Genomic DNA, 54,147 nt, shown 5'->3' with positions numbered 1-54,147 from the left:
CTCATGCTTTTGCCTCCAGAGCCATGTAAGCCTTCCATTAAAAAAATCCTCCAGGCTTCTTGTAGTACTGAAATGAGCAGTGGGGAAGATGACATGACCTGCCCAAAGAAACACCTTGTTGTTTAGGCCGTGAAAATTTCGTTTATAAAATCACTGCAACAATGAGAGGGCCCCCCAGGAGCACAGACTGTGCAGGATCCGTGCAGTTCCCATATGGTTGCTGCCCACGGAGCAGGTGCCACACAGGCTGCAGTGCTGAGGGCTGTGCAGGCATGACATGAGGGTGGGCTGTGGCACCACCTCACAGTGCCCGACCCTGTGCCAGTCCCACATGGGTGTGTGCCAGCCCAGCATGCCTGGCTGCAGGATCGGTGCCAGGCTTTGCAATAGTTCCTTCCAGAACAGGAAGCTGTGGGCTCAGGTGTGCCTATGCGTGCAGCCAGCCCTCTCCATTATTTTCTTGGTTTTTCCTGCAAAATGTGGTTTGAATTAATTTAAAGTGCCTGGTAACCTTTTTCCAAAAAGAGGTTTGTTGCTGAGTGAGAAGAAAGTAGATGTACTTTTTGGGTGATGAAAAAAGAAGTACACAGTTGTCACAAATGAGTGGTTTAGATCACTTGAGGAATCACTGTCAAAGGTATTTAAAAAGCAATTTTAATATAAATTTCCATAAGCATAGCTTAACAAAGTTCAATGACAAGATTCTCTGCATTACATACTACATGGATGAAATATAAGCAGTAAAATGAGAAAAGAAGTGATTTAGAATTATTTACTGGGAGACATTGGGATGGCTGAAACAGTAAGGATGCCAAAGGGGGGACTATCCTTCCAAGTCATGAGATGCAGGATGGACCCCCTCTTTTTCTAAACTACCGGCAGATATCTGTCAAGTTGAAATCCCCCATGAGTGCAAGGGTGGCATTGTGGGATTTCTCCCAGCCTCCTGTAAATGAATCATCTGCCTATTCATCCTGGCTAGGTGGTCTGTAACAGACTCCTACCAGGACATCCACTCTGCTGACATTCCCCTGATCCTTACCCACTCAACCTGTCATCACCATCATGGGTTTCAATCTAATCTAAACAATCCCCCACGAACAGCGCTACCCCACTGCCTCTCCTGCTGCACTTACCTCTTCTAAAGTTCTTAAAGCCACCCAAGAAAGAAAGTAAAATTGTACCCATTGCAAAAAAACACCCCTATTGTCTCCTGGCAAATGTTATCTGTAAATTCTGCTGGGAATATTCTGTTGTGGGACCAAATAGGCATCAAGATGATTGAGCAACTCTTTTTCTTACATAATACCCATTCTGTGGATTCACAAAAGCCTTCAGCCATCCCACTGATGACCCTGGCCCTTCTATCTTCAGACCAAAAAAACCCTATAACTTTCTGATGTATTAAAAACTACCGATCTGGGGGGGAAACACAGCAGAGGGAGTGGGCACAAGAATGTCAGAGTTGTTAATAGTATTATATTCTTTGCATGAACAGCCGGTGCATCCCTGTGGCACGCCACGCTCTCCTCACTGTGTATCCTCTGCAGGGATAGCTGCACTGTTCATTATCATTCAAGGATGTGAAGAGCTTGAGCTGGGTCAGACCAAAGGTTTATCTAGTAAAATTGTCAAGTTTCTAGTATGGATGAATAATAATCATGTGCAGGAGGAAAGCAGGACACAAAACAAGCCTTCCCTTACAGACTCCCCTGCTTTCAGCCAGTAAATTGTATACGTTTAAGTCAACGCTGCATTAGAGAATTTTGTTTTAGCTCTTTAGTTTGTCTAGTCCCTTTCTGATACATTCATGCTTTTTCCAAAATTCAGTAACTGCGAGTCTCATCTGTTCATTTTTTGCTGGGTGGCACAGTCCCTTCTTCTGTTTATTTTACTGGCTGCCTAAACATATCCCTGCTTCCCAGACTGCAAGCCCTAGTGAAGAGTACAGTGTCACCTTTTCAACTAGCATCACTGTCCTTAAAAATTATTTCAAGGAAGACTGAGAGTGTTTTATTCTTCTTATAATTTTAGTTCAATTTATCAAATGGGTGTGTTCATGTAATTTTTTTTTTTGTAATTTGGTTTGATGCAGAAAAATTAGGGCTTGACAGTAAATTACATGTGAAGTAGACTGGACTGGTTTCTCAGAAAACAAGGAGAAGCTGTCAGTTCTGCCTATCTCCCAAATAAAACAGACCATTTCATAGACCTGGAGGCAGCAGAACATTTTGGATGTTTTGTAAGGGCCAAACAGGCTGGCATTTGCCTGAGGCCATTAAAATATCTTGCTTCTCCATGTTAAGTCTGACAGACATGGTGAGCTGGGAATTGCTGGAAGATGGTGTCAGACTCAGGGTTCACCAGATTTTAGAAGAAATATTGTGCAGCTAACATCCTTCTCTTGATCCAAGGCTGATTTACAGCACCAAGCTTCCACCTTTTCCTCCTTCCTGTATGAATGGGCTGTGTGGTATGACAGCCATTGTGAAGAGGATAGCAAAAACTCTATGACAGGGCATAAAAGGAGGGGAGAGAAGGAAGAAAAGGGTATTTCCTTCTCCCCACTGGCTGTCGTGTATGTAAAACTTAATTTTAAAAATAGATCCTTTCTGACAGAAATGGAATGCAATCAGAATATGGAATGTTGCCTTTCTAGTAAGGACATGAGAAGAACTGGTCGTGTCACCCTGGCTGTGCCATCTCCTTTTGGTGATGTTTTGTGTGTTCCTGCAGATGTGCGTTCTGTAAGCACTACCAGAACTTTATGTTCTGGGACAAGTTTAAAAATTTGCATCCAACTACAGACATACTTGAGATCTGACCTCAATGAATTTAAAGCTTGACTGCAGCAGGATACACAAAGTGCAAAATACTGCTTTGGATCTTGATTCATACTCCTGTTATTCACATGAGATCTCAGAACCACTTTTTTAAATTGTCCCGATAAAATTCAGATACTGTGGTGACAAATGTGGGACGGATGGATGAACTATATGATATTACTAATAGCAAGGATAAGAATTAGTAAGTTGTTTTTTAAACCCAAGATTACCATGTAACCTCAGCATCCTCACAGATGCAAAGACCATGAAAATTTCAACTGGCCTTCTCTTGGAATAAGGTCACAAAACCAAGGTATCAGACATTACCAAGAATTACTTCAGAATAACCTCAACAGCCTTTTAAAAACACTTACTCATCCTTTTACTCCAGAGGGCAAGAACAACAGCACGGCCCCTCTGCTTTTAATGTCCTTGGCAGAGCCCAGGAGGACCAGCTGGACACTGTGGCTTCTCTGCCAAGACAGGGGTGCAAGGAAGAGCATCTCCCCTGGCCTTGAGGATTCACCTGCCAGCTCAGCCCCTCTCTGGAGCAAAGGAAGCCAATGCTGACTGCTTGCAAAGGTCTAAGCAACTTGCTCTGATAGACACTGAAAGATTGCATTATATTGCTCCCCTCTGGAATGTTTGTGCTGCTTTGGAAGAGTTAAACCTTTCTACAGGCATAATTTAACTAAACACTTCTAGTCTCAACAGCATGTGAAGATTTTTATAAGGGGGATTCTTGCCTGTTCAGTAAACAGTACACCCTGGTTACTAAAAATGTCTATATAATTGTTTTGGGTGGTTCTGTTACTTAGGCAGGTTTCTGAAGTGTTAATTGTGATATTAGTGCTAAATGCACTGAGCTGTCTTCTGCATTTACTGGAATTGTGACTCACTGAGCTGACTAAATTGCTACATGTTTAACTTCAGAACAAGACAGAGCTAATGTATTTCAAAGTGGTATTTGATAAGCAGATTATTCCACTGCCTACAAAAATCCATACTAATAATTAGACAAAATTAAGTATGAGAATTAATTGTGTGGTGTCTCTCACTGACACAAATAGCTCTCACACTCCTCTCTGCATTTTGCTTGGTCTATTCACCATGCAGAGTGTGAGAACCTTGAAGCAACCACAGCCTCAACATTGTATACAGGATTTTGAGACTCCTATTTTGACATTTTATTGTATCATCAAAAAACAAAAACTCTTATCCCCTATTACAGCCATTTGCATGACAATTCACCTAAGCATGACATAAGATTCCTTGTTGCAAATCTTTATAAAATCATAAAACAGGAAAAAAGTATTCCCCTTTTTCTCATGAGTCAGATCAGATATGGGCAAAATTCACATGGAGCCCTATAAAGAACAATCATACTACAGGCATTAAACCTTCCTTGTTATTAAAGGAAAGGTGTCTGGAAATCAAAAAAGGGACTTGAAGCACAAAACACCTTCCTGGATGATCCACATGGCTGCTTGCAGGGCTTTGTGCAAGGTTTTGTGGCATTGTTGTGCTTTGCCTCTGAGCACAGGTAAAGTGAAATCAGTATGTCTTGTTGGGGCTCAGTCTCCCCTGGCATTTGCAATGAATGTGGGGCTATGAGAGTGCTCGTGCTGGAGCAATGGTGACAGAGGAGGTGCTGTTCTCCCCTCTTGCAAGCTCTGCTCCGCCCGGTCACTTGGAGCATTTTTTCCATCTGATAGCCCCTTGTCCCAGCATCCTGGGGATCAGCAGAGGCAAAATGTTGGGCATAAACCCTCACCCCCTCCATGGTGCCCTTGGCAGGGCCTGGCTGCTGACTGCATCCACATACTGCTGAAAGTCCAGATCCATCATCACAGTGGTGGTGTGGCATAGACAGCCCCAGGGCACCATGCCCTGCCCTTTTGATCCAGTCAAAGTCCTGAGCTCTGGAGCTTAGCTTATGGTCAAAGTGACCTGATTGTGCCACAGTTTGGCACTATCAGCACAGATAAACACACCTGCCTAAAATATTTACTTGTTCCTGGAACTTTGTTCTGGGACTAGCCAGTGTGACTGACAACTTTTTTAATTGAAAAAATGGGGTCGTTTTACTCTTAGTTTTAGCCTTGGGAAAGGGGAACCTTAGGACACCAGTTAGTTTCTTTTATTTTAGCATTTTTCTACATGCAGTTTCCTTATATTGAAATTTCTCCTAAGTACCCAGCGAGGAGGAACAAAAGGCTGTTATTAGGCTGCTGAGTAACTGACAGGGGAGGTTTGTGGTGGTGTGAGGATGCCTTGCTGGCGGCGTGGGCTGGGATTGGCACTGCAGCAGGCACGGCTGGGACCCCCACAGGCCTGCCAGCCAGCCTGGGGCTCCTGCAGCAATACAGGAGCACTGAACTGGGCTCCTGGAAGGCATGACAACTGGGGCTCCTGCTCACATGGGGATGGCAGTGTCAGGAAGACCCTGATGGGCTGTCCTGGACACCCTTTCTCTACAGCAGATTTTTGTGAATCACTTTCAGATGTGCCAGAGGGAAACTGAGGCACAGTGAAGACTGTGGTTAGCCCCTGGTTATATTAAGCTGAATCAAACGCCTGAGCTCCTTGTGTTTCTACATTTGTGGGCTGATAATGGCTCTTTCCTTGAAGTAGGAAAGAAAAAAGTTATAAAGTGTGCTCATGGCTGTAAATCCTGCACACACAAAATGTTTTGAAACACAAAAGGATGTATCTGATGTTTGAACAAAAGGCTTTGCTTCTCTATACACATCTTTCAGATGAGTGAGGTGGGAGAGTGAGGGACAAGGTTTTCAGATGCAGCTCTCACCTAGAACAGAGCTGGGCAGCAAGCAGGCATGTTTGAAAAACAGACTTTTTAAAAACACAATGAGCAGGTTTGCAAAAACGGAGATTTTAAACAGAATTCTTTGTCTGTACTCCACCTAAGTGTGTTTAGTTAAAAACAACCCGAACACAAGTTAGCAACTTAACTGATGTTAGTAAATCATTCCCTAAAATGAAGCATATTTAGCAGAAAGAGAAGTGGAAGTCACCCTGACTGCTTAGGACTTGCAGTCCACAGGGGCATTCTTACTTTTTGCTTTTCTAGAAACAGTTCTACACTTGTATCCCAAACCAAAATACTACTTATACTGCAGGCTGTGCCTATATTAACTTTCTTCAATACTAATAAGGATTGTTGCAAAGATATGTTCTCGGCATAACCTTTTATGGGAGTTAAAAAACAACACACACACATATACACAGAAATCAGGTTTTCAGATTATGTGAACTGCCTTAAGAAAATCAGACATGTTTACTTCAGACCGTTAAGGTGCTCTCACAAGTGGGGATGAAATGAAAGAGCAAAGGCCAGTCAAAGCTTGTACAGGAGTTAAGTTACAGAGTAAGGGTAAGGCAGCAGAAGTGTATGGGTATTCTTGTCTACTGATGCTTTTCTTGTTTGGTGTTGGTGTGATACAATTGTTACCTGAGCTGAAGTGCCAGTGACTGAAGAATTTTGATGGCCTGATGAGTACCAAGTGTGGTGCTGGGTGGATTTTAGCCTCCAGAGATGCATGCTGGAGTTCAGAGATCTTTTGCTCTAAGGTAAATGTGGAAATGATAGCTCTAGGCTTCATCTGGTTTTGCCCGCCAATGTGAGATGGTGGGGTTGTGTCCTGAGCAGTGTCTGTTCAGGGCCCAGCCAAGGGGCTGCTGCTCCTCCCCGATGCCACTCCGGAGCCTGGAGAAGCAGGTGTGCCACAGTGACACTTGAAGAAGCAAGGAGAGCTGCTGCTTTTCTCAGATAGGGGCAGTTTAGAACTCAGGTGTTGCACTCCTCTTATTGAAAGATGGCGTTAGTTGGAACTTGGGGTACTCCTAGGTGTTGTACCTCTGCTTCTGGTAGTCTAACTCACCCACCCTCCCTGAGACCCGTGATGTTGCTCTTTCAAATGTGGCTTTTTAACTTGGATCACTTCACCAAAACCAAATCAGGGAGCAATTGCAAGAGTTAGGGTAAAACTAATGCTGTAAGACAGTCAAGCAGCTGGTGGCAGTAGTCTGGTAATATGGCACAGCTGGAGCCAGAACTGCAGGACAGTGTCCTCACTGACCCCTTCCATGCTTTGCCCTCCCCTCGTGCATGAGGACAGCAACCCTTACCCACCGGCACGAGGGGCTCTGGAAAACAAAGAGGCAGAGTCAGTAAAAGTCCTGATGCTACTGTTTGCTGATATAACGTTTGGCCTCCAGCAGGTATTTGCAGAATGAGTGTTACATGCCTCTATTTACTCAAGGCTGGCCAACACTGAGAAATGACTCTGTGCTGAACTGTGATTCAGCCTCAGCTGATGACAAACACAACCACCCCTGCTTAGGTGAAATGAGGAGTAAATTAACTTGAATCTCTAGGCCACTTCCTAACATAGAACAATTTCAAAACTCTAGCTTAGAAAATGTTGCTGAGAAGCCAGTGAACTGCTGCTACTGTTGCACCTTTATCTATTGGCAGGTCCAGACATGTAATTACTAACTAGTTTCAGCGAAAGTATCCACTTAAATGTAAAGCTATCTTTGCAACCTGCAGGTTACTGGCTCGCACTCAGCTAGCAAACCTAAGTCGCCATGGCAAATGCTAATCTTTGCATCACTGCTATGCTTGAAGCTACCAGCCAAACTGTTTCAGCAGAGAGACTGAAACCGCGGTTCCTCACCAGTGTGTGCAAGTCTGTGTGGTCTCACCTCTCTGCCTGCCTGTGCATCATCCTCACGCTAGACCCAGTACTCAGTGAACTTTCCTCGAGTTGCTGTCGTGACTGAATTGACAACAAAACATCCAAGATTTTGGTCAGGTGGGAATTCTAACAGAAATCCACAAATCAGTAAGGGTATTATTCATCATATGAATCCAGCAATCAAAGGAACCAGCTCAGTCTCACTCTGAAGACTGAAACCAGACTGAGAAGGATCAAGATTTTTCCAGGGTCATAAATCTACTTTCCCCTCATAAATCCCACGCTACTTAAAGTACAACTAAGGAATATCTGCTTTAGCCTAATCCTGTTTAAACCCAATCTGACCTGGTCTCCCAGAAGTATTATGGAAGTCAAATAGTCCCATGCACAAACTGTTTCACAGGCTTTCTTGGCAACTCAGGGGACAGACATCATGCACCCAACTTCTCCCTGATGCATTAAAGAAAATTCAATCACATCTAAAAATGTTTTCCACTCAAGGAAAACACTAACCAAAAAATGGCACAGGCTGGGTGGGTTTTAAACAATATATATGTGCACTGTGGTAAAGAGTAGATGAACAAGAATGAGGGATAGTGAATTAAATTGATTTCCTTTTCCTCAGATTTGTGCTACAATCTCACTGATACTACCAAGTGAAGATTCACAGTGGGACTTTATTTTCTTTTGCTATATTTGAAAATATATTAAACAGGCAAAAATATTGGACACAGGTATTGTAGGTCTCCAAAAGTGAATGGTCAGAGCTGTAGGTAGCACTTCTTCACCTCCACGCTTGCCATGCAATAGCTCAGCAAATCTTTTCTGCTTTTAACACCTTTCACAAGGTTATGCCAACAATATAACAAAAGTTGTAAATATAATTATCCCATTTATTTTTTGTTTTCTCTTCATAGTGAATAAACCTCAGATTGTGATAAGCAGGCTTACTGCTGCTTGGAAAGAAATGCTGTTGAACTAGTTGTAGATACAGAAACGAAAGAGCATCACAAGGGGATTTAATGAAGACACAGATATCTCACTTGGGCAGTTTGAGCTGCAGTAACACTCACCTGAGAAGCCCATCTTCCAATGTTGCTACAAATCTGGCCATGAGCTTACAAGAGAAACACACACTGAAATTAAATAGACATTAAAAAAAGGATTTGTCTTCTGCATCTTACCATCTAGTACAAAAGACACATACAAGAAAACTTCTTCAGTAAGCTATGACACTAGAAATTTCAATTATCAACTTAATTTTTTTAATAGTAGATTCTACCTACACAAATAAAATAGTCAAGCCAGTTTTTGATGACAATTCTTCCATTTGTTTCAGTACTCCCATCTTTACCCCTATTTTAATTTAATTTATATCAAATAACAGACTGCTGATATTCTGCTAATTTGCCTCCTACAGAACTCAATTCTTCACACTATGAGTGATTCAGTCTTTGGTTTGGCTTTATTAGGCTGCCCTTTCAAGCAGAAATGGCCTCTGTATTTCCTTTGATGAAAAAAAACCTCCAAACTCCAAAACTGCTTTTTTGGCCATCACTAAATTACTTCTAAAACAGGCAACTTAAAGGCTGAAGCGCTTTCTCCTAAGTGTTTACAGTAGATTAAGTGATAACTCAGGTTAGCAAAATGGCATTTAAAACTCTGTGGTGATAACTCTCACTGCACGCACTGACAGAACTTTGTTCCTGCACTGTATTTCAACATACAGTCACTCATTATTTTTCCAGCTGTAAGATAATTTCTAACTATTCAGTTATTTTCTAACTATTCATGTTTGTCATATGTCAATTCCAATGCCATCCAGGTACTTTCGGGTATACTGCCAAAGGTCTTTATGTCCTAAATCAGAAAGCAGTCCATCAGCATCCTGGGTATTTAATTACAGGAAAAGATCAAGAGAGCCAGTAATATGTTACTTGTGAGAAAACCCATTATTTCTGGCTGACAGAGAAACTATAAAAGAAGCAGAAAAATCACACATCTATACAGAGCGCAAAGTTCCATTTGTGACTGAGTCATAGCTACTTAACACACCTGGATACCTGAAACAAACCAATTCCTTATTTGTTGTACATTTCCTCCTTCAAGAAGATGCATCAGATGATACTGTAGAGAAGCTTAGGAACACGGGAAAAATGACACGCATTTTGACTCATCAGTGATACCAGACCTGAGTCAAATCCTTAAGTGCCCTTTCAGTGACTAGAAGCATCTAAGACATTTCGTTACACTTGTGAATAATGACCTTCCAGAGGAGAGTCACCAGTGATCAACAGCACGATTTCAAAGATCTAAGCACCATGTCAGGGGCTTTGGTAGTCAGGGGTTCCTGACCCCATGGCATCCTTATGCATCACAACCAACAATCAACCAAAGCATCTGGCAGATCATCAGCATTGGAACCACCACAGGAAGGCCCATCCTTACATTCCAAATTTCAGGTTTAACAGTAACAACTGCCAGTAAATTTGCCCAGAATCCTGTGGAACATAGTACTGCAGAGCCATAACACTTGGGGCTAGTCAAGCATTTCACAGATTGAAGATTATGAAATAATGACCTAGTTGTTTTCATTTATTCACGTGTTTACATGGCCCGTTTTTTCCCAACTAAAAAGTCACAACCATCTAGTAATATTGTTTATAACAGAGTAAGTCCTTACCCAGAACTTGTGTTTATGCAAGAGTTAAAAAGATCTCAGTCTAACAAGCAAATGTTAAGGAGGATCAGTGACACATGAAGCAATTATGTTTCTTTCTTGGAAAATGTACCAGTGTTTGCACTTAAGTCTGAATAGCGTCCCCATCTACATACTTTGTCAATACCTGCTCTTTTCAAACAACCTTCCCCTCCCTTGTTTTGTGAGCCTCAACAGAATCAGAGCTCAGGACATACACTATTAAAAGAACAAAGCACTGGCCAACTGACTTGAGGAGGCTCATACTCCACTTAAGTGTAATTTACATGATACAGTTAATGATTTTACAAGAAAAAGAAGTTTTTCATTCCATACTTTGCTGTACAGATGTACCAAGATCAAATATTTTAACAAGTGTTTGCAAGTGCAACCTCTGTACAAAAAAAAAAATCAGACTGAGATTGAGACCACCATAATAATAAAACAACAATATGAGTACTAGTACCAGTCCTAAACCATTCTAGCCAAGAAAGTATCAAAACCAGACAGTTCTCCAAACACCCGGCTACAGGGCACTCTCAGGTAAAAAACAAAAAAAACAAAAAAACACCAAAATGCCAACACCTTTATGCTGAAATGCAGTTGCAGATGTTGCTTTAATACGAAAGGTAGAAATACTGTAATTTTGGTGCTTTAAAGCAGTTCCATGGCAAAGTCCCAGAGCATACCCTTACTGGAGGTACACACAGTGGCTGGAGTATTAACTTATCACACTGACTATCAGCTGACTGGTGGAATACACATTATCCATTTCTGATATAAGCAATTTTTATGGATCATCCAGTATTAAAGATGTCTTTCTCCATTGCAACATGTGCTGTGTACTGTATCCTTTTCCTTCCCACTGGAAAGGATAAACCAGGTGTATTTATCACCTGTATTGGGTTGCTGACACTGACAATAACTGACGAGGTCTGCTGGTGAAGATGTGGACAGAACAGTTTAGTCAGTGCTCTGGCTCTATCACGACAAATCCACTGGAAGTAAAGGAGAGGTTCATTGCTAATACTTTTTTTCCTTTAAAGCACATTGTTATTTGTCATTTTTGTCAGGTCATCAAGTAGTTACGTCTAACCCAGTTGCTCATGGCTATTTGTCTCAAAAAAGCTCATATATCCAAGTAAGGACAGAGGCAAGCTTAGGCATAGGACAATATCTGTAAGAACTTATATTAAACTTTGCACTTGATCCTCTACAAGGTCACATTCTCATTACAGCAAGAACTAAAACCAATGAACTACCATAAAAGGAAGTATTTCCTTCTGTACATTATTTTTATTATTTACATAATACAATATAGCATAGATGCTGGGTAGCTTATGTGCAATACATAAATATGAACTATCTGTACATGTTTGCATATCTAATAACTCAGAAGAACAAAGTTAGAAGCGGAAACCTGACGCTTTTAATAGTGAAGTAAAAACCAAGACTGAACACTGGCAACAAAAATCAGGTAGGAGTAGTGCCTTGTGTATGTATGTAACTATTTACAAATGAGAACAGGCATTACCACAACACTAGTCTAAACCGTATTTGTTTATATAAAAAACACAAGTTTCATACATCACAAAAACCCCTTCCATTATAACACAGAAGTGATATATATTACCAGACAAGCATCAGTGAAGAATACTGCCTTTTCTAGTTGTTATTGTACAATGCCGTAGATAACGCAGCCCATGCAATACACCCAAGAACACTACAGTCCTATACCCAAGTACAATTAAAAATGATAAAGCAGCCCTCCAAGAGTGGTTCCAGCTACCATTTAAGTCTACAGCAGCCATGTTAGGTATGGTTTTCCATGCAGAACGGTGCAACTGTTACATTTTAAACTAGAAAAATTAATTTCTAATATTCTTTTGAACTTAGAACACACAGAACATAAGTAGTACATGAATAATAAACTGCTCTAGTATTTCAGCAACTTATTCAGACCTGTGTTGCTTGATAGAGATGCTGTGATATGTCTAAAAACATTTGTAACTGTGTTTTGAGAACCAATCTTACAATATTGTGCTACACAACATTTTTAGCTAGGCAAGGAAAAGCGGACAATTCTGTTGCAGGCCAGTTCTTAAGCTCCTAATAGGACATCTCCTTTGGGAACTTTTTTTCAGGATTCTTGAGTTAATGTAATCTTTTAAAAAAGCAATTTTCTTCTCATATGTATCTGATTTTTTTTATTTTTCTCAGTGCAGTTGTTAAGTGACTAAAATATGGCAAAGACGCTCATCTTACTGTGATGGTAGACCCCTCTACACAGCTTGCATTCTGCTGGAAAACTAAAATGGGAGTGTGACAACTAAAAGTAGAATGAGATTTTAAATTATAGAAGTAGACTGCCAACTGTTTTGATGTATCCTTCTCCAAAACAGGCATACAACATTAGCCGAACATTAAACACCTCATGCACATCTCAAAAGGCAGAGCTGCTGCACACATGCAGATTGCATACATCTGTTTGGCACATGTGAACTAGAGTCTGTCCTCTGTGCATGTGTATTCCTGCGCAGGTTTCTGATCATCCATCTATTCTGGGGAGGGCATATACATTTTCAAGGGCTGTATCTATCCAATTCTGCCTGTAACAAACACCCAAACATTTGAAGTATCATTTAGACAGACAGGACTAGAAGTAAAACTTTCAAAAGCAAAGGAAAATGACCATGCACCTGCTCTTTTCATGGTTTTTAGGATGTATTGAAAAAAAAGCCCCACAAAAAGTCAGTCAGTCTTTTCACAAGCACATTAATTTATATTCTCTGAATTTTTTCAGCCACCACAACTGGATTCTCTTTTCTGATTTTTGCTGCAGCTTCTGCTTTGTAATCATATGGGCAGTTATGCTTGTCAGAATAACGGTGAAGTCCACAAAATAGGTTTCCACATCGGCAGTCAAATCCTGTACACAGAAAAAAAAGAAACATTACTAGGAATTAGTTTTTAATTATGGTGTTAATTAAGGGTGCAGTCACTACAAAGGGGACATGTTTGTCTACTGTGATATACAGAGTAAGAAAAATAAATGGACTTACTAAGTTGTGTGAATTGTGAAAAAGCTGACAAATCTAATAAAACACAATTTTTGACAAGTTTAATCTAGCAAGAGGTAACTAATCATGCAAATTTGTTTAAAATTGACAGTATTCTCATACCTGTAAGGCCAACCTTCTTCCTGCACATGAAACATCTGTTCTTCTTTGGTTTCGGCAGTTCAGCAGCTCTCTCCTCACTCTCTGAAGTACCAGGCTGAGAAACTGATGGGCTTGGTTGAGTAACAACTGTTAAAAGCACACAAAGGAAATAAGGGTAAAATTTGCTTTTCTTGACTTCATGGGGTATCAAATAGTATGCATACAGTAAGGATTAATTCAACCACTAAGATCCTGACATCTGTTGCCTACAGTACTACGCTGACTAGTCTAAAAACATGAATCAGAAATAAGGATTTTTATCCACCCCTTGTGACTACTTGAGACACTGAGATTATTCTGCACATTTCAACATTTAGGAAATAAATGGCACTTACTCTATATATCTATGCAGGCTTGAAAAGCATGACAGAAATTCCATGCGCACCTCTTATATTTAAATAAATCATACGATTAAAGCAATACTTAATCTAAAAAGTAGCAATACCGTCACAGCTAAAGTTGCTGAATACAGATACCTCTGTAGAAGATATAACTAACATGAACATATTTTAGAGGGAAAAAAAAAAAAAAAAAAAAAAAAGAAAAGAAATTCAGGAATATGTTCCTGCTATAGTACTGGGTCATTTTGCCACTTCTGCAGTGAAGTCAGGTATCTAAGGCAGCTCACCAAGACAGCAGCTAGGAAGCTGTTAATTTTATGACAGATCCAGAACGCAGCTACATAATACACAGTTCTAAAGAGCCCTCATTTAAATAACAAAGTACAAATTTGCATTGCATATTTGTATTTTTTGCAATTTATTCAGTTTTGGTGTTTAAACAGGTATAGTCAAAATGAATACTTTTTCAATTGCCTCTTTAGACATCTTAAGAACATCTTTAGACATGGCTGTTTTATTGTAAAAAGTGTTTTATCCCAAGAATTTAATTTTTTAAATTGATATCCTCTTCATATCCAAAAATGGAACTAAGGAAAGCTAAAAGACGCACTTGTACACAACTGTAATACCTGCTCTTGGTACAAGTTTGCTGAACACTCTCAGAGCATGATAACATCTATCATAATATCTATTACAAAATGCATTTCATAATAAATGGAATACGTAAGCCTCAAGGACGTATTTGCAGTTAACTTTATACAAATATGGTTTGTTAGAAAAGATTCTTTTGAATAGTACTTGCTTGTTAAAATTGTATTTGCATTGTCATAGAAAACTTCACAATTCACTGCACAAGAAACGAACGCCCCAGGCAAGACTTCACAATCTAAACAACACTTATAAGCAACAAACTCTCAGAAGTAACAGGGAACCTTCAGTGCTCATCATCAAGAAATTTCTTGCAGTAAAACAAATGACTGCTAACATTATTTTATACCTCTACATCATAGCAACAGAGCTAATGAGCAACCAAGGTCATTTACAACCTGTTGTTTTTCTTTGGTCACATTGCAGATATTTTATAACCCTTTTTTGGTGGAAACAATTTGTTTTGATTAAGATTTTCTAGATGAACAAATATGACACTCTGAACCTGTCTTTAAATCCTAAGACAATCAGTGTTCAGTACCAGTTTGTCTACTAGAGAGCCTGCGACCAAAAACTGGCGACCAAAAACAGCCAGCAGTATCACAAACTGAGTGTACCTGTCAGATGTTATGCACCTTGGCTAAGAGCTGTTAGCTATGGCCTTAAAAAATTACAAAGACTGAACACCTCTCCAAAGGTATAGTCAAATCTCGTTTTTTAAGATTTGTTGTATTGCTAGTTTGTTTCAAAATAAAAAGCTAGTTGTAAGCCAAAACAGATGAATGAGAGGAACCAGAAACACACACATTGCAATTTGGTGTGTAGTTAGTAAAGAGAAAGCTTTGTCTGTGTCAGAAGTAATTTAAAAATTTGAGCCCTGGGAGCATGCATGCTGTTTCAATCATATGCTAAAGAAAATATAGAGGGTGGCAAATAAACAGTGACATAAAGTCACTCACAACATACACTAAGAAAAAATGAAAATGAGAAGAGAATCATTTATATCACTGCCTAACACATGTCAACAAGGAAGCCAAAATTAAAACTTCCCAGGAATTATCAAGGCAAAAAGCTTAGTAGATCACTCCATCACAAAACAAAGCCTCTGAGAACAAATTAATCTAGGGAAAATGTTATCAATTTCTACAAGTATACTTCCATCTATAATATCTTCCAAGTATACAAGTTTCTTCCATGAAGAAACTGCAACAATGGCAGCCCACATGTGTAAAGCGATGAAAGTGATTTTAAGAAACTGCAGCAGCACGTTCCCTGAAAAGGCTGCTGAACAGGATACTTCCCCCACAACTAACACATCTTCCAAGGAGGAAAAGCAGGACATAACATGCAGTAAGTCACTAAAAGGTACCAAGCCAAGAGGGGACATAGCTCCCTAAATCCAAACTAAAACGTTCCATTTATTACTCTCCAAGAATAAAGGATTCTGCTGATATTTTATGCCACCAGACTTTAGTCTGATTGGCTTTTATGATGCTAAATGTTCATAAATGTGCTTCTGAGTAATGGCGAGGACAGTCGAAAAAGTTGCTCACCCTGTGCCCTAGAGCTCAGAACAAAATTCCTTTTTCATCAACCTACAGATGAAAAATACTGAAAACTGCAGTTGTTCTGCCATGACATCAGGAGCCTACCTAAATCAAAATACTGTTCTTACAGTTGTTTGCCACAAAAGGCTTCCTTTAACACAAAAGACAAATCCAACTGGGCAAGTACAATTCCGATCCTCAAGATATTAACTTAAATTCATGCCAGAAATCACGGTGTTAATCAAAGTGCTCAAAATGATTTATGTATCACCATAGAACAGGTAGCTGAAAAAGGGCCAAAAGCTGTAAAATAGTGGTTGCTGGTACCCGTCAACCTGCTTCCTCAGTAACAGTGTTCAGATGAAGCAAACTCCTCACACTAAAACTTCTCACCACTGTAAAAGAGCTCTTACTGGTATGATGCACTTTTTCATCCTGATCTCCAAACTGGAGAAACATGGAATTGAATGATTAACTATGTGGTTGATAAGGAATTGACTGGATGGACACAGCCAGAGAGGTGTGGTCAGTGGTTCTATGTGCAGTTGGAGACTGGTGATGAGTGGCATCCCTTAGGGCTCTGTCTTGGGAATTCTGCTCTTGCATATCTTAATCAGTTACACAGACAGGGATTATGCGCATTCTCAGCATGAAGGAGGGGATGCCAGACAGGGAGATCTGGACAAACTTGAGAAATGGGCTCAAGACCCGTCCATCTACTCTGCTACTGCAGACCCCATCTGGAGCACTGAATCCAGCTCTGGGGTCCTCAGCACAGGAAAGATGTAAATCTGCGGGGTTAACCAGAGGAGGGCCACAAAGATGATCAGGAGGCTGAAACACCTCTCCTATGAAGCCGAGCTCAGAGAGACAGGGTTGTTCAGCACGGAGATGACAAGGCTCTAGGAATACCTTACAGAAACCTTTCCAACTTTAGATGGATAATAAAACAAAGGGATAGATTTAAACGTGGGCAGATAGTGATAGGATCAGGGGAAACGCTTTTGAATTACAAGATAGATATATATGAGATGTTAGGCAGAAATTCTTTACTCTAAGATTAGTGATGCACAGGAACAGAGGACTCAGAACTAGACGATCTATAAAACCCTTTCCAACCCAAATGGTTCTGTGGTTCTGTGTAGCCCCCTCTATCACCCTGGTCATGTCCTCTCCTCTCTCTGGTTCAAGACCTGCAAAGATTTACTTCACTCAAATTTTACCAGATCAGTTCTCCTAGTACAATGCCAAAAACTTTAGGGACAACTGATTTTCAGAACTGGGTAGGCTTTTATTTGGTCTTACATGATTTTGGTCTTACATGATTGCCTGCAGGGACTATAAATATGCATTACCATCATGGTCAACGATGGCTATTATCCTAGCAAATTAAAGACTAACCTAATCCTATACTGGATGTGTCTGCCTGAAAAAGTCTACACAAATGCAGGCATTTCATCACGAATTTTGGAAAATTTCCTTCAAATGTAGCCTTAAGATAAGATGCATCCTTACCAGAGGAGCAGCAAGGCCACTAATGGAACCAGCTACAGGACAAAGTACAACAGCTACTCAATCTACATGCAAAAAGGTTCTACGAACTGAAGAATAAAGTTCTTCTTAGACTCATGGGAATGCCATTTGAAATTTAAAACCACTCTAGGAACATTCAAAGCTGTCAGTAGCTTTCTTATATAAAACAGTATGGCTACTTCAAAAAAAAGCATGTATCAGTATCAGTATTACAGAGCTTTCACTCTGAAAAGGAATGAATCCACTATTTCAGCTGAAGGAAACACACTGAAAATCAATCATATTAGAAGTGACCAGAAAGGAATACAAAAGTAACAGAACAAAGTTTTTAGAAGCTTCTCTGACAGAAGAAAAAAATCACCAAAATAAAATCTAAACACCTTAAACTTCAAGGATAACACTGGCACAAATTCTTGAAAGTGCAGGGAAAGAAATTGATTTAAGGACTGTGACTTGATGAAGTTAACCGCTAACTCCCAGCATCGAAGAAACAGAAAAAACAAAACACGAGACAGAAAAGGTCAAGTCAGAAGTTATCCAAAATACATTAGATGCATTTCTGCAGTTATGGAGCTGAAACAGTAGTAGTAGTAACAGAAGTACTAGACACAATACAATCCTTAGACTGCATATGAGCACAACTGCCCTGGTTTCAGCTGGGATAGAGTTATTTTATTCTCAGTAGCTGGTACAGCGATGCATTTTGGATTCAGTATGAGAATAATGCTGATATATTACTAATGTCAAATAATAAAACTAGTGTTTTAAATATTGCTAAATAGTGTTTTTACTTTAAAACAAAGACTTCTCAGTTTCATGTACTCTGCAAACAAACAGGTGCACAAAAAGCCAGGAGAGAGAATCACTGGGACAGCTGACCTGAATGAACAAGCCAAAGAATAATCCACACATCAGAACACACTTCCCCCAATGTATAAATGGGGAGTGTTGACTGGGAGCTGCCTACGACTGCTGGGGAATGAGCTGGGCATCAGTCAGCAGATGGTGACCGTATGTAGTATGCATCACTGGTGAAATATCTGGAGTTTATTCTTTCTTCTCCTCTTCTCATTACAATTATATTGTTAATACAATCAGCATTGCTTATCTTACTTCATTTTAATTGTTAAGCTTTTTTATTTTAACACATGGGGTTTAGTTTTTTCCTCCAACAACTGTCCTCAGCACTGGAGAGCAAGAACTGAGTGAGTGGCTGCATAGCACTTAGCTGTCAGCTGGGGTTAGTCTAAACCAACAAGGCGCTTGTACATAAAACTTAAGGCTGCAGAACAAATCTCCATCATGCTTACTTTTATGTTGAAGAGTGGGAATATAAATGTTCTGCAGCATGCCACTCACCTCTCCATGCCTAAGTCTAACTCTTCTATTTGCATATTTAATACCTTAAATTAATATGCCCATTAATACAACATACTGATTCCCCAGTTACAGAAGCACAGTTTAATTTGGTTATCATAAAGACTTGACGTGCATGGTGTATCACTATTAGAAGAATAATAATAATGTGCTATCACCAACACACACAGCACCAGCAGTTAGGTCCTCAGCACTTTTCTGCGCAGTGGACAGCTTCAGCGCTTACAACAGACTTAATTTCTGAAATTTTTCAATCAGGAGTGTTTACCAAAGCTACAGCAGGCATGGGAAACATGAAGACAAGCTAATTATTTCAAACACAATATAGAATGTTACTAATACAACGGAACTGTTTACAGTGAGCAACGTCATGAAACTAGTACAGCCATGTGTGAAAACAAACCAGAACAAACAAGGCACTCATTACAACCAGATTTATGAAACATCATGTATGTACATCTTGATCTTACCCGACATCATAAGCTACCTTACTTATATCTTACTCACAGTATTACCTGCAACACACTGGCTCTACCTACAGCATAGCAAGGGTAACCTGTTACAGGGTCTCTCAACCTGAATGCTCAACGGCTGTACAACAGCTCCAACCCTAACAGCTTGATTGAGAGCAGAGACACGCCAACCAGCATTGCCTGCAGTCTTCTAACACTGCTGCTGCTGAATGACAGGATAAGTTACAGCATGGACAGAAGTTGACAGTATTTACATATTTTTAAAATATGTAACTTACACAATACCATTATCAGTTTAATTTCTGGTTTACTTTTTCATAAGCCATACTACTTACCTATAACACTACACCCTAATCAGAGCATTACTGCATTAAAAAACCCAACCCAATCAAAAACAACCACAAAAAGTACTACACTCTTGAGCCAGTGCAGATACTGTGTCTGGAAACAGTGACAGACTGACTAGAAGCTGATAATTTAGCAAAGTAATTACCTACAAAAGTCTAAGAAAATGCTAAAAATATGCTGTGCATTAAAACAATACAATTGTTGAAATAAACTTATTTTTAAAACCATTTATTTATAGCGGGGGATTGGTTTTGTATGGCCCGTTTTTGGTAGTGCAAGGCTACAGAGGTGGCTTCTATCAGAAGATGGTAGAAGCTTCTTTCACGTCTGGCAGAGCCAATCCCTGGTAGCTCCAAAGTGGGATGGGCTGTTTTCTGCCAATCAGAAATGGTGGTAACACCTCTGTGGTAACATATTTAAGTAGAAAGAAAAACAGAAGTTGTTGCACAGCATCAGTTGTAATCACTTGTGAGAAGAACAACTCTGCAGACACCAAGATCAGTGAAGGAAGGGCAGGAGGTGCTCCAGGCACTGGAGCTGAGATTCCCCTGCAGCCTGTGGTGCAGACCATGGTGAAAAGCTGTGCCCCTGCCGCCACAGAGGTCTATGGGGATGCAGAGATCCATGTGCAGCCCAGGGAGGAGCCGCACGCCAGAGCAGGGGGATGCCTGAAGGGAGGCTGTGACCCCATGGGAGCAGACAAGGGCTCTGCTCCCATGCTGGAGCAGCCTGTCCTTGAAAGACTGTTACCCACCCATGGAAAAGTTACCCACCCTGCAGCAGTTTGAGGGGTGCCATTGCCCATGGGATGGACTCATATTGCAGCAGTTCTCAGGGACCTGCTGCTCGTGACATACACTCATGTTGGATAAATTCATAGAGAGCTCTCTTCAGTGGGAGGGACCCCAGAGTGCAGTAAGCGAATGACTCCTCTCCCTGAGCAGCAGGCGCCTTGGGTGATGACCTGACCACAACCCTGGTTCCTGGCACCACTGGGTTAGGAGGCACAGAGGATGTGAGGGGAAGGTGTTTTTAAGGTCTGATTTTACTTCTCATTATCCTGCTCTGATCTTGTTAATAACTCCACACCTTTAATTCAAGTCTGTTTTGCCCTTGACAGGTATCTGGGGAGGGATCTCTCTCCATCCTTATCTCAACTCATTAACCCCTCAATTTATTTTCTCTCCCCTGTCTAGCTGTGGAGGGGAGTGAGGCTTTCATGGGTGCCTGGAATCCAGTCAAGACTCAGAGCACTTCAACAAGTTACAAGAAAACAATCATGTAAGTTACAACGGAGTTACATCCACCACGCCTTTCTTCAGATGTTAAGGTACAATTGTCTTAGCACCAGGTTTGCTCTGAAGGCGAATCTAGGTTGCAACCTCAACCTGAGCAAAGAAAAAACAAAAAATCCCAACAAAATCAATAGAAACAAGCTTGTTAAACTTCATAGTGTAGTATATGGTAGAGATAATTCATGCTATACATGTATAAAATACTGTAAAATCCAAGCTATGTCTTTGACCACTCTGGCTGGGAGCAGAGTCTTATTTTTATTCAATTAGTTGCCAGACAAAAAAAATATCAAGTCTGTTAAAAGTATGAATGAAACCTTCCTGGGCCATGATTGCTGACTTCCCTGGAGGGCCTGCACCTGGGAAGGTTGCATCTACCATACTCAAGCACTGGCACCACTCTGCTACATGTGAATGAAGGCTCTTCCAAAGTGCTCAGACAACCATCTAGACACCTGGACTTACTTTTGTCTATTCCTGCACACGTATGGCCCCAGTTCTACATGTGAAGAGACACAAAGGAACATTCAGTCATCCCTGCCTCAAGGCAGAATAAACTGTATATAAGCTAACTGTTGAAGCAGTCAGGGTGAACCACTGGGGAGACACTTTGTCAGTTGGATCCCGGTTCACCCAGTGCCGACACCCGGGGTTGACGCCGCCTTGGCTATGGTGGTTTTTCTCAAAATTTTATGTTGTTAACAATCTAATAACTCATTGCTAAATTTTCTTATAGATTTGGTTTCCGATTTGATAATTTATAACGATAGTTTATTTTTTCTCAACTTCTCCACTTTCTAGTCAGTTGTTTCAATTCCAAAAGTAAAGAAAGTATAATTTTATGCTACAGGATTGCAAAAACAAATAATTTACCAGATGTAATGCTTCTTTTAAACTTTCTGATTTGTAAGGGAAGCAGACAAAATCTCTTTTGCTAATGAACAGCTGGCAAAAGAGAATGTGACTTCATACTTTTGAAGATACAGTTCATGATCTAGTACCAGTTATGAAATTGCCTCTAGTGTCAACCTATGCTTATAGCTACATGTTTATTTCATTAACAACTCTATGACTGCATTATTTTAGAGAATCATATCTAAAAGAGAGTATTAACTTTTGTTGCTATCAGGTGATGCAAATTATTTACAATTGTTCCAGTTTGTCTTCAAGAGACCAACACATAATGGATGCTACTGGAGAAAAGGAAGATAAAAAATCTGCCTAGTCCAGACACATCAGGAATTTTTAATAAACAGTCTAGGCCAGCTTCTCTTGCCTGCAAGACACAGAGTAATGCACCACTAAATGTAGCCAACACTGTCAAATTAAGAAGTCCAACAAACCCTAAGAATAGTATATAAGGACATTATCTTACACTGTCTAGGATCTATGCCAAACAATAACACCTAAAAGGGAATTTGGGCATCATAGCAGCTGAGGCTGCCTCAGGAATTTACAAGTATGTTCTCTCAGAAGATAGTTTTTTCAAGTTTTCAAGTTTTTCCAGAGCCATTTAAGTTCTCTGGTAGTATTTCCAACCATCTCTACACAAGCTTGTGACAGCTTTTACTGAAAATGGTAAAAACCCTTTGTACAAATACTGAGTAAATTAACATCAAGTGTCAGAACAGTCTTTGTTGGCAAAGATATTTCTAGATAAAAACCACTTTGATAGAGCGCTTAGCAGCATCTGATGCCATTTTTATCTCAATGACTTCAAAACTGGAGAAACAGATTTTACCTTCAGCTTGAGTAAACAGATTTCCTACTACACATCAGTTTTTAGTTTTTAAAACTGTTTCAGAGCTGGTAAATAAAAAAAAAAAAAAAACTCTGGGTTTGTTAAGAACAAAACAAGTGTGTTAAGATATCCATTTGGTACAAATTCAGTTGTTCACTGGTTAGGTTAAGCAAGCTGCCCTCCCTCTCTGCCTCAGTACAAGAAATAGCTCAGTCCTCGAAGTTTTACTACTCCAGCTACAACAATCCAACATGAGCATAAAACTGTTAAACGGACAATTCACACATAACATTTAAAGCTGCAACTACCCTACATCCCTGAAACAATGCATTGAGTATATCTAGGGATTACTCAATTAGTTCAAGAACCCTAAGCAACTTCTGTTAATGTTTCTAAACCACCCATTCTCCCTTCCCCAACAGCCTCACTTCTCTGTAGAATGGAATTTATTAAGCACCATTCTCAAACACAACAAGCCATTTTGACTGCCATGAGTCAGCTGGAATTGTTCTGCTAGATAACATACTGAATCCAAACAGTTCCACTTCAAAACAGAACACCTTGCCCTAATATGATTTTAGAGTGCCTCACCTTTAAAAACAAATGTTAGGGATCTAAAAACACCCTTATAAGTGTAAATTCTTTTACTAACAATTAACATATATTTAAAAGCTGTTCTTGAACTAGTCCTTTTTCTTTATTCTGAGCAGACTGTACTCAAAAAGCATCCTAAACACATTTCTTAAGACCACCACCACAACAGGAGATGGCTACTCAGAAAGTAAACACACTCTGCACTCATGTTAAGACACTGGTTATGGCCAGTGTTGCCGAGAACATACCTGGCTCAGTCTCTGTTTTCGGTTTTAATTCCTCCTCTCTTGAAATGCTCATTTCTGTCATTTGCTGTGTTACAGGCAAAGCGGCAACAGGCACGTTTCTGTTTAAGCACAGTGAAACACAAAATTTACATCAGTTTTACATTAGTAATAAAAGCTTGAACTCTTCAGACCCATTAATGAACTACTGGTTCAGTCACTATTGATACATTTTCCTGACCTATACTTCTACTATCTCCAAAATACTTCTTTATTTTATTTTAGATTCTATTATTTTAGAAAAAAACAGGCAAGCCTGTAACAAATTAGTTCTGTAGATAAACAAAAACCATTCCTTTTACTGCAGTACTACAACACCAAATATCTGAATGATTTTTCAATTTACATGGATTCATAGAGCCCTGTCAGGCCCATTTTCTTCTGCAGGCACTCACTGCAACAGGACAGGATTGCTGCAGGCCTTCTAGCAAACACACAGCTCATTCAACCGTCACAGTACAACCCTTATTTTACCTTGTTTTTTCAGATGTGCTGCCAGCAGCACCTTCACAGTTGTTTAAGCTAGTGTCTGCTCTCTGTACAGATGCAGAGTCTGAGGTAGGACTGTTTGAACCACTGGTTGTTCCTACGTAACAAGAATTTGACAAGTTATGAATAAATCACAGAAAACACATTAATCAAATAGTCTCCTATACAGCTATGAACTGCCTGCATACAATCTTCAATGCTACTGCTCATTACTTTTTACTTAAAGACACTTTTACATAATAACCAAAATAGAGATTGCATTAAAAAAATGCTAACAGAAGTGGCTAAGAGGGAAAGCAAGTTACGATTGAATGCCAAGCAAACCAGAACATTACACAAAAATTATTTTTATCTTTACTGTGCTTTTAAGTAGTATTTTCTTTGAATATTCATTCTTTCAGTTCAGCCTTCAGAAGTTCTCTAACAAAACGTTCTAATAGTCCTTGTAATTCTCTGTATATTTAATTTCTACAGAAATAGAGAAACTCAACCCCCAACAATTCCCCACACTCTTACCCATTGGGCTGATTCTACCACTATTCTGCTGTCGCTGAAGATGTTCTTTGTAGCAAACTGAACACATCCCATTTGTCCTAGGATTTCCATAAAATCCACATCCTGTACTACACAGCATAGGCCCTGGGGTCTGGTTTGTCTCCTGAGTCATCTCGATGCTGTAAATAAAATCAAAAACTGCATTAGGAGCAGGAATGCCACCAAAATCAATTACAGGGTTAAACGTATTAAGAATTTAAAGAATTTTAAGTATATCTGCTCACCCTGCCTCACCAAGTGATATCACCATTCTTAAAGAGGGTTATATGAACATTAATATACCATTCAAGACCACAATTCATTGCTAAGTAACATCATTACGAACCTTTAGTACAAGACAAAGTGTCCTCATACTAATACTGAGAAATAATATACTTGCTGAGCACTGAACTGCATGTGCAGGTTAATTTGACAGACTAAAAACCTCCTTAAGTGCCAGCTTCTGAGCACTAACAGGGATATGCAGAATAAGTAAGACTACGCTCACACCCACAAAACAGTTCTGGCAAATAATATAGCTTATTTTTCTGGACTCCAACAGAGCCAAGAGACTCCAGCAGAAAAGCCCTGCTTTTCCAGCACTGATCTTACATCATTTTGAGGCTAATTTCACAATTACTCTCACAACAGTCTTCCAAGGGAGATAACAATAACAACTCCAAACTATTGAATACATTCTCTTACATAGCTTACACACTTACAGAAGAAAAAAATCCCTTCTCTAATCAGGTTGTGTCAAGACTTCTAAGCCCTCCAGAGCCAGTCAGTGCCAAGCATGCTAGAAATAATATCTTCACCTTCACCGCCTGTTAACCTCTGAAAAGCAAGGTTAGTAGAAAAAGGCATAGCAGCCAAATCCTTGACTCCCAAGGGCAATAAAACTGGAACACAGTAATCATGCATTTGCTACAAACTGAAGTAACGTAATAATATTGCACTAAAATTTAAATTTAGTAGAAGCTGCGCATATGGCATCTGAAGACATTTTAGTATAAACTTTGGATTGCTGTTTTCCTATTCAGAAACAGTCACAGTAAGAGATATTTGACAGCTGAGATTTGCTAGAAGTCAAAAATGCCAAAAGCAAATTCGTTACAGCACCAAGAAAAATGATTCGAATTAAGAGAGCTCACACGGCAAGTAGTACTTATGTTTCCCTAGTACAACTGCAACTGACAGGTGCCTTTAGATAAACTAAACTTCTGGGATGACAGTAAGCAAAACCGGGAGAAAGTAAACAAGCAAAATTCATCCTGTCAGCTAGTGGTCACAGGACCTAATTTTCCAGGTATAAATAGCTGTACTATCTATAGCTTTTAACACCTTCCAGGTATAAATAGCATTCTTTTTGGCTACAACATGACTTCTCACTTTATCTGATACAATTTTACAGCCAAACACACGAGCAATGGAGCTACAAGAAAGCCCGACCTACCTAGAGGAAATCTGAAAAAATCTTGTCATCTTTGACAAGACACAGAACTATGTCTACATAACACAGAAAAATAATACTACTGCCCTTTTGTTACTAGCCAGGTAAGATCAATATGCTATCAAACACACTGCCAACATCAACTGACCTGTTTTATTTCCGAGTTAGTGCCCTAAAATTTCACCACTTACTAAATGTTGCTTTAGGCGCCAATTCTAATATTCCAGCGCAAACTAGAAACTCAGCAGCTCCTTTGGTGGGCAGAGTGTTACACTACTTGAAATGCATGCCCCTGACGGAACGTTGCTACCCAACGCTGAACAAACAAGTCGCGCTTTTCCAGGCTCCGGGAGACGGCCGGAGTTTCACCCGCGTTCATTTTCAAGGCGCCGCCCGACAAGGGGAACCCCGCTACGGCTGCCGCGCCCCGACCGACGCCTTACCGCAGCTCCGGACCGGGCCCTGCGCGCTCGGCGGTGCCGCTGCCGCCGCGGCGGGTCGGTCACATGGGCGGACGAGCGCCTGCGCTTCCGCCTGTCAGGCGGCGGCGTGACGGGCCCGGGCCGCCCGCTGAAGTCAGCCCCTATTTATATCTCCCGCAGGCCGCCGGCTCCGGGAGGAGGCGCCGGCGAAACCCGACTACCCTTCCCTTCCAGGGAGGAGCGGGGAGAGCGGGTGCTGACCTGCAGCCCAGAAAATGCGGCATTACCAGCCCGCCGCCTCCCGCGATGGGCGCCCCAAAGCAACCATCGCTCCACCAATGCGCCCCGCAACACGGGGCGGGCAGGGTTACACCCAACCGCCCATCTTCGAGAGGAGGGAAAAAGATAATCGAAAAAGGTCTTCTTCCACCGGGACCCCGCCGTCATCAGCCTAACTTGGAGAAAGGCGAGGGTAAATCCCGTTAGCGGCCCCGGCCGCGCACCTCAGTCATCCCCTCGGCCCCGAGGCCATGGCCGGGCTGCGCCGTCCAGCCGGGCGATCCCGCACTGGCGGCGTAACGACAAAAACGAGGGCCCCAACGCGCGCTGAAAGCAGCCCGAAAACCTGGGCACTGCGTTAGCAACGGGCTCGCTGACCTACATACCGAATGGCCTCAACATCCTCCTTCCGAAAAGGGATCACGATAAACACGAGAAACACAGGAACAAAACAAAAGGAGAACGCACAAAGGCTGCGCGGGTCACTCGCCGCTTACTCGCGTTCGGCAGAGCCCAGTGTCGGTACCGGGGAACCGAACCAGAGCAGGGCGCTCCCCAGGCGGCTGCAGTCCGGCGGCTGACTCAGACAAAGCGGGGGGCCTTGCCAAGCGCCCGCAGTGCCGCGCATCTTAACCGCGTCTCCCACCCCCTCCGCCTCCCCCGACACCCGGACACAAAAGACCCGCGAGGCTGCCGGGCTGAGGAGCGGCGGCAGCGGACGGGGGTCTCCAGCTCGGCCGCTCCTCGCAACCGCCTGAGTCACGGTCGGCCCCGCCGCCGGCAGGCCCCACGCCGCCGCTAGACACAGGAACCTCACTGTCTCGCCGCCTGCGCTGCTCCGCAGCGGCCCCGCCGAAGGCCGAACGCAACGAGGCCGCCCGAGAGGAGGCCCGGGCACACCCCGTCGCGGTAAAGGCCCCGCGGAGCCGAGCCCAGCATGCCACCCCTCACCCACCTGTTCCCGGCGGGGGCCACAAACCCCGCGGCGGGTGCCGTAGAAGGCGCCTCGGACAGCTCCGGGCGGCTGCGGGGAGAGCGAAGGTTGCGGGGGGCGCCGGGCTGGCGGCCGCGCCGCCGCCGCTTCGCTCCTTTGTTCCCGCAGCGGCAGCGGCGGCCGTGTCGGCAGCGGCGCGAGGCGGGACCCGCCGTGCGTGGAAGGCGGGCGGCGGGAAAGCGCTGGAGGCGGGTGGGTGGGGAGGGGGAAGAAGAAGACAGCGACGAGGAGGAGGAGAAGGAGGAGGAAAAAGAAGAGGAGGAGGAGGAGGAGGAGGAGGAGGAGGAGGGAGGAGCCCAGCCCGCCCGGCGGACGCGGCTCCTCCCTCTGCCCGCCCGCCGGTGCATGCGTGCTGCCGGCCCGCGCTCCGCCCGTTGCCGCTCTGGGGCGGGGCGCTCCCGGTGCCCGCCCGCCGTTCTGTCCCCAAGCCACGTCACCGAGCGCGGGAGCCCCGGGCCGGGAAGGCTCCTCGCTGCCGGAGCGCCTGCTTACCGCTAGGTGTCCGGGGGACGGAGCGCCTCAGCGCCGGCACGCTGCGGCGCTCTTGGAGCCTTGGAGAACGTAGATTGCCTTTAAAACATATTTTTCTTGGGTATTTCTTTCTTTTTATTTGACCTAAATTTGCCTACAAGATTCAGCCGTCTTGTGAGATGGAATGTCAAAATGCAGGAGCATTGCTCCGAAAGGGAAGAGAACGTCCAATTTAAACTGCCGATTATAAATTTAATTGCCAGGTGTCTGATAACGGTTCTTTCGCTGCTCTGAAGAGCTGAGCTTCACAGGACAGAATGAATAAGGAAATAACTGTATGTTTTACTTAATCCAATGATGAGCTAATTCCATATGCCATTTTGGACTGAATCTTATCCTTAAGAGGTTACTACCTTCAAAAATACAGTGGGATTCACAAAAAACTGCCTTGGAGACCTTTTCTAACTTGTGATGCTTGGAATGTTAGGCACCCATAAAAGGAGGACACCCCCAGGGTAACCCTATGATTTCATCACAAGGAGCAAAAGAATATGTGCATCCTTAGAACCCACAGCTTCAAACGACAACGATTTTGGACCTCCTGTTGTTTGCTTAGCAGCATCACAAGCAAGCTGCCTTCTGAGGAAATGGGTGACTGGTTTGAGTCACTTTTAAAGAAGTCTTCTCTGATGGACATATTCATTGTAGAGGAGAAACATACTGCTTCCATTGTCTTAGAGCTGTTGTTGTAGCATGTTGTGAGTTCTTCAAGAACATGGGTACCTAGAACTTGGCAGGTGAGGCAAGCAGGAAATAAGTGGTTTGGGAATCTGAGCAGGGCTCCAGAAACTCCTTTGAAAGACTGTAAGCTCATCTCCTGATGAAGGGCATCTGCCCTCTGAAGAGACTTGAGGTGTAGCATTCCTGAAACGTTTTGGTGGAGATATATTGTTTTTAGACATTTATGGGATGCAGTCTAACAGAGGACAGAGTGACCATCTTTCCCACCCATTCTTCTCTAAAATATGTTGGACTAGTTTATGGCATATAATTTTAGGCTTTCACCTAAGAAGGACAGTAAAAGACTGCCAGTACTTTCTCCCTGCTACTTTCCTCTGTAGTGCTGACATTTAAAAGAAATTTAGAAGATGACAACACTACAGGGTCTTCATGTTCTTTTTCTGTGTACTACTGAAAATATTGTGAACTCCTGTTCCAAGGTACAACAAGATAATAGTTAATTATTTTTATAATTATACATATTATGATATTAGAATTATCATTACTATGGTGTAATTTAAGGCACACTGAATTGTGCATCTCTGTGACTGTGGTGAATAAGTGCCTCAATGAAGCTGGCTGTGTTGATCCTGGCCAGTGCTTCTCAATTTCCCCTCCTTGTTGTGCCAATGACGCACCACTGTCCAGACTCATTTTAATCTTCAGAGTTTGCCGTGCTCCCAAAAGTTGTATCAGTTCACGGACTGTTCTGCATAGTATTTTCTTTGTGCAAATGCTCACACTCTGCTCTCATAGCTCTCATTTTCAACTCTCAAGACCTCTTTTTAATATGTCATACTTTTTGTACCTTGCTTTCTGATGGTGCTTTAAATAGTTCTTCATCAACTGATTACCCAGTGGCTGGGCCGGCTACTAGTTTAATTTCTCTAATGACTGAATTATTTTAAAACTGGAATCAATGCACAGAATATAATCCGTGGTTTGATAGTCTTTACTTGTGACTGGAAAACTATATCTGACCATAGCTGATAGAGATTTCTCCATCCAGCTCTTTTCTGCAACATTTTAAGGAAGAAACCCACATGTTTGGATGTTTCTATGTTCCAAAGCACTGCAGTTTTTTAAGATACTTAGATGATCTAAATCAGTGGTGTCTAAAGTGGGCCCACATGAGATGATCTAATGGGGTGCCAGAAGGAAATACTAGAACTTCAGTAATGTATGTATACAACTGATAAAATAAATATTTGTATGCTAGGCGTGTGTGCTCAAAAATGCTTTAATAATGGGGATGCACAAAAAAAAGTGAAGTTGTAGGAATCTTTTTATGTCACACAGAAATCTAAGTAATTGCTGTGCCCTGACAAATTTATCAGTGGAGACCACTGATCTAAGTTATGCTAGGTTTCTTTTGTTGTTGTGGTTTTGTTGTTTTTTTTTTTTTTTTTTTTTTTTTTTTTTTTTTTTTTATGCAATAAGAGGATAGATTATTTACTTTACTTGGCCATGTATCTTCCTCTCAATTATTTTCCTGAGAAAAAATAATCCTGATTTCTTTTTTTTTTTTTTTTTTTTTCGTTTCCTTCCTACATTTGAATAGGAGTCAGATAGGGTCATTCAGACTGCAGGAAATTTCTGCCCAGTCTAGTACTTTATTTTATGTATCTAACAATTAAAACCTAATTGTTGCCCTAATTTGCCTTGTTGGATTTCTCTGTATTTTTGAGCATCTTCTAAGCAAATACCAAACCGTGGTTGTGTTGTGGTCCTGATACAGGGAATCTGAAAAGTGACCAGTTCGTATTCCTGGAGAATCAACAAATGTGTTTTAATTTTTCACAAAAGAGATGAGCATTTGGAGAAGGATGTTCTAGCTGCAATGCTGCTCGGTGGAGAGGTCGGAGGGGTGAGGTAGCAGAGAAACTGCAACATGGAAGCAGGTGAATCTGCAGCACCTGTTTTTTCAATGCAGGTGAGCAGTGTCCTTGTTCACATAATGCTCATGGTGGTGGCAACATTCTTTTGTCTGCGTAGCTGTACAGAGCCTGTTAAGCTACCCAGCTCTACCCCTGGACAGAGTGTGCCTTTCTTAGTACCTTTCCTTATGCCTGATTGTAATTGTAAACTGGGTTTTTAAACTGATACGAGGACGTATGTCATACAAAATATAAATTCGTCAGGGCACAGCAATCACTTGGATTTCTGTGTGACATAAAAGCATTCCTACAACTTCACTTGGAGCAGGTCACCTTTCTATCTTTTCAATGCTTTTGAGCAAATTTGGATCTGTGGATTATAATTTGCTTACCACAAAAATGCAAATATTTGGCAGGATATTACAATAGTGGTCTATGAATGCCCTCATTAGGTCTAAGGAAGAGCACCCACACCCCCCCCCCCCCTCCACTACCCCCCAAGACCAGCACAAGTTTAACTCTCTCCTCATAGGAGTTTTCAGGACAATACTATTTTTGTTTTCAGCTTCCTCAGAAAAATGTCTTCTCTCCCTTCCCTGTACCCCAATACTTTCATATAGTGTTCTTTGGGAACACCATAAATATTAGAGTATTGTGTCATAACCAACCTACAGTAAATTTCCTCAGATAATGAAAATTGGTGAGAATTTCAGAGAATGAATTGGTGGAACCATAAAAGAAATTTACCTTTTTAAGCTGCTTAGATCCTTCGTACAGAAGAGCCCAAGGAATTCTTATGCCTTGAAGCTAAGACTGGATCAAGGACATAGAAAGGAATAAACTTTACATCTGGTGCAATATGAAGACTCATGAAGTGCTAGCAACATTGTAATGAATGGGTTTACAAACCTGGTTTACATTTAGGTTTAGGGTATTGGGTGTAAAGAAGCCAAAATTATTTTTCGACAAGTATGGAACATTTTAAAGGATGGAATTTTAAGGGCATAACTGAAACTTGCATATGAGGACAAAAATGTTCCTCAGAACAGGAAAAGACAGCATACTGCCAGCTTCAGATGACTAGAGCTAATATGAGGCATTACTCAGAGTTACTGGTCTTTGAAAATTTGCTTCCTGTTTAATTTTTTAACAGACCTTAACTGAGCATTAGGGTTTATGCTCACTTTTCACTGAAAGATGCCTTTTGTAGGAAAACTGATTGATAGCCCCTGGTTCTAATATTTATTTATATCATTGTATTGTTTTATAGCATTACTTAATTGTGTATTATATGTTATTTATAGTTTTATTTGGATTTCATGGCTACATGTGGATACCTAACAGGCCATGCAATTTGTGACTATAGGAAATAATAATCATGACTTAAAAGAAGACTATTAAATACAGTTTGATTTCAAAGGAAAATAAACACACTACAATAAATATATTCAGATGCTTTAGATGGACATACATTTAAATAGAAGGGCAGATGTTCCATTCTGATATACCCTTCGTCTTTTTAACATCTTTGCACTGAGGAGAGACTACCTCTGAGTACTGGAAGCTTAAAAGCAATTTGTTTGGTCTTTGGTTCAGTTCTCAAAGGTGTCCACAAATACCTGCATGCCTGCAAAACTGGATAAAAATGGATCAGTACACAAATAACTTCTTTCTGCAAATTCAGTGGGTTTTATGTTAAAATGTTCTTCTGGGGCAGTAAGGATTGACTGAAAATTTTGTCTATATTATGTAAAGCATATCACTTCAGACTGCACAAGTTGCTTGGTGAAGCATCCAAGCCTCCCATCTAGCTAAAATTCTAACATACTTCTGGGATCCTGCTTATTTTCTGGATTTTTTAGATGTTCAGTGGCCGTGGAATATGGAGTTATGGTATTTCAGTGTGCTGTAGCGCATGAATGTCCATGAATAGGCATCGTGGCAGTTACTGCAATTTAAGGTGATGTAAAGACACTGCTCTGTATTCACAGGTACTCATTAGCAGAATTTCATTGACTGATAACACCAAATTTCTATGTATCACTAGATTTGCAAGCACACCAGAAATCTCAAATATCTCCATTGTATCCCCTCGTAATTCTGCTGTAAGTCACACAGAGGTTAACAATGCATCCCAAGAGAAGCCAGCTGTCTGATGCATAGACAGTCTGAGACAGTCTTTAAGGAACATGCTTTGGCAAAGTTCCTGTAAGCTCCACCCTGAACAGAAGCCTAATGTGTCCTTCAATGTGTCCAAGTTGCAACACCTAGAGATCCATTTACCTAAAATTCTTTAAATCTTTTGAACATCTTGATTTAAGTGACTTTTGAGAAGTGTGTAGCAACTCAAGAAAACCAAGATGCACATTGGTCTGATTTCCATAATGACTTGTTTCATGTAGTGGCTTCTGCAAAGGGATTAATTGCATGCCAACCCTGTATTCTTGCTGTAGCAGCCTTAGATGATGTTTCCTCAATTTGTGAATGTGAAAACGTTAATGAAAAACTTTCTCTCATTAGCCATTTGCATCAGACTCTTTTCAGAACTGTCCATGTTCTTGTTTTGGCAAGTCTTTAAATTCTCTGTAACACTGTATTTTAAAAGCCTTGTGAACAAATACAGGTAATTTTGATTAAGATAGTAGTATTCATGTTTCATATCCAGAAGTAAGATATGTTTGGAAAAAAACATGCTGCCAACTGCTAAGAATGAAGTTTGAAACATAAAGAATATGCAGAATTACCAACTCTGAGAAAGCATTTACTTCGTCGCCCTCCAGAGTCACCACAAGCCTTTATGTTACCTGTTTATTCATTTCTCAGCCCTTGAAGATTGTCTGTGCATTCCTGACCCATTTTCAGATACCTGATACCCCAGTTTCTACAGTTTCTAGCTTCTGCTTGTCCCTTTGATAGTGTTAATAAAAAAAAATTAAAAAAACAGAGAGAGAGAGGGAGGGAGAATTAATTTATAAAAGAATAAGGGTAGTGTTTACCTAGAATATAGAATAATGGTGATACAGAAAGGAATGCAGATGGCAGCAGGTAGAACTGTCTATACAGGTGCACTTGCCAGACTATCTTGCCATTTTGGGTAATGTTGCATGCTATTTTAACCTGAATTAAAATGAAAAAAATCCAATTATTGTAACATTGATTTACTATATTGATACATAAAACAGGTAGCATTTTTCTTGCTGATCTCATTACATTTGCTGCTTCTTTTATAAAGCTCCCACTCTTAGCAGAAGGCGCATTTCTCTCCTGGGATGAAGAGGGCCTGCTATACTGGGATCAAAGTGGGAATTACGCTGAACCTTTCTAGAAATCAGATCAATACCTAAGTGTGGATTTATGTACAAACTTTCAAACATACTTATCTAATAGACTAGGACAAGAGCATATGTGGTGACAGTGGAAGAATCAAAGGATCCTTGGTGCCCTGCCATTTGTTTAATCCTTTGGAGACTACATCAGTGCTCACAGTACTCTCCTTGTTAAATATTAGCCCAGCCTGCCAAGCTAGTTCACAGACTCAGTTAAACCTGTTTCTAGACATACAGCCTGAGAAGCAAAGTTACTGATGTGAATGTCTCCCCATGGCACCTGATTACTTTTGCTCCTGTGCTGATAGGTGGGATAGGCCAGTTTACTTTGTTTCCTTCATGATCTGGAGGTTGAAGGCTGCAGAGGCAGGGAGAATCTCCACTGAGAGTGGGTCCTCAATGTGACAGTATTAAGGAGATTTCCAGGTCTATCATGAGCAACTCCAGGGGATACCTTCCTAGACACTTTGGCTTCATTTATTGAGGCTCACCAGTGCTCTTGCAAACTCAGTCACCATAGGTCTGAAAATCCCTATAATAGTCCTTTAATAAAAGATGCATTAAAAAAATACAGTACTATACAATATGATACAACACAATACCATATGATACAGCACAATACAGTCCAACACAATGCAGTAGAGTATAATAAAATAATGTTATTAACATTTCTTAATCTGGGAAAATACATTTCTGTGTGGCATAGAAATTCTAAGGAAGTATTAATTCTTTCTTGCTTCTTTCTCCAGTATGCCTAAGCATGCTGCATATCATATATATCTTTTCATCCTGTTAGATTTTCAGTATCTGGGCTTTATTTATTTGTTTTAAACTCTTTTTAATTTTTAGCATTATTCTTTCTGATAGGTTTCCATTGATAACCTTTCTATTATCCTCAGGTTTCAATATCACATTTTTTTCTTAAATCTCACAGTTTATGACTAAGGCAGATTTTAAAGTTAGGTAGTCATGGGGGAGTTACAAAAGGTGTTCATATTGGACTGAATTCTTGGAGCTTTGGATTCTCAGTTCAGTAGAATTTAAATCCAGAATTGTCCATCCAATTCTGTGTCCTCATGGTCACAGTAGTGGTATTTCCAGGACATTTGCAAAAGATATTTTCTCTATCATCAAAACCCCACCAGAAAGAAGCTGTGCAAGGTTCTTTTGTACATGTTGAAGAAAGCCTTTTTTAAGTGTGTTCCAAAGATTCACATGTAAGGGAAACTAATTATTTTTTTTTCCTGAAAAGAAATGCAGTGGCCAGCAGATACCTTTTTTAAGTGGTCAGGTTTTAAGAAGTAATTGACTATCACCTCATTAGCTTGATCTTGTCCCTTCTTTCCCATGAGTCAGACTGTGATAGATGAGTAATGTGATGGCTGACTTTCACAATTAAAACACAAATATCATGTATATGTGTTCAGAGAAGTTTTCTAGACTTATGTTTTACCCCCTTTACGTTGTTGTCAGGGGGTGGTCTGGGTTTGGGACATTTGGGAGGGTCTGCTTATTACTATGGCAGCGCCTGACCTCCAGTCAAGATTTAAGGAAGTGAACTCCACCGCTGGACAGTGAGGAAGGAGTCAATGGACAGAACTTTGGGAGGGGCAGAAAGGCTAAAAGGCAAAACCTCCGTGGTGTGGATGAGCATGTGGTGGGAAAAATCCTCTACTAGCGCCGAAATATTTTCTGTATTCAGTCTTCTGTTGTACTTCTCATAAGGTTTTAATAAACCTTTTACATTTTTTTGAAGTTAGTAGCATTTATCACTAAACTATTTGTTGGAGGAGGTGTAGGTTTTGTTTTTAGACAAGTTAAGGGAGTGCACAGTCTAAAGTGAATTACCTACCCCGTAGTTTAGCCAATCCCTTTCCACCGATAAGGGGAATGAAATGTGAGTAGATGTAAGTGACAAAAGAACAGTTTACAAAACCCCCTCAGAACAACAGCAGGTGGAAAACATCAGTGACTGACACTAGTTGCTAAGGTGCAGAAACCTCAGTGACCCCGGGCGCAGAGTGACACTGGGCTGGCAGAGCGGCCCCACTGCCGCGGCCGTGGGGGACGGAGGGAGGCGGCGGCAGCCCTGCCCTGCCCTCCCCGTCCGTCTGTCTGGCGGCAGCGGCTCTGTCTGCGAGGGCTGCTGGCGGCTCTGGCGGTGGTACTCGCTGAAGGGCCGGAACTCATGGAGCGATGATGTCCTGCTGTCGGCAGCAGAGAGTGAGCAGCCGGCTTGGGCAAGTCAAGCTGTGTCTCGCCTCCTGCTCCTGTGCTCCATAGCTATCAATGCTGCTGCTCACAGGGGTGTGGTGCGGGGGCAAAAACAAGCACTGAAAATGGGACCCTCTGGCCGTTACTGCTGCAAATTCACTCTGAAACAGTTTTTGATTGTGAAATGCAGCTTCTTGGGTTGCTGCTGCTGCCAGTAGAGCCAAGAGGCAAGAAGCGAGAGAGGCAAGAGAGAGCCTAAGAATGAAGCCAGCAAACAGGAGAGCTTAGCTTGGGCGGCTCTGACTTGTGTAAGGGACCAGCACACCCCTCTGCTGCCCGGTGGTTTAATTTCGGGCTGCAGGGTTTTGAGGAGACAGTAACAATTTTGAGCACAGGTAGATAAGGAGTACAATAATATTGTATTGCTTTGGTTACCCCAAACTTTGGTTACACCAAAAATGGTAACCCAAGTGGGGGTTTATCTCACCTATTCAACTTCACTTGATTTATGACTTCAACATTTGAAAAGCACAACAGAGCATAATTACACCTAAGAGTGTAGTTTAATATTGAAAACATTTATTTCCTTTGTTCAAAGGAGCTAGCTTTTGCAAGACAGAAGCAATATACCTATGAGCTGTGTTTTGACAAAAAATGATTACTGCAGCTCATAAAACACAAAGCTAAGATATGGCAGAGCTTAATGAAGTCTGATTTCACTGGCAAAAAACTAATAATCTGAATTTATATTTGTGTAATCTTTGGCTGAGTGTTTGTTTGTTTGTTTGTTTGTTTGTTTGTTTTAACCGGTAGCTTTATATTTGGGAAATTTCCCTCTCCCAGTGCACAGAAAGTCATGCACACAGCCAGTGGGTATTTAAATAGACATTCTGTTAATTATGTTTCGTAGGTACAACTGCTAATTTTGAAACCTCATTTTTTAAATGCCTCTTGGCCAAATTAGGAATTAGATAATTGTGATGCAAGTTTATTCAACAGATACATCTTGATGTTATCTCTGACTGAGTCAGTGCTACAGACTCTTCTTTTAATGCCAAAACTGTGTTTTTGTACCTGTGGCTTTGTTCATCTGTAGAAGAAAGAGGAAAGCAGATTTATTTTACTAATACCAGAAATATTTTGGTGGAACAGGAGTGATTTTTCAGTACACTATAGCAGACTTGCTATTATTATACTTTTTTTCTCTGGCAAAGACAGAGCTACCTGTTTGCAGACTTAACTGTAGCTCTGGCATCTTGTAATCTGTTTTGATTCACTTGGCAATCTCAAACTTCTTCCCGTATCCTCTGAAAATTAAGAAACCATTTGGGATCAAAAATGCTTTTCTAATGTCAATGAAAAAATGCAATCTTTGACAAAAAAGAGAGTTGAGAGTGGATGTGTAGGATGAGGTCATGGGGAGAAGGAACATCATACAGGGAACCAGGCATCTGTGTGCTACAGAGGCAGTGCAGTGCATGAAGGCAGACTGGGAATCTGTCAGTGAATGCACTAATTAAACATCTCTACTCGCCTAAATTCCAGCTAACAGGTCACAGGAATGTTTCTGTTTCTTCCACAGGACTGTTTGTCAAGTACAAACTGGAACAATGCCAAGGCATGGGATTCAACCTGGCATTCCACATCGCTGGGGGTATAACATGCATAGCCGAGTTAGTTGACCTGCATACTCAGCAATATTGGAGCCATATTGAGAAAAGTGGAATTGAAGCCGGTTCTTAATAGGATCAAAGCCAGGGGTGAGGAAATTGGTGCGCTTAAGGAATTGGCTGAGTTACTCAAGGAACCAAAAGAAACATAACTGATTGTCATCAGTCTCAAAATGATGACCTCAAAGTAGTTAAAATTATGTAGCTGAGAATAAGGAATAGTTATAAAAGGTGACAGCCAACAGAGGAGCACAATTAGCCCTAATATATTATAACATATTTTACTCACGTCCTTTGATTATGAAACTCTAACTGTTTGTAATGGAACAAAATGTAAACAATATGAACATTGCATACCTGCAATTAGGACAACAGAATGAGGCCAAAGATGGAAAACTATAGTAGTTACTTAAGCCTAACCCGAATCTTGTAGAAATACCTGTGGATCATACCAAATACTAGTTTTTCTCTTTTGGGGAAGCTGGTTTTATGGCAAATAGATAATCAAGATGAATATTTCTTCCCAAGGAAAGTACCAAGGATGCACAGGTGAGAGAGCATAGAAAATGGTTTCAGGGTATCAGGACAATTGAACCATGAAGAGATGATAGTTTGCAAGAAGAGATTATAGTTTGCATTTTTCCATTCTCTGTTTCTCTTTGCTATTCTTTGGGAAAAAATACCAGTGTTTTTTTGTTAATATAGAAAAGAGCGTGTTTACCCTCTAGACTTCAGGCTGTCTATCCCAGAACATTTCAAATGTAGTCTAAGTGTCATTAGTGATAAAATTCCAAAATATTATGAAATAATGAAACTGGTAATGAGAGGAAAATACAAAAATCTATGGAAATTCTGCCTAAAGATTTTCTTGTGTCTTGCTTGTTGTTTCAGCCTCTCTCAGGAATTCACCTGGAAACTATTGATGAATTTTCAGTCATGATACCTCACCATGTCCTGCAGACAGACACTTAGAAAGTTTTGTGTCTGAACATTGGGTATTAATCCCTTCCCTCTGCACAGCAAAATTAACCTAGGTGTTATGTGCAATTTTATTGGCTTCTACTACCAAATAAGGTTCTGTGAATTTGCTGTGTGGCAGAGGGACAGGAGAGAGTGTCCAGGCCTTTCATTGGGTATGGATAAGCCCTGATGTGAGCCAGGACACAAGCAGAGGGTGCCCATGGGTGGTTAAGCTGTGAGTTAAGCAGTTCAGAGCAGCCTTTTGGTGACTACCTTCTGGAGATCTGATTTATACTACCAGCAAGACAGTATTATAGGAGCAGGAGGGAAGGTTCTGAACTGTTCTTCCTCTGTGTTTGCTCAACGGCGCAATAGGAAAATCTTAATCGTGTTTGTTTACCCACAGCCTAACCAGCTTAGCTGGCTTTGTTTCAGTTTAGACGTCAGTGGTCTTGCAAACTGTACTGACTGAGCTACACTGAGTAGAAAATAATCTTGTTTTAGGTTTCTAGCCTGGGCCTAGATTTTTATAAGTCTAGTGCACAGGCAGTAGCAATGTGATAAGTTAGGAGAAGTTTTAAAGATTATACCAGTGGTATTTCTGTGGAGATTCTGAGAATGGCCCGAGTGACTTGTGACCTCTCTATTTGGAAGTATATCAGAAGTTTTTCATTGATGTTTTATCATGGGATTTTCTAAGATATCTCTCCCATAAGCTTTGCTGCAAACAGGAGCATGGAAAGGCTGTGGTGAGGTACAGCATGGCTCTGTTGTCTCTTTCACACGGTGGCTGGGGCCTGCCTAGGATTCTTGCCCACTAGCATGTGGTGACCAGAGCATTGCTTTCCCATTTTCTTTTTTTCTCATCCTCCCACAAAGGATGCATGCCTCCACAGTACAGGGTCATGATGATTCTGTCCCTCTACCCCTCCTGTGACACACAAATCGCAACAACCCTGCAATTTAACTCACACATTTCATTCATGTCATTAGGAAGGCTTTCTACTTGGTCTTTAGAGCAGCCCTGCAGCCATTAGAAGATATATTGGAAAAAATTTTAAAGGCCCCACCTAAAAAAGGTGTCATAGCTTATGGCTTTCAAAACTCAGCCTGGCACATCCACTGCTGAACTGATTTATTTTACCATTCTCTCTATAAAGAGAGAACTAGCACACACTCAAGCCCACCTCTGATTTTTGCTTTTCTCCAATTGCCTTGGTGCTGCCTTTAAATATCCAGGAATGAGTGAACATTTCTAGCTTGACTTCTGGCTGAGCAGAAGAATGTGAGTGCACTGATTTTTGCTTTCCAGCTTGCAGCTGTCTTGTAGCAGTGCTAGTGTGTGCTCTAGGAAAAAAGCAGACAAAGAATTGGCTTGTCTGCATGCTGCTGTCTTGTGTCCAGATTTGGGCAGGAGGGTGGTGGAAGGGTTTCTATGCTTTTGGCTCTCATTCCCCCTTTGTGCAAGGACTCTTTGCATTTCAACTGTAAAATTTGTCATTCTTATAAGTGCTTGTGCCAAACCAATGGTAACATTAGGGAGGTTACAGTCATGAACCCTGGCTTTTATTAAAGGATTTGAATGGATTGCTGGCTGCTTACAGGCTCAAAACTGCAGAAAATAGGAATGGAGAGCCCATGGGCTGTATTTGTATACATTTATGTGGCATCTTACCTGGTGCCAGCATCTGGACATTCTGCATGCTCCTATTCCTCTCAAAATTTCAAATAAAAATTATTATTTCTTAATAACAATTTTCTTATTCAAAATTTATTATTTATTATTCAAAATATTTCTTATGGTGTAGGCAGTGGATTTTATATTTTTTGATTAATTTCTCCTCCTTGTATCTTAACCATGGTTTATACTTTAGAGGAAAGAAGCGACTCATTCTCTTGGGTCTAAAATACCTGTTGGGAAAGCTTTTTGTGATCCCTTCCTTTGGTGTTCTTTAGCTATGGATATCAAGGCCCATCCCCATCCCACTGTAGTACAATTAATTATTTCTTATTTTAACTCTGGCATGTAAAAATCCCTCTCTCTTTTCTTTCCTGTGGTCAGGGTAGTGTGAAATTACATCACATTAACAGGGTACCAAGGTGCATAGATGGGGCACAAGGAAAGCCAACCTGTTGTAAGGTAGTTAAGGGCTGACAAAAGGTCCAAGTGAGGCTGGGGTCACACCCTGTCAATTGAAGGAGCTACCTGGCAGCTCAGAGGAACTGGTGGTAGAAATAATCCTGAGGACAATTTTTCTAGAAAACACAGCATTATAAAAGTGCACATTTAACTGAGTCCCTAAAGGGTGAAATGATAAGAACAAAACAGCTGCAAAGGTTTATATTAATCTTTGATGTACTGTCTTATTGCAACATGTGGCATATGTAAAAGTTTTCTTAAGAAAGGATGTTCTTTGATGTTTGATCTTTGTATGCTTTCAAGCCTAATCAACAAGAAGGGAGATTTAATCTGTGAAACAGATAGCAGCTAACAAGCAAACTCTAAATGATGCCCATGTACCAGAAAAATAAATCCTTGTTTAAGTTTAGGGCATGACATGCTTCAGTGATCTCAGATCTAGGAGGAGGTTTAACATGGTTTGGGAAGAAACGATGTTCGCTGATATTGGACACAAAGAATGCAGAATTTATGTGACATCTGGTAGAACTCCCAAGATAAGGGAGAAACTAATAAAGCCAGCTCAGCAACTGTGCTGAAATTAGCTCTGACTGGGTAAAAGGTAATTCCTGCAGGGGAACCTGAGACCACCAGCTCAGACCACAAACCCAAGAAGCCCACTGACTCAAGAGAAGAGAAAGAATGAGCAGACAGACTAATTAGCATGAGAAGCAAGAGAATCATTACCCAGTAGAAAATAGTACATTAATTAATAAGAACTATGTAACAAATATGTATTGTGGCATTGTGGCAAATGAACACTAATTCCTTTGTTTACTAAAAATGTATCAATACTAGACAGCTTTAATAGGTGAAATGCTTGATTTGCGGAATGCCACGAGGCATCCAGGCTTGTGCAGCCTTGAAGTAAACAATCAATGCCCCTCTAGAGTGTGTAAGTATTGGCTTGTTGCACACCAGATAATGAATCAGTTTCTTTCGCACAACAGTCTGTTAGTAAACAGTCTGTTGTCACCGAGTCACTGTACATGACTGCATGTCAAACAATGACTTTTTCTTTCCCTTTTTTTTTTAAAGCTTATATTAATGATTTTCACTATATAGTACCACTTACATTACTGAAAGTACAATTTTAGATAAAGTCTTACAGCATGTTGTAACTTTAGGGATCACAAGACCATTAATCCATACATCATTTCATGTCTGATACAATTTCTTACTGATTAGAGAATTAACTGGGCCTGTCTGTTAGTGTTTATCACCCACTGAAGAATCTTAGCATTTGCTAATAGCAATTTTGATTTTTCTGAAAATTATCTGTGCACCATCTTCATCAATGTCCCTTTGCTCAGGAGGTCCAGCATTACACAGATCTTTTTCATCTGCTTTTTCTAAGGTCACATGAGCACTTCTTCATTTTCACACTTTTTCAGTTCCAGTAGATGGTGAAAGAAGAGCTGGAGATGTGGCCCATGAATATATGTTTAGATGGTGTGTCGCAAAGAATTGCATGTCTTTAGATTAGCAGATTGTTTTTGCTGAGCCTTGTGCATGCTCACCTTTTCAGAAAGGAGAAAAGCTCTGTGAGGAACTTCTGCTGCTGTTGAGTGATAATGGCTTCATTCATCAGCTCAGCAGAAGTTTGCAAGACAAGGCAAGAGGTCACAGGAGATGTTTTTGTACTGAAAATGCTGTGGTTTCAAGTAGCAATGATTAGCAGTGGTTAGGTTTTCAACTTAAGGACAGAGAGTTAAGATGTTTTCTTGTAAGAAGGTTTTGTGGTTATTTTATGACTTTCAAAAGTGAGATCTAATTATTGTACCTTTCCATGGTCACTGTAACAAAAGCACTTTGCTCATCTTTAGGAACAGGGAGATTTCATTGAACTTTAAACTTTGCTGAGTCATGTCAGTTTTTGATGTCTTTTATTTTTTTATTTTCCCCAGCTAAAATCAATTAGAATATTTTAAAAAATAATATTTTTCAAGGTTTTCCTTGAAGCCCAGGTTTTACAAAACATTATCTTTTCCATAACCAGAAACAAAGCTTTTCATAAAGCTTTGTTAAGTGAATACTTTGTAGCCCAGAAGTTTCTGAGAAAGAAATATCAACTTTGTGGAATGTAGTGTTGGAAAGTCAAAGTTGCTAGGGTAGCCTTAGTTCAGGCCCTTTGAGGTATTAAGCCAGCTTTATGATGCCAGCTTTAATTACATTGCTGCATACATTTTTTGCTATTTAAAATGTCATCTACTGTCATGCTAATGTTAATAAACCTTCCAGTGTTTGATTTTAGTGGTCCCTTACCCTCCAACTCTGGCTGCTCTAGATCCCAGGAATTCTCTACGGGCTTCCACTGTGATTGATGGGCTGTAAGCTCCCTTTGAGCTTATCAAAAATAGTGTTCCTTGCGAATTCTGCTGCCTAACCAACTGCTGCTTCTAACACCTTGGAATGTTATGTACTATTTGCCTGCATGAAACAATATTATATTTACTGGACTTCTGAGGAAAATTCCGACCCAGGTTATGGCCAAGGGGAGGACTGACAGACATCTGACCCTAAGCAGCAGTCCTGGATGAGGCTCTTGGAGCTCTGCTGGGCCACAGTAGCTGCCCCAGCACTTCCCTCCCATTGCAGAACCCCTTGGAATTCAGCAATTTTGCAATTTGCTGCCCTTGGGCCACCAAAACCTGGCATTAGGTTCTGGGCTGATACTTCCTTCATTGAATCTCAACCCTCACCTGTCAAAAGGTGCAGAGACATCCAACATGAGTATTTCACTGAACTTGAGGTGAATTTTTAACAGGTATATACTCTGTACATACTTCTTTGTGCTTATGTGCATGCATGAATTGATTTAAATATGATTTCCCTTTGTATGTTTCATTCATGTAATAGGTAATACAGTGAATCTTACATTGAATTTTGTTAAGTTATACTTTTCGAAATTTATATTTAACCTTTTTTTTTTTAACTGTGATGATGATCCTTTAAGTGACATAAATCACTCATTCATGACAGATGTGGAGAAAGCTGGAAAAGTGGGGACATAACTCCTTGGGATTTTTAAAAAGGAAGCCACCCTTTAAACTTAAGAATTGTCTTGAGATCTCCTGACCACCTTTCACATGGGTCTTTAGCAGAGGTAAGGAGTCCTGACACTTTTCTCATTGTTTGAATCAAAGGATTCTACCACTGGTGGTGGTAGAAGCTCAGTTGACTTGAGTTCCCTAAAACACTAAGAAACAAAACCACAGACATGTAAGGCAGCTTCAGCTCCTGGCCTCTCTTCCTTGATGACATACAGCATACTCTCCTTTTCCTCTCCTTTTCCAGTCTGAGATGGTGAGTATTAAACGTGAAGGTGCTCAGAGAAGAATCTAAATCCCAGGCCTATAGTACTGTATTTTTTATTTGGTTCTGCCAGCGAACACAGGCTTTGTTCTCGCAGCAGTTATTCATCTGCTTTTAAGATGGATGGGAATTGAAATCAGCCTTTTCCTGGCTCTCTCTCAGTGCTGTTTGAGGGATGCTGTCTTGGACCTCCCTTATGAGGAGCTAAGCACTCACACTTTTCAGGAGCTGCTCAATTTCTTAGAGGACACAGACCATGTAGCAAATGACAGAGTATTTTTCTAATGAAAAGAATACGTTGGAGGACAAAATAAATTACTGCTTAAACAAGGCCTTTGAGTTTGTTCTTAGAGAAGCACAGACATTGGAAAAGAGGAACAATAAGAACATATTTTTTAAATTAAAATCTCATGGAAAAAGATCTTTGTGGTTGAGGGGATGGACTACAGACTCCAGTTTCACCAGCTGTAATTAAAACCATAATCTTCTGTTGTGATCTGATTAAAAAAAAATCCAGAATTCCTTATGGAAGTCATTATTCAACCTCTTGGTGCACCACTGAAAGAGGGAGGAAAGCTCCAGTGTCACATGTTACTCCACATGGGCAAACTCCTTTACCTTCCATGAGTTCCCCTAATTTTAGTAATTAGTAGGGTAAGGTTGTTGTCTCAGATATGAGCTTGTTACCTGAGGCATAGCACCAATTCACACACTGAGGTGAGGAATTTCTATCTTTTATTCTAAATTTTTTTCTAAGTAGTGAGCTTGGGGGTAGCCCATGAAATCCTGGCTCATGGATCATTAAAACTTTACACTATTAATAAATTTTAACAATGTATAAATCAGTATTCATTGGTTACAATTACATAAATTTTTCATTTTTTAATACTCAGACCTCTATTTATTAGTTATATCTCTTGTTTTCTATGCTTCTTAGTCTGTAGGTGCAGTTGTTCCCTTCGCTTGAGTCTGGGGTCTGTTTTGAATAGGTGAACAGTGGCTATGATGGCTCACTGCTGGAATTATCTTTCACCCAGTTTCTGCTCAGTTCTGCTGGCTTTATCCTGGGGGGTCTCATCCACACTCCCCATTCACCTTGGGATTGCCATCAATTTCCCTTAAAACAAAGGATTAGCCAAGCATACAACATTCACAGTGCAATTGCTTAATCATAACTGTCTAGCTATAGCTACTGATTAAGAAATAAAAGTTTGGTTCAAATTTTGAGGTGCTTAAATCTTGCTGGGCTTGATATCAAGATCTTAAAGGGACATAACTGGCAGCTTCGGGGAGCATCAGTGCTTGGCTTGGTCTCTGCTTTTTAGTTTTATCAGCCTGGACACGTTGGCAGGACGACGGCAGCAGCACCAGGGTGGGTTGGTGAGTCGAGCACACGGAGGAGCTTTGCCCGGCTCGGCGCCTGCAGCGTGTGATCTGCTGTGATCTGCTCACGCGTCACTGACGCCGTGTGACGCGGCTCTGTGGGCTTTGCCATGCATTCAGGGGGCTCAGCAGGGCTGGCTCTGTTCCCCAAAACTGTGCTTCAGCACTGCAGGGTCCTGGGTCTGCAGCAGCCCATCTGCCATCCCCACCCAAGGTGTACCTGCCCATCCTGCTGCTGTGACTTTCAGCATGAGGGTGTCAAATATACAGATAGTGTCAAACCATGAGTAACTGCAGACATTTCCCAGCATTTATAAAAGAATGCCTGTATATAATCAATAAGGATCTACCCTTTGAACTCTCCATCTGTGCAGGTAAGAGATGTGTTATGAAAAGGGTACCCTTTTGGATCATTATAACTTTAATAATATCTTCTTTACCCTTCTTTTTTTTGAAAATACATAGGCAGACATTGTCTCAAGAAAGAGACCAATAGCAAAAAATGTCCAGTGAAAAGGGTTTTCTTAACTTTCTGTCCATGAAAGGGTTCATTGTACCACCTCCACAGTTCATTGCTGCTTGTAAAGAAAGGAGCAAATTACTGAGTGCCAGCAGAGGAAAAAAATGGTATTGAACTGAGATGAACAGGGGGTTTCATCATGACAAGTACAGGACAGACAAGAAATCAGTTGATTTGTGTCGATGGCTGATGTTATATTTTAATGTTCCAGTAGTGGCTGTGCTGTCTCTGATGCCTTTTGGAACGCTTTATACTTTGATTTAATTGAGAATTAAAGCTTTACAGTAGATTCAGTGAGCCCCCAGGGAGAAGAGTTACTTGTCAGCTGTGATTACATTTAATTAGTACAAGAGTGAAGTTTTTAAATGCCATTTTTCCCCTTAATCTTAGCTCACTGAGACCTATCGAGTGTTTTTGGAGTTCCATATTCCCTTTTGGTTCGATGGATTCTGAGTTACACTATACTACCATATTTCTGATGTGAAGTTTTGTAGCAATCCTTGCTGACACGGAAAAAGATATAAACCCAGCCAATATAAAAAAAAAAAAATAATGTTGCGTGACCAGGTCACAGCAGAATGGGAAATATAATAAGGGAAAATTTACTTTGTGGACGATTATTAATTGTATCTGGAACTTTTGTGCATGTTGAATTAACTTAGGAGTAACCAAAGCTACATTGATATAGAGATCTACATTTGGCAGCGTATTACTCCAGTTTAACATGATTGCCAGCAGCTATTTTGCTGGGGTCTTTTGTGCTTGGCTGTGCTATCAAGAAGTCTGAATGATGAGTATCAGAAAATTTACATTCAAAATGCACCAAAGCTTTCCTGGAACACTGCTGCTGAACATTACATGGTATCTGCAAACATGTTTGATAACCTATGTGAGTATAGGGAAATAGAGGGAAGAGGCTTGTCTTTGGAGGAGTTACACATGGAGGATGACCAGCAAAGTAGCAGGCCAAGGGAAATTGGTACATTCAGGGAGCTGGGAAGGTATCGCAGAAACAGATCTTATGGCTAACAAAGCATGCTGTCTTCCACTTTGGTGTCTGACTTCCTGTACATTAACCTGAGGTCACATCAGGGCAGGCCCTTGAAAACCCTGTGCATGAGGAGCAGCTGCCCATAAGAATCTGTGACTCAGAAACTCCAACAACACTGCCTGAAAGGGAAGAAAAATTCAGGGCTGTGTGCAGACAGTCTTCATGGATCTGGGCACTGGGAAGTGTCCAGCAAATTTAGGGGCTGGAGAAGAATTTCTTGCCACTCTGCAAAAGATTTGTACAAGGGCTGGTGCTGCTGGGCAGAGAATTTCCTTTTGGCAGGCATGAATTATTATTCTGTTTCCTCCCAGAAGCATGCCTTGAAGTGTCATAACCATTCAGCTAGTGATTTCTTTGGTAGTGAAAACAGTGACCCATAGAAACTGCGTTGCTTTGATTCTTCTGGAGGTGAAGGTGGTGCTTTATTAACTCCTTCAGCCTCTGGAGTTCCCAAGGGGGTTCCAAGAGGTAAGAAACCTTGAATCCAAAAATTGAGATTTTCAAACCAAGATCTTACTGATACTACAGAGCCACACTGTTTGCACAGCATGTAAGCAGTTGCAGTTTGAGAGCTATTGTTTGTGCAAATGTAGTTTAATTTTTTCATTTTGCACATTAAACCAAATGTTTCTGCCCAGAAACAGCTGTAAAATACCATTTTACAAAGCATGAGGAGAAATTCCATGGACAGTAGTCTTTCTTTGAGTCAATAGGCCAAAATGTTTAAATAAAATGATGGCATGTGACTTAAATAAGACACATTGAAGGTGAAGCAAAAGTGTGTTCTCAGGAGACCTTGGCTAGTGGTTCACACCCCATGAACTAGGACACCTGACCCAATATGCTGGTCAAGGTTTCTTTTGCCAAATGGATGTCTTCATGTCTGTGCGGGATGTCTCTGACACCATATTCCCAGCAATTCTCCTTTAGGAAGTGGGGCTTCCTTGTGCACTGAGACTTGCCTGGAAAATTGATGTCTTTCTCTTTCTGCAATGCATCCTGGACTGCTTCAGACAATACTGGAGCCAGCGCTTCAGAGCTGGATTCTGGTGTTGACATGACACATCAAGGATCACTTTTCCCCTAGAACATGCTCTGTGGTTCCCCTGCCTCTGTTTTGGTGACTGTTAGTTTCTGATGTAATCAAGTCTTCATCAGCTGTTGTAGATGGAAGAAGAGGAAGATTCAGAAGGCAGGAAAATACACAGTATCATCCATAAATTTTTTCAGCAGCTGTCTTGAGGATTGTTGGAGGGAAAACGGTGGCAATAACTGTAATTCAAGAGATGTGCTCACCTTTGTCATGAGTTCTGCTTGCCAGGCTATCAGCATTGTATTAATTAGCCCCTGCAGGCACCAGTTGAACATCATGAGCTTCCAGGTGCTCTAAGTGCTTGCAGGAGCTCTCCTATGTGTATGTCCCTCTCTCTGGGACATGCTTTGCTCTCTTCTCCCTGATGATGTCTCTTTTCTATTCCCAGAACCATAATGTGCTAAATGGAGCTGTCCTGTGTTTTCCTTGCTGAACCAGGCTTCTCTTTTCTTGGTCTCCTGCTTGTTCTCTTTCTTGTGAAGCTGCAGAGGGACACAGAGGGACCTGTGACTTCCCACGTATACCCAATCTGCTCACCAACATGGCAGGATGAAAATCAGAAACAACTGTGTAAGCTCTGCTCAACAAGAAGAAAAATATTTCTCCATTACCAACCCTGTGTTCTACACAAATCCAAAACAGCCCCATGCCAGCCACTGTGAGGAAAATTAGCTCTACCCCAGCCAAAACCAGTGCTGCCCCTAAAGCTGCTGTCAGAGCCGCTGATTAGCACAATGCCTGGCTTGCAGCCAGCTTGCAGTGACCCTGGTACACACACCATGCCTGACTATCAGACAAGTGTGGGTTGCCTTTCTGTGATTGTGGCTGTCCACTGGCACCGGCTGTTTGAAGGAGTCAGATATGAAACAGCAGGAGAACATCCCAGGATTTTTCTCGTGCAATCTTAAGGTGGGGCATAGCATTTCTTAGTTGCTCCATGGCCTGTGTCCGAATACTAGGAAAATGCCACTGGGGATGAAGGTCACCTGCTCTGTCTGAAAGCACCAACTCACTGCTGGACTGCTGCCATTGTGCGCCTGCTCAGATGGTATACTCACCATGAGGTACATAATCTTGATGTAACTCAAAAGGAAGCAGAAAACCTCTAAGTAATTTTCTGTGTTCAGTTGGCTTGTGTTGGTGTCACTGAAATAAATGGAGTTGCACAAGTGAGATGTACATATTCATTTCAACTGCTCTAGACTACTTTTTAGAGTATTTGTTTTCTTATTTGATATGATCCCCAAACTACAATAATTCTGACCATGACACTAGAACTTAACTTCTCTTTAGAAAATAATATTATAGGGATGTTCTATAGCAGTCTGGGTGTAGTTCTGCCTTTTTTCACTAAAGCTCCACTTATAAGCCCATGGTGAAGTCCTTTAACATTACAAAAATATCTCAGAAAAAAAAAATTAGTTGCCAATCCTAGACTAATTATAAGTTGTGTTGTTGTCTCAGTTCTTCCAAGTTATGGCCTAACTACAAAATGGCAAGATTTCTGTTCTGTCATAAAATGCCACAGACCAGAGTTAGAGCCATGTCAGGGTGCATAGTTTGAGCTGCCAGGCTGGCTAACTCCACTGCTGTACTCAGAGATGCTGCTAGGTCAGCAGACTGCCAATTTCCTGAATACTAATTTAAAAAGTCTGTAAGCAATTGGCTGGAAAATGCAGGATATTTATCTCACTGTTTCATTATTGCTTCACAAGTGTCACAATTCTTTTTCTTCATCAGTGGTGGTGGGCTGACCCTGGCTAGGTGCCAGGCACCCACAAAAGCAGCTCTCACTCCCCTCTGCAGGTGGACAGGGGAGAGATAATATCACAAAGTTATGTTCATGAGGTGAGATAAGGACTGGGACAGATCAGTCACCAAATACCATCACAGGCAAAACAGGCTAGATTTACAGATTTGATTTAATTTACTACTAACAAAATCATAGCAGGATAATGAGAAGTAAAACAGACTTTAAAAATACCTTCCCCTCATGCCTCCCTCCTTCCCAGCTCTCCCTCTCCCCCAGCAGCACAGGGACACAGGGAATGGGAGTTAGGCTCAGTTCATCCCATGTTGTTTCTCTCACTGTTCAGGGTGAGGAGTCCTTCCCCAGTTCACCACAGCATCCCCCTCATAGGTTCTCCACAAACTTCTCTGTTGTCTGATGTCTGTCCCACAGGCAACAGTCCCCCTCAAACTGCTGCAGGGTGGGTCCCTCTTCCATGGGGTCACAACCTCCCTTCACCCATGCACCCCTGGGGTGCAGTCCCTCAGGGACAGGCTGCTCCAGCGCGTGCTCCTCTCTCCACACGTCTCCCATGGGGTCACAGCCTCCCTTCAGGCATCCCCTGCTCTGGTGTGGGGCTCCTCTGGTGCCTGGAGCACCTCCTGCCCGTCCTTCCCACTGACCCTGGTGTCTGCAGTGCTGTTCCCATCACATGTTCTCCTTTCGCTCTTCTCTGGCTGTGATTACAACGGTGCAAATAGTTTTTTTGTCATTTGTTAATTTTTGATCTGCCCAGCCTTGGCCAGCAGCATGTTGGCCTTTGGAGCTGCTTGGCATTGGCTCTGCTGGACATGGAGGAGCTTCTGGAAGCTTCTCACAGGAGCCACCCTGCTACAAAAGCTTGACCATGCAAACCCAATACAAGTAGTTAAGTGAGGGGAAAAATAATTTAAGGACATGGAAGTAAAACCAGACTGCCACTCTGGGCACTGATAGAGACAATGCTGAGATTATAGTAACAATGGGGAGCAAACTCCTTTCTTCTCTTCACAATTTTCTCATCTTCATTTCATTGTTCATCTTCCTTTGTAATGAAACCCAAAATTTAATGAAGAGCAGCTATATTTACTCAGTTGGACTATGTGAGATCAAATTACTTTTTGTCTTACAGTTAGCTGCTGCTTATTTATTTGCTGTACATTATGTAAGGCCACAATTTCAATACTCTCCCCAGCTGCTTGAAAGAAGACTGTGTGTGTGCATGTGTGTGTTCAAACTGTCTTTTCTCTGTGTGTGGTGAATGGATGCCAAATACACTGTCCTCATTACCAAAATACAATTGCATAAAAATAATGCAGTACTCAATAATCTGTTTTTCATGTGCATGAGGTGTGCAGGCAGATCTATGTGGTGCAGCTTAGCAGCCCAAGCTTTAAAGATTTGCTCTGCAGTGTCTTGACACAAAGCTTTCTGTAAACTAGATTGCAGGCTGATGCCTTGTTATTTATTGGTGCAGAATATAAAGACACCAAGTATCTTTCTCCTGTAACTCCCTGGGTAAGAGGAAGCAGGTGTAACTGCTGTGGTCTTGCAGTAATGAGTATCTCCATTATGGGAATGGAGAGAAATACAGCAATCAGAAACTTGCTCTATCTGGTTTATAATCAACCTTAGCGCTTTTTCTGAAAATGATTGTTCATTTTTTAAAATCAGAACACATTTTCAAAGTTCAGGGCTCTTTTCTGTCTTTCCTTGAACTGACAACATGAGAAAATAAAACCCTGGACAATTTTTGTCCTCCAAGGCTACTCTCTGTTTTCGCAGGAACACACAGCTTGCTTTGACTCTTAAAAGAAATGTTGTAAATATAAACAATTAAAGGTGGACTCTAACCTACCAGCACTGTTTAACTCGTGCTAACGGCTGAACATTTTTCACAGCTGTCAGTGCAGTTCTTCTGTGACCCTCACCAGTCCTCACAGTCCCTTAGGGAACTGTATTTTAAAACAAAAGCAGTACTTAGCACTTGGAAAAGTGACAAGTCTCTGTAGAACCATAAAATTACAGGCAGTTTTGCACAAGTGTCTGTTGAAAGGCAGCAGAGCATCCCTCCTTTTTCCACACAAAACTGAGTAAAAAATTTCTGCCCATACCTCTTCCCTGCTTTTAAACTAGAACACCATGTGGTTTTCTCTCTCTTGAGTAAAATTTATGTTAAGAAGGTGTGCACATCAAGTTTGTGTGTCTGATGATTTGGAAAATATTTATACTTCTATTCAGAACACGTTGGAGTCCACTAAGAGGCATACACTGTGCATACTTTAGTATACATGAAAGGAACAAAATGGAAATGTATTTGGCATATGTCTAGATGTCATCTACTGAGGTTGAGCAAAGTAAACATAAAAGGTGCCAGACTACATTTCTGACAAGCATTTTTTAGAAAATGTGCAACAAAACTGTGGTAATATCAAATTTCAGAGGAAATAAGGCTATTTTGCAGGCTGGCATTCCTTTTCAACAAAGTGAACAGGAAAATGTTTGAATCTCATGAAGATTTCCCTATCAATATTTAAGTGGAACAGTTACAGAGTGTAATACATATCTTTATCTCTCTTAAGTATGTGTACAATATGCTTTATATTATGTATAATTCAACATAGCAGTTGAAAAATTGACAGTAATACAGTAATATTTTAAGATATCTTGACTATTCCAATAGTTTATCCCTAGGTCCTTGAAGTTCCTTTCTGAAGAATTTTGAAACTTTGGGTTGTTGGCCTTTCAAAAGAGTAAAAACTTGAAGATTCTTCATAAAATTGTCACTGCTCAGTACTAGTGATGACTGCTTTATTGACAGAGCTCTGGTGCCAATTAGAGATAAGACATAACACTTCAGAGAAAGTGGAGGAAACCGATTTGAGACAGATACAAACTAGAAAATATTGTTCAGTTGGTCAGAGAGCATGGTGCTAATAATGCCAGGATTTGAGTTTGATCCCTGTACAGGCCATTCTGAAGAGTTGGACGTGATGATCATTATGGATCCCTTCCAACTCGGATTATTCTGTGATTCTGTAATACAGTGTTCTTGAGGTGAAAATACTGTCTTGCTTTCATATGTGCAGTGAATTTGTTGATAGAGGATAGCTTAAGACTGGACAAAGAAAATGGCTTTCCTATCTTCTATTTTTCTGATTCTGAGAAACAATACCATGGGCTGTTAAGCTATGAAAATAAACTTTGCATGCTCACCTTCAGTTTCCAGCTCTACATTCAATAATTGCAAAATGTGGGGCATTACTCAGGCTCAGACTGCTGCCTGGCACTGGTGGGTGTAGTGTGACCTGGCACAGTCAGAAATGATCAGTCCTGATTCTGAGCCTCCCCCCAAGGCCATGCAATTTAGAAGGTACTATTGAGTAGTAAAATCTTCCTACCTTCCTTTTTGTCAGGTAAGGGCAACTTTTTTAATGAAGAAAGAGGATGGAGGCAGCTGAAGATTTCAGTTAAATCAAATGCTGAATCGCCTCAGGGCAAATGTCGAACCACACGAGTGCTTCAGATTTCTATGGCATTGCCACCTTTGCAGTTTGCTACAAAGGGACCTTTCCTCACCTTTCTTTGGAGGAAAGAGGTTCAGGTAGGAAGGGAATCTAGAGTCTGGTTCTTGACACTGGGCTTCAGCGTACTGAGCAACTGGCATGGTCCAAGTGGCATATTTTTTTCAAGGCATGCAATTTCATTTTTAACCACCAGTAT

General features: G+C 41.1%; 1 protein-coding gene across 3 annotated transcripts; it reads right to left on the bottom strand.

Annotated features, from left to right (window-relative positions):
- Positions 1-11,408: 11,408 nt before the first annotated feature.
- ZFAND5 (zinc finger AN1-type containing 5) lies at positions 11,409-28,010 on the bottom strand. 3 transcript variants are annotated; one of them, XM_058823412.1, is made up of 6 exons: positions 27,779-28,010; positions 24,652-24,809; positions 24,121-24,232; positions 23,611-23,708; positions 13,427-13,552; positions 11,409-13,173 (listed from the first exon to the last, which is right to left on the bottom strand). In XM_058823412.1, the coding sequence occupies exons 2-6, from the start codon at positions 24,800-24,802 to the stop codon at positions 13,025-13,027; spliced, it is 636 nt and encodes a 211-aa protein (XP_058679395.1). In that variant the 5' UTR covers positions 24,803-24,809; positions 27,779-28,010; the 3' UTR covers positions 11,409-13,024. The 3 variants fall into 3 exon arrangements, with proteins under 3 accessions (XP_058679395.1, XP_058679397.1, XP_058679396.1); XM_058823414.1 differs by lacking the exon at positions 27,779-28,010 and adding an exon at positions 26,566-26,611; XM_058823413.1 differs by lacking the exon at positions 27,779-28,010 and adding an exon at positions 26,314-26,534.
- Positions 28,011-54,147: the final 26,137 nt, after the last annotated feature.

This window comes from Ammospiza caudacuta, chromosome Z (assembly GCF_027887145.1).
Source record: "Ammospiza caudacuta isolate bAmmCau1 chromosome Z, bAmmCau1.pri, whole genome shotgun sequence".
Taxonomy (NCBI): Eukaryota; Metazoa; Chordata; class Aves; order Passeriformes; family Passerellidae; genus Ammospiza; species Ammospiza caudacuta.
The sequence above is the reverse complement of the archived record's forward strand: the minus strand, read 5'-3'. Positions and strand labels throughout refer to the sequence as shown.

Excerpts from the sequence above, each read along its gene's own strand:
- ZFAND5 (XM_058823412.1), bottom strand. The coding sequence starts at position 24,802 with ATGACTCAGGAGACAAACCAGACCCCAGGGCCTATGCTGTGTAGTACA. Across the intron at positions 24,233-24,651 it reads TGGTAGAATCAGCCCAATGG|GAACAACCAGTGGTTCAAAC; the intron begins GTAAGAGTGTGG and ends CTTGTTACGTAG. Across the intron at positions 13,174-13,426 it reads GAAGAAGGTTGGCCTTACAG|GATTTGACTGCCGATGTGGA; the intron begins GTATGAGAATAC and ends TTCTGTGTACAG.